This window comes from Marmota marmota, unplaced genomic scaffold (assembly GCF_001458135.2).
Source record: "Marmota marmota marmota unplaced genomic scaffold, marMar, whole genome shotgun sequence".
NCBI lineage: Eukaryota > Metazoa > Chordata > Mammalia > Rodentia > Sciuridae > Marmota > Marmota marmota.
The window spans coordinates 29340972-29407502 of record NW_026000108.1 but is presented as its reverse complement, the minus strand read 5'-3'; the positions used below and the strand labels follow the sequence as shown (position 1 = coordinate 29407502).

Sequence of the window (66531 nt, the reverse complement as noted above, 5' to 3'; positions counted from 1 at the left end):
TGCTGCAGTGCGGGTCCGCCGCGGCCTTCATCCCACTCCCGCACTCTCCCCAGCGGCCCATTCTCAGCACAGTCCCCGGGGCTCCGGGCGCGGGAAGGGTGCTCTAGCCGCCGCCCCACCCTGCCCCAGCGAGGGATCCTGGCCCAGCGCACTCCTGGGAAGCCGAGGTCCCGGGCCCGGCGAGTGATTCTAGCCCTCGCGGCTGGATGTGCGGTCGCACACTCTGTCCTCGGGAACCTATTTATAGAAGGTGGCACTGTCCCCGTCGCTAGTTCGGCCTGAGAGGCTCTCAGCAGGTGGCACTTGCCCGCCCGCTCTCCGCTGTCCCCCAGGAGCCTCGCCTTATTTGTCCCCTCGCCTTCTCCCTCCAAAATGGACTTGGGGAAAACTGCGCAGAACACCGGGAGGCGACCAAGCCACCTGGCTCTCCCCCGCATCACCCCTTCTGCCTGCGCTAGGGTTGGGTGATGGGAGGAGTAAACCTAGGCACGGATACCCGATGGGGCGCTGGTGGCAAGAGGAAAAAATCAGGGACTCAGGGAAATAGCGAAGACTGAAATGCTCTTCCCCGATTAAACATCAGTGAACCCCATTTCTGACCGATTGCGGGTGTGACGCAAAGCCTGGATTGGGCACTTTTTCTCTCCCTGAGCGCCAAGCGCACATGCACGCGCGAATGTGTACACGCATGCACACTTACACTCAGCTACACACATACACACACACACACACACACACTCACACACCTTGGCGTGTCTGCCACAGCTGAGCTTTGGAGAAGTCTCCAGCGACGTTGTGGCGTTTAACAAGAGACACAGAGGAGATGTAAAGACTGAAAAAGCCAACTACCTAGGATTAGGGATTGATAGTGCGCAAGAAAGAAGCAAACCTCCCAAACTCCTATTCCACCAGGTAAATAGGGACAATTTCACTTCCAAGAGAAGAGGAGAGATATAACACTCTCTGCAGAAACCAGTGGGGAGGAGGCACGCAGGAAGAAAATCAAGAGGTGTGGGGAAGGAAGGCAATCAGAGAAACCCAGGTGGCATCTTTCCTTTTTTAAAAAAAAAAAAAACCTAGAGTAGCTGGAAGTCGAGTTTAGGGAAGGGGCTGGGAATTTGAGTGTAGCTGTCCTGTAATGCTGGGTTCATTCTTTGTTACAGTACAGTTATTTGTGTACTTAGTTTCAAATCAGTTTTTAAAAGGGGTAAGGAATGTATACAGTCATGAATACTTCAGTGAGTAGAATGTTGACTAGATTATGGAAATTGTTTAAGTTATAAAACCAGGTAAACCAGTTAAGCCTTATTGTTATCCCTTGGGTCATACCATATTTTTTTTTTCATGTTTTTAGCTCAGCTCCGTTGTACAACTCTCTGTGGTGGCCTGCTGAACATACTTACTTTTAGAGTGCTAAGCTGTTGAGACAGGCAGGCACACAGGTCATCCACTTCAGGGGCCTAACACTCTGCTTTACATGCATACCTGGTAGACAATGGTAAAATCTATTACATAACAGAAAGGGAGTCAGGGCAGAGGTGAGGGGGTGCTGGGCGGCGGAGGGGGGGTGATAGTGGTGGACCTTTGCAATTTCTGCATCACTTTTTCAGTTCCCTGGGACAGTTTGTGCTCTAAGAATAATGAGGGATTTTTAATACTTTTTGCTTCCTAGAAACAATCTCCTTTATAAGGCACAATGAATATTTTTTTACTCCCCACCCCTCCTTTGGAACAATCTTATCCTAAAAAGTGGGAGCTAGCCTATGCATTTGCCCTTAGGTTTCTAGCAGCTCTGGACGAAATAGTTAAAGGACTTTGGAGTTGATGGTGACACCTGGGAGGGCAAGACGAAGACTGTCAAACAGGGAGTGGAGGTCCACATTGTTACAGCACAGAACGGAGAGCACTACACTAACCACTGAACTCCTGCCCACAAGTGCCACTGCTCCAAAGAGAAGTGGCCCCTTCCTTGTGATGCATAGACCTGCAAGTCCCAGCAGAGCTTTTACACCAGCCTGGCAGAGTGGCGGGGCCGTGGGGTCTTGGAGACCCCTGGGCCCAGGAAGATGTCTGGTTGGTCCATCTTTAAGCTAAGTAGGGAAAACAGCTAAACCCTTCTGTGATTCTGCTTCTCCTGATTGTGACCAGAAGCATGAGGGATGTGAAACATTCCCTACAAGGGACACTTGGCTGAATCAGTTACTGACCCATTGGCTTGGTGAGTGAAAACCCCTGATGGGAAGAACTCACTCATAGTGGCTGCACTGGAAAAACTATATACCTCAAATGCCTTTTAAATCCTGTGATGCACCCTTCTTTTAGGGCTTCCCCTATGGAGTCATTCCTGATTTAGTCATTTGCAGCATAATTAATTATTCATTGCCAAAGGCCATCAACATTAATATCAGCTTTAAGATGGCTACAGAGCTCTTGAAAATTGTGAACCATTGATGCCATTAAATCAAGTGGGAAGCCCAGAGGTTGCAAGAAAATAGAGGCCACTTGACTTATAAAATGTTAAGGGAACAATATATAAATCTAAAATTAAAAGTCTTTGGTTAACCTAACATGCCTGAGGTCCTGGGTTTGGTCCCCAGCACACCAGAAAAACAGAGAAACAAACAAACAACTTTGGTTAATGTAGAAGAGACCTTAATAAAATTACTCATTAAATCTATTAGCTAGGTATTTAAATATTCATATTAGTGAGGGATCCAAACTTTAATTATTGCCATGACCCATTTTTATTTCAAAATTTACATAATGAAGCAAGAGTTCTTCATCAGAGGGCGTGTTTCCAGAATTGGCATCAGTAAAGGCAAACATTAAGATTACACTGGATAGAACCCCCAGAGGATAAAGATGTTCACTGGGTGCACTTACTCTCATTGACTGATGGTGACTTTCTGGAGCCCTAGGTACACAAGGGTCACTGAAGCAAGTCCATGGTCAGTGGAAAAGGGTGTGTGTGATTGAGAAGCTTGGGAGAAGGCAACCCTGGCAGCACCAGTGTTGCCCTATTTGCCAACCTACCAAATTTCTGCAGTTACTATTAGCCTCAAAGATATATTAAGTAATGTTCAATCTCAATTAGATGTAAGACATATGCTTTATGACAAGAAAATGGACAAAGTCAAGATCAGAGACTACTTCCTTCATTGACTGGCTTACAATGCCAGGGCCTTGGAATTGCTTTCTGAAAGGCTTAACAGTGACAAAATAGAATGTTGTTTAAAAAATAAATAAAATGAGCAGTTAACCAGAGCAGATTTTGGAATTTCAGAAATTTAAATAAACAAAAATTTTCTTGCATGAAGAATTGGTGCTGACAATTGGTGAGAGGACATAAATCCATGCATGGTGGACTGTGTACTCAAGCCCCAGAGCAAGCTTCTGTGCAGTGTCTGATCTCCTTTTATGGACAAAGCAGATAAAACTCTGGGCACTGGTTCCACTTCCCTTTTCAGCAGGCGCTCCTATTTGTCATTGCTTGACACAAGCAACTGCTCCATGCAGCTCTCTGGTGGTATCTAGCCTTTTCTTGATGTCCCCACTTCCCACCTGAGTTGGACATGGGAGTGGGCATCCTGCACACCACTGAACAAATACTAGCCAGCCCATCGTCTTTATTGTGGTATCTAGATTTGTCTAAGGTTGATGAGAATTTCTTTGTACATCTGCAGAGCTAGTTAATGGATTTCAGTGATTTTACCCAGAGTGGATAAGCTGACTAAGCAGTCAAACTTACAGGATCCCAGCTTCATTCTACCCCAAAGCCATCATGCCAATACTGGTCCATCATGTGCCATCTCACCTAGACTCAGTAGTCGGCTAACTGGTCTCTGTGCGTTTGTCCTCACCATCCTACAGTCTATCCTCAAGGCAGAAGCCAAGGGGATCTATGAAAACATCAGTCGGCTGATGGCTTCTCAGAGTTCCCAGAGTAAAAGTTAAAATCCTTATGTTTGGGGCTGGGGATATAGCTCAGTTGGTAGAGTGCTTGCCTCGGGTGCACAAGGCCCTGGGTTCAATCCCCAGCACCGAAAAAAAAAAAAATCCTATGGGATCTTCCCCCTCCTCCACCCCCATGCCACTGATGCTGCACTACATCATCAGCTATCAGTCTTGACTCTGCTCCTGCCCACACTGGTCTTGCTGTTACTCAAAGCTGCCAGGCACGCCCCTTGAGTATCTTACTTGTTATTTATCTTTCCTCTTCCCCTTCCAGGGTAGCAAAGAATTTTGTCTGCTTCGTTCATTGCTCTATTTTCAATGCATAGAATAGAGAGCCCAGCACATAGTAGGCATTCAGTAACTATGTGCTGGTGAATGAATGAATGAATGAATGAAAATAATTTATAATAGGTGGCATTCATAAGTTCATTGAACTTTCTATAGAACTTTCTTAGATTAGAAACTGTGTAGATCTCTGTTCACTCCTTTGTGCCTTCTCCAGGTTTCTCAGTTAAGCTAAGAGGTAAGTCCTGGCCCCCAGGAGAGGTGACTGTTAAAGCATGTGATTCCTTGTTTAACCATCAACATAGGCTCCGATTTCTACATGTACCACAGGACTGCAAAACCTTGGGACAACTGAGAACTCATCAGTGCACCATATTTGCCAAAAGTTTAGTTGAGAAAAATATGATCTTGGAGACTTGTATGAACAATGTACAGTCCAGTTAGTTCTCTAGAACCTGGATCCCTGAACTCAGCTCCTTTTCAGCTGGAAAGGAGATTGAAGAGCAGTTAGCCTGGACTGTATCCAGAAAAATTTCTTTTGTTGAATTATACTGTGACATTATTCCATTGTCTAACTGAAAAAATACATTTTATAAAAATTTCCAATTCAGTCTGAGGATATGGTTGAAGATGGTATTTAATATCCTTGGAAAAATTTAGGAAAAGTTCTTCTCAGGGCCCTACCAGGAAAAATCTTTCTTTCTTTGAGTGACTGGTTGTGTCTCCATCCCTGCACTGACCAATAGGCTCATGGGTCCTATTTATTTGGGGTCTACTGCTTGGAGAGAGGGAGAGCGTCCAGGTCATTTTGTGTAAATGCTCTTTCTAATCCACTGCCAGCTTGTGCCAGTTTTCATCCATCTGACATAAAATGTAAATAACAATGTTATTTTCATAACACTGAACTAGATTACCCTGTATTCTGTGTTGATGTTTTTCCTATTTTGTGGGTATTAACAAAGAAATTTAGGGTTAGAGCCAATGGTAAGATAATTTTCTGCTTTTTTTTAATACATGTCTATTTTTTTGAAGTTGTCAATGGACCTTTATTTTATTTATTTTTATGTGGTGCTGAGAATTGAACCCAGTGCCTCACATGTGCTAGGCAAGTGCTCTACCACTGAGCTACAACCCCAGCCCTTGTTGGTTTTGTTTCTGTCTTGCTTTTAATGCTTTTACTTGCTCAAAGAACATGGTAGCATCCCTGTGGCAAGTCCTAGTATTTGGGGAAATTTTATTGGCCCAGAAAGTAACAAGTCTAAAAGCATTGGTTTCTACCTCCCTCCTAGCTTCATTCTGTGTCATCTACTTTCTTCCTTTAGTCTGATTTTCTTATTTCTGCTTTCCTCCATTGTACTTCCTCTAATATACTATGACTTGAGTATCTTTGTGACTTGAGTATATTACTTGTCATTTATCCTTTTCCTTCCAGTGCAGCAGAGAATTTTGTCTGCTTTGTTCATTGCTCTACTTTTGGCCCCCGGGCCAAAAATTTTTGTGATCTTTCTGCCTGAGTCGCTGGGATTATGTCATTTCTGAGATGTGGCAGACATAAATACACGAATGAATGAATAAGCACACTTACATGGGGCAAAGAACATATTTATCAACTTTCTTGGCACGGGCTTCAACTCCACATTGTACCAAATACTTTTTTTTTTTTTTGGTACTGGCGATTGGACCTGGGGCTCTCTACCACTGAGCCACATCCTGACCCATTTATTTATTTATTTAGAGATAGGATCTCACTAAGTTGCTGAGGCTGGCCTCAAACTTGAGATCTTCTTGCTTTGACCTCCAGAGTTGCTGCTGGAAATACAGACATGTGCCAAATGCTCTTATTCACAGTCACCTTGCATGTCATCAGCAGGGTGTACAGTGCTTTGTAATTTATGTGTCTTCTCCTACTTAGTCCTTTCATCAGCTCTCAGAAAAGTGTGTCTTCCCCTTTCCCTTGTTCTCTAGGCCTCTGGAGTTTAAATGAGTTGTCTTAGGCAGAAAACCTGTAGGGAAGAGGTTGAAATTTTAACCTAGAGGTTTTGCCTGTAAGCTTCATTCTTTTCCTCTAAACCACATTACTGCCTTTTAAATTACTGTCTTTTTGTTTTGTTTTGTGGTACCAAGATTTAAACTATGTGCACTTAAACATTGAGCCATATCCCCAACAGTTTTTAATTTGAGATAGGGTTCTGCTAAATTGCTTAGAGCCTTGCTAAGGTGCTGAGGCTGATGCAGACTTGTGATCCTCCTGCCTGAGTCGCTGGGATTATAGTCATGTGCCATTGCGCCTGGCTAAATTACTGTTCTTGATAGCACTATTTTACAGAATTGTTTTGTCAATAAGGAATTAACAAGGTTACTTCCTTGGCTTTCCAAATAGGCTTCCTTGTTTCCAGGTCTTTCTCATAGGACTGTGCATGGCTGGGCTGTAACTTCAAGGGGATCATCCATGGGGCCAAGTTCCCCTCAATCAGCACGTATTGGAAAACTACACGGCGAGGTAGCCTCCTTTTGATCACTTTTTCTATTGCATAATAATTCACGTTGTGCAACAGCATTGTAGCGGGGTCTTGCTTCATTACTTAGTAATTTCCTTTAACATTAAAGCTTAGCTGGACACATTTAGCCCTCTTCTCATTTTCCTGTTGCTAAATAAATGTAGGGTGAAGCTCTCCTTTATTCCAGGGAATGCAAGTTCTTGACTGGGAAGCTTAAAGAAAAATAAAAAAAAAAAGAGGGAGGGAGAATTCAGTAAGATTCCCAAATTAGCGGGTAGGTACCATAAAGGATGTAGCAGAACCCCGGTAATGAGTATAACGTTCACAGGCCTGAGGGAATTCATAAGTCACGCAAAGAAATGGAGACCTCCTCCATGTCTTCAGCATCTTATACTTCTCTAATTCAGAATGACAACATTTCCCCAAAGGCTCATTTAGAAAATATTTTAGGTTTTGCAGGCCATTCAATCCCTGCTCCAACTTTTAACTCTGTCAGAGTGCAAAAGTAGCCCTAAGTGATAGTAAACAAATGTGTATGGCTGTGTTCTGATATACATGATGTTGAAATTTGAATTGAATTTTATAAATTTTCACATGTCATGAAATATTATCCTTTAAAAAAATTTACCCAACCATTTATAGATGTAAAAACTATTCATAGTTCACAGATCAGACAAAACCAAGCAGATGGATTTGATCCACAGCTGCTGACCCCTTCTCTGGATCAAGGCTTCTTATAGACCCCTTTGCCAGTGTGATGAAGATTATGGACCCTTCTCAAAATAATTTTTTTAAATGCCTAAAATAAAATACATAGGATTACAAAAGTAATGGAAATGTGGATATCAATATATATCTTAAAATATGATATTGTGTTATATGAGCTTCATTTTTTTATGTTATTAGTATCTCTTTATTTTTAGTGATTGTACATTAAAATTGCCTCTCTTTATGGTGTAAGGGTCTTTGAATTTTAATACATGTATAGATTCATGTAATTATTGCCACAAAAAAAGATAGAGAAAAGTTCTATCATACCAGAAAAACTCGCTCACACTGTCTCCACACCTCACCCACTCCTAACTGCTGGATTTATGCTGTATCTACATTGTGTTCTTTTCAAGAATGTCCTATAAATGGGATGATTCCATATGCAGACTTTTTTACCTTAAACTTGTATTTGGAGGTCACATATATTCATGCAATAGTAAAGACTGATACTGAGATTCCATGTATCCCTTACCCAGTTTTCCCCATTGGCAATATTTTGCAGAACTCTAAAGTTAAGAAACAGACCATTTTCAACACCACAAATATCCCTCATGTTATCATTTTATATACACTTGGCAACCTCTGATCTACTCTCCTTTTCTAAAATTTGACATTTGTAAAATTGTATTGCATACATCCTTTTTTGATTGGCTTATTATTTTATTATTATAAATTTATGGGGGCTCTTTTTTACCACTCAGCATAATTCTTTGGATGCATACAGTTTCTTGTGTATACTGATTGGCCACTCCTTTTTTTAAAAAAAATACGTATTCTTTCCCTTACATTTAGTATCTTACATTTGATTAATAGTGTCAGTGAGTGGTTTTCAGAGAAGCTCTTACCAAGTTCAAGGTGTCACCCAAATACTGTCAATGCTGAAGATACTATATAGAGTGACATGCTGGTTTTTTAAAATATTTTTTTAGATGTCGATGGACCTTTATTTTATTCATTTATTTATATGCGGTGCTGAGAATCCAACCCAGTGCCTCACACAAGCTAGGCAAGTGCTCTACCATGGAGCCACAACCCCAGCCCTCTTTTTAACTGCTATTATTCTATGGCATGAAGGTACCACAGTTTGCTCAGCCATTCACACATTGAAGGACATATAGTTTCTTTTGGGGTTTGGGCTATTTTAAGTGAAGATGCTATGATCATTAGTGCACAGGTTTTTATGTGAATATTTGTCTTCATTTCTCTGGAATAAGTTCCCAGAAGTGTAATTGCTAGGTCATATGGTAGTTATATGTTTAGCTTTTCAAGAAACTTCCAAATCGTTTTCAGAGTAGATAACTATTTACATTCTCATCAGCAAAATATGAGTCATCCAGTATCTCTCCACTCTCACCAGCATTTGGTGATGTGACTTTTTAAAAAGCCTTTCTGATAGGTATGTGGTGACATCTTACCAAGGTCTTATTTTCCTTACTTTCATGGCTGATGATATTGAATAACTCTTCTTGCGATATTGTCATCTGTGTATTTTCTTCAGTGAAATGTCTATTCATGTCTTCTGCCCATGGTCACATTGAAATGCTCTCTTTCTTATTTTTGAGTTTTGAATGAGCCTAACATAGTCTACATAATAGTCTGTTATTGGATATTTGGTCTGAAAATATTTTCTCCCACTCCATATCTTTTCTTCTCATTCCCTAAGAAGGGTTTTTGTAGAGTCAAAACTTTTAATCTTTATTAAGTCCTAACTATCATCTTTTCCTTTTATGCACCAAACTTTTAATGTCAAATCTAAGAACTCTTTTCCTAGACCTAAATCTCGGATTTTGGCCTATATTTTGATAAAATTTTATATTTTACATTTAAGTTCATTATCTATTTTGAGCTAATTTTGTATCTAGAATTAGATCCTAGTCCTTTGAGGAAGCCTCATACTTATTTCCATAGTGATTGTACTAGTTTACAATCCCACCAACACTATAAAAATGTTCCTTTTTCTCCACATCCTCTGCAGAATTTATTATTATTTGTATTCATGATGACTGCCATTCTGCCTGGTGTGAGACAAAATCTCAGTGTAGTTTTGATTTTTATTTGCCCAATTGCTAATGCTGTTCAACATTTTTCCATATATTTGTTGGCCACTTGTATTTCTTCTTTTGAGAAATGTCTGTTTAATTCATTTGCCCATTTATTATTTGGGGTTTTAAATTTTTTGTTGTAAAGTTTCTTTTGTTCCTTATATATTCTAGATATTGATTCTTTGACAAAGGAGTAGCTAGCAAAGATTTTCTCCCATTCTATATGTTCTTTCTTTGCATTTCTAATTATTTCCTTTGCTGTGCAGAAGCTTTTTTGACGTCATCCAATTTATAAACTCTTGGCATTATTTCCTGAGCAATCAATTGAAGAAATTGTTGCCTGTGCCTATATGATGCAGTGCTGATCCTATGTTTTCTTCTAGGGGTTGCATATTTTCTGGTCTAATACCTAGATCTTTGATCCATTTTGAGTTGATTTTTGTACAGGGTGAGAGATAATGTTCTATTCTCATTTTTCTACATCTGGGATAACTAGTTTTCCCACACCACTTGTTTAAAAGGCTGTCTTTTCTCCAATAAATGCTTTTTGGCACATTTATCAAAGATCAAGTGACTATAGATGTGTGGGTTTGTCTCTAGTCTTCTATTCTGTACTGTTGGTCTATGTGTCCATTTTATGCCAGTGCCATGCAGTTTTTGTTACTATAGCTCTATAGTATAATTTGAGGTCCAGTTATGTGATGCATCTTGCTTTGTTTTTCTCACTAAGGTTTGCTTTGGCTATTCTGGTCTCTTGTTTTTTTCCAGATGAATTTTAGAACTGTTTTTCTGGTTCTGTGAAGAATTTAATTTTTATTTTGGTGGTAATTGCATGGAATCTGTATATTGCTTTGGTAGTATGGCCACATTAAGGATAATAATTCTGCCTATCCATGAAGATGGAAGGTTTTTTCATTTTCTGAGGACTTCTTCAACTTCTTTTTCCAATGTTCTATCGTTTTCACTACAGACGTCTTTCACCTCATTGGTTAGATGTATTCCTATGTATTTTTTTTTAGGTTTTTGTGAATAGAACTGTTTTCCTGATTTTTTTCTCAGAAGATTTTTTATTGATATATAAGAAAGTTATTGATTTTTATATTTTGACTTTGTTACCTACTACTTTGCTGAATTTGTTCACTAGTTCTAACATTTTTGGTAAAGTTCTTTTGATATTCTATGTAATGTGGCCATACTACCAAAGCAATAGATGACATAGAAATTTGATTCAGTTTTGGCAGATCNTCCCCTCCCCTCTTCTCTCTCTCTCTACCCCCTCTAGAGCTTCATTTTTAACATGGTAAATAAGACATGGCCATTGGTCTAACAACTACCATGATTTTGAGATAGTGATGAGGATGTATGATATTTTGAATTACATGTGACAACCAAAATGTGACATGAAAATCTGTGGTTTCTATTGAGGACAACATCACAAAAATTGATAATATTATTGTTTTTTTTTCCTCAACATAAATAATGAAAAATCCTAAGTTGTGATAAGAATTGCCACAAGTAACTTAAAAAGTGTATTTTTACTCTCCATTCAAATCCCATGACTTCTTGGATTCTATGCCCAGAGTTGTTGGAAAACCTTTGACCTCAGGTTAAGAATCCCTGAAAAGTTAGTGACAAGGTTCCCTAAATCTGTGCTAAATTCCTCTTTAATGTTCCAGGACCACAAAAGGCTAATGCACCCTTTGCTTGAACACTCCTTGGAAGGAAAAGTCCACACCTGTGCCACTGTCCAGCATCAAGTGGTCAAGGACACTCTTGGCTGTGTCACCTGATGGAGTTGATTGGCCTATGTTTTGTCTAAATGAGGGACATTTATCTACAGGGGCCTGTAGATAAAAATAACACTACTCACCTTGCAATGTTGTAGTTAGGGTGAATGAGTTAGAAAACATCATAACAGAATCTAGCATGTACTAAAAGCATGTGATTATCATGACTATTATTCAGTGATGCAATTTCTTTTCTTTCTTCTTTGGATTTTGTCAGTTTTTGTATACTAGTCGTCTACTTCTTTTTCTTCTCCTCCTCCTCCTCCTCCTCCTCCTCCTCCTCCTCCTCCTTCTTCTTCTTCTTCTCAATCTCTCTCTCTCTCTCTCTCTCTCTCTCTCCAGGGAGAACAGAAGGCTCCTCCCAGAGACTGTTTTCTTTCAGATGAAAATTCTGATAATTCCTATTGTTTGGAAAGGTTTTGACTGCATTCCTGCTGTCAGATTGCTGTAAGGAAGTTTGAAACAGTACCCCTCTAACTGGCCAGAATTTTGCCAATGAGGGCAGGAGAGCTTCTCCAAAGTCAGTAACATTTTTTTTTTAACTTAAAATTGAATGATTGAAGAAGACTTTCAAGCCCTATTCTCTTCAAATGAGGTTTTCTTGGGAGCAAATAGGGTGGCACAGGAAGTATAGTCGGGATTGGGCAGTTCTGCAACAAGCACACTTGTTGAATTTCATAAATTTTTACTAGATCAAAAAGTTCTAAAATACCGACGCAATTGAGTTCTAAAGAAATAAAGGGACAGTCCCAGGTACTTAAAATATGGGTGAATTTTTTTCTTTCTTTCTTCCTTTTTTTTTAAGGCAGACAGAAGCAGCTGCTGATTGCCTGTGGCCTGCAGGAGGAATAGATCAGGGATGGTTTCCAGGGCTGAGGGTGTAGCATCCACACTGGCTGGACCCCTCCTGGGCTGCTAGGAGGCAGGGAGCAGGGCTCTTTGCTTTTGTCCTTTGACGGTTCTATTGAGTGCTTCCTGTTCTTGTCCATGGTGTTCTGTCCGCACCCCTGGAGTACCAGATACCTGAAAGCACTGTTGGCTCTATGAAAAAGATGTAGAAAAAGACTAAAAGAATTTCCTCCCTGCCAGATCAGAGGGACTTGTAGTGTGCCTGAGACTCCAGACTGGGGCTGAAAGCAGGCCACTGGTGCAGGGCGGGGAGGAGCTGGGGAGAGTTCACCAACAAAAGAGAAAATTCCAAGCCTGTGTCCACACAGGAGTAGGAATGTGAGTTTATGTTCACAAATTGGTGCTGGGGTTTAAAGCCAATAAAAATAATATGAAGAGTCATCAGAAGCCCGGCACAGTGGCCACACCTGTAGTCCCAGCAATTCAGGAGACTGAAGACAGGAGGATTACAAGTTCAAGTCCAGCCTTAGGAACTCAGTGAGGCCCTAAGCAACTTAGTGAGACCCTGTTGCAAAATAAAAAACAAAAAGGGCTGGGGATGTGACTGAGTGGGGAAACACCCCTGGATTCAAATGCCAGTGACCTACCACCCCCCTAAAAAAGGTCATTAGAAATTTGGAGAGAAAGGCTATAAAATGCTCCTCTTAGATTATCTATGGTGGTTTTTTGTTTGTTTGTTTGTTTTTGAGAGAGAGAGAGAGAGAGAGAAAGAGAGAGAGAGAGAGAGAGAGAGAGAGAGAGAGAGAATTTTTAAATATTTATTTCTTAGTTTTCGGCGGACACAACATCTTTGTATGTGGTGCTGAGGATCGAAACCAGGCCGCACGCATGCTGCTTGAGCCACATCCCTAGCCCAGGCTTTCATTTTTTTAAAACAATGGGCAAGCATTCTATCATTGAGCCACAGCCCAGCTCTTGTATATGGAAGCTTTTAATTCTAATTTGGTTCTATCTTTCAATTTATGGTTTGGTATTTCTGTGTCTTAAGAAATCTCCTTGGGGGGCTGAGTCTGGGGCTCAGTGGCAAGGTGCTTGCCTAGCACACGTGAGGCCCTGGGTTCAATCCTCAGCACCACATAAAAGTAAATAATTAAAATAAAGGCAATCTGTCCATACACAACTAAAACAAGAAAAGAAAGAAAGAAAGAAAGAAATCTCCTTGAAGGCTGGAGAAAACAGCTCAGTTATAGAGGGCTTACCTAGCTTGCATGTGGGTTCAATCCTCAGCCCACAAAGAGAACAAAACAACCAATCAATGATTCTATACTATGATATCAGAAAGATAATCTACAATTTCTTCTAAAATACTTAAAGTTTGGATGTTCACATTTAGACCTTAAATCTTACTGGAATTTATTTCTAAGTATGCTTTTGGGTACGGTTTGAGTCAGGGATCTAATTTCAGTTTTTTCCTTTTGAATAACTGATGTCCCCTGAATTTTTGATTCAGTAGTTCTTATTTCCCTATAGCCCTGCGATGTCATCTTCGCCATATAACATTGTCTTTTATATCCATGTGCCTATTTATTATTCCTTTCCACCAATTTTACTCTCTATATTTTTATAATAAATTTTGCTGTTGGGTGATAAGATTCCCCACTTCTCATTGTTAAGAACTGGGAGGGTCTGAGATTTTTGTCCTCTTTGCAAGCTACCATGTCAGCCTGCCAAAGTTTCATGGATACAGGCAGAAGACCTGAGGCTGGTGAGTCAGAGGAAAGGACTTTGTTGCCCATGGTGCAGCGGGCAGGCTGAGCTTCATGTTCACCTTGGTCACCCTTGCACTCAAGTTCCACAAGTACCCCAGGAGGGCTGAGGTGAATGCCGTATGCATCACCAAGAAGAACCCAAGCTTTGGATGGAGTTGGAGAATATAATGCTTAGTGAAGTTAGCCAATCCCCCAAAACAAATGTTTTCTCTGATTTAAGGAGGCTGACTCATAATGGGGGTGGGGAGGATGGGAGGATTAGATGACCTCTTAGTAGGGCAAAGGGGAGGGAGGGGAAAGGAGGGGGTATGGGGGTAGGAAAGATGGTGGAATGAAATTATTACCCGAAGTACATGTATGAAGACACGAATGGTGTGATTCTACTTTGTGTACAACCAGAGATACGAAAAATTGTGCTCTATATGTATAATATGAATTGTAATGCATTCTGCTGTCATATATAACAAATTAAAATTTAACAAGGAAAAAAAAAGAAAGAACCCAGCTTTAGAAACAGCTGGGGAGCTAGCAGCAAGCCTGCCTGGCCTCTACATCAGAGGGACACATTTCTTCATCATTTTAAATATCAAACAAATCTGCCCATTGCCCTGGAGGGGACAGTATCTCTTTCTTCCAAGTTGTTTTTTGTATAAACATCCCTGAAAAAATAGTCCATGAAGAAAAGTTGCTGGCACCTCTGTTCAGAACATGCACCCAAATGCAAGCCCCCAGTCACGTTCTCTCTCAACTCTTAATTCTCCTTTAGTATTATTTTGCCATGTTGGCCTTTTGCCCTTCCAAAAGACTTTTTTTTGGTACTGGGTATTAAACCCAGTGGTGCATAACTACTGAACCACATCCCCATTTTTTTTTAGTTTTGAGACAGGGTCCCACTAAATTGCTTGGGGCCTCGCTAAGTTGCTGAGACTGGCTTTGAACTTGTGATTCTCCTACCTCAGCCTCCTGAGCTGCTGAGTTTATAGGCACGTGCCACCACATCACACTTCTTCATATGAAAATTAAGATCACTGTATATAATTAGTTTGGGGGTAGCATTATGTTTCTAAATATAAATTTATTATTTAAGTTACATATTTGAATCGTTTCAATATGTCTTCTTTACAACAGGTAAATAGTGTCTTATAATCAACACCTGTAACTGTAGGTGTGCAAAGCAATTAATTTAAAAATAACACAAAATGAAAAGCTAAAAAAAACAATAAAACAACAACCAAACTGTTTTTTAAAAACGAAGTCTTTAGGACCTTGAAGACGCAAACACAAAATTACTTTGTAATAGTATTTCTACTATCAGGGTACAAGAGTCTTATACATTAAAAAAAAAAATCTCTGCCAAAGACAAAACAAGAAACACACTAGTGAACAGTCCACCAGAGGAACAGCCAACACAACAAACGGAGAAAGTAGCATTCAAAAACTTTAGTTTAAATAACAATTTAAAAGGGAGAATAAAAAATATTACTAAGGGAGCTGGGGTTATAGCTCAGCGATAGAGCGCTTGCTTCGCACAAGTGAGGCACTAGGTTTGAGCCTCAGCACCTCATAAAAATAAATAAAGATATTGTACCCATCTTTAAAAAAATCTTTTAAAAAATATTGCTAAGATTATTTACATATATGCAAAAATGGACCATTGCAAAAATGGGAAACAGGATGAAACGGGACACTCATGGACAAGAAAAAAAGATATGAGAAAAGAACAGATAGGACTCTTGGAAATTTGTTTAAAAATCATTGAAATTTGAAATTCCAAAGAAAAGTTAAACAGCAGATAAGAAACATCTCAAGAGAAATTAGCAAACTGGATGCCGGTTCTGAGGGTCACCAAGACAGTGGCACAGAGATAGAGAGCCAGAAACATTCATATCATGGTGAAATTGCAGAGCACCAGGGACAGAGGTGTATTAAAAGCAGTCAGATAGTGAGCAAATGACCTATCCTCACTTATGTAAAGTTCAGGATCAGGCAAAACTAATCCATGGTGTTAACTGTCAGGAGAGCTGCTTTCTCTGGCAGCAAGGGGAGGGTGTCAGCTAGGAAAGAACACTGGGTCCCCTTTGAGATGTTGTAATGTTTCAGACCTTCATGGTCACAGGGCCCTATACAAAGTAAAAAGTCTCTGAGCTATTCATTCAGGATTCTGCGTACATTATACCTCAAATGCTTCTTTAAAAAAGGAGTCAGAAAGAAAAAAGAAAAAACTTACAAAAGGATTAGCTGCTCACTTCAGGTCAGAAATGAAAAGTTCAGAATATGATTCAAGAATGACTTCAAAGTGCCAGGGAAGGGCTGGGGTTGTGGCTCAGAGGTAGCAGCCTAGCATGCGTGAGGCACTGGGTTTGATCCTCAGCAGCACATAAAAATAAAATAAAGATATTGTGTCCACCTATAACTAAAAAATAAATTTAAAAAAAAGTGCCAGGGAAAATAAATGTCAGCTTAGAATTCTTTACCTAATAGAACATGGATTAATGAATGAGAGTAACTAAAGACATTTTTAGACTAATATTAAAACAACCTATAAAATATGGGCTCTAGCAAGAAGATATACAGTAGGTGAATCAATAATAGCAAACAGGTTGAGGTATCTACCTAAGCATTAACTTTCAAAAATAATTATTTTTGAGAGGCTTTTAAAATTAAATGGGTTATCTTGCACGCGCATGCGCACACATGGTATTAAATGATACACGGCAAGATTATTCACTGCAGTATTGTTTGAAATAGCACAAATTTAGGCTGGGGATGTGGCTCAAGCGGTAGCGCCCTCGCCTGGCATGCGTGTGGCCCGTGTTCGATCCTCAGCACCACATACAAACAAAGATGTTGTATATTAAAATTCTCTCTCTCTCTCTCTCTCTTAAATAAAGTAGCACAAATTAGAAACAACCTTCATATTCATCAATAAAAGAACTTATTTGAGTTAGATAAATGTATTTTTGTCTGGGTAGAATTTTCTGAGCAGGTTAGAACAATGAACATAGATTTCTCAGTATTCTCCATTTATAGGGCAGGAGGGAGTGAATAATTGCAAACATTAAACACAATTTCATAATTATAAAGTTAAAAAGAATGTTGAGTGTAGAACAATGTGTATAGTGTCCTACAGTTTGGGTAAAATAAATCAAGACGAGAATCCATGACATCATTGTTTTGTATACAAGATCTCTGTAGGAATACACTTGAAATTGGCAAAGATGATTGCCTTAATTCATGGGAACTGGGTGCATGTGAAACAGGGGAGAGATTTTTCACTATATTTTCACTTTTGAGTTTTGCACCATTTCAATACTATCTAAGCAAAAATTAAATTCCTGTATTGTTTGGGTGAAGGATAGGAATATTATTAACTTTGGACTTGATTAAGCAGGTATATATGTTAGGACTTTAAAAGTAAATTCAGAAAGAATGGAAATGGAATGTACAACTAAAATGGCACAGGAAGCTAAGAGTAAAACAATTCTCTTTTTTAATTAATTTTTATTTTAAATGCATTACAATTTTTATTACACATATATAGCACAATTTTTCATATCTCTGGTTGTATAAAGCATATTTCACCAATTTGTGTCTTCACACATGTACTGTGGATAATAATGTCCATCACATTCCATCATCATTTCTAACCCCATGCCCCCTCCCTTCCCCTCCCACCCCTCTACCCTATGTAGAGTTCGTCTATTCCACCCACACTCCCCCTCTCTACACCACTTTGAATCAGCCTCCTTATATCAGAGAAAACATTCAGTATTTGGTTTTTTTGGGATTGGCTAACATATTTCAGAATCATTTGTGTTTCCTCTTCTGTGAACTATATGTATCCTTTGCCCTTTTTCTTAATTCTTTGTGTCATTGATACCTAGGGGATCTTTTTTACATTAGGGAGACAAGCTCTTTGTGACACAAATTGCAAACATTTTCTCCAGTTTGTTGCAGAATATTTTTATTTAACATAGGCAAATTTTTAAGTCCTTACTCTCATTACTTGAGTCATGGTTAGTGCCGCAGTCTGGCTGGGCACAATCAGAAGCCACTTGTCAAAAGAAACTAACTTTATTTTTAGAACCACACACGCCAAACAAAACAGCCTCTCAGGAAAAATCCTCAGAGCCTCAACTGCCACCACCGGCTTTCCACAAGCCTCTCTCTCCCACACAAGCTTCTCCCCACCTCCCCCAATCCTCCTGCTCTTGAGGCCGATTGGCTGGGTCACGTGGGCGGAGCCAAAAAAGTCCCCCAATGAGCAGCTCCGTGGTCTGAAAGGGCAGGGAAACAGCCCAATGAGCATCACCGCAGAGGAGCCAATCAGCTAGATGTTGCTGGGGCCGCTGTGAGCCAATCATCAGCCGGCAGCTGGAAGTTTGCTGGGGCCCCTTCGGCTGTGGCTCTCAACATCTCAAATATCTTTATCGCTCCAGAATTGTAAAACAATTTTATATTTTATATAAATCTGTATTTCCCCCCAATTCTTCCTTAGGGAGATTATCATTTTTTCCCAGACAAACTTTTATCTAGGGAGGAACAAAAATGGCTACACCTCTATGCCATACAAGGGGCCTGATGCCTCATAGGTTACACGAAATAAAAAATTTCTTTGGATGGTCTTCATTTCCTCCTTAGTTACTGATTAGTATTGTACATTATTTAAGGCAACTGAAAAATGTTTTTAAAAACTATTTTGAGAAGAATAATTTGAGCTGGGTACAGTGGCACATGCTTATAATCCCAGGGGCTTGGGAGGCTGAGGCTGGAGGATCGAAAGTTCAAGGTCAGCCTCAGCAATTTGGCAAGGCCCACCTTAGCAACTTAGCAAGGCCCTAAGCAATTTAGTGAGACCCTGTCTTAAAAATTAAAAATAAAAAGGGTTGGGGATGTAGCTCAGTGGTAAAGTGCTTCTGGGCTTAATCCCCAGGACCTCCACTTCAAAAAAAAAAAAAAAATCTTTTTTTGATTCCATTCCTAATAAAGAAGAGGAAAATGAGAATTACATTTTTTATTTTTTAAAGAAAGCCAGGGCCTTGCACATGCTAGGCAAGTGTTCTAACCATGATTTACCTCCCCAGCCCAAAAATGAGGTTTAGAGACATCAAGTAGCATGTTGATATCACACAGAAAGCAGTGAAGTCGCACCTGAAACCCAATCTCAACTCCTACGGGTGTTGATGTGAGTCACATAGAAATGATATTTCTTTTTCCAGCTTAATTAAGGTATAATTGTACAGCATAATGGTATAAATTTAAGATGTACAATAGGATGATTTGATATACTTAAATATTATGAAATGATTTCCATAATCAAATTAATGTACCTATCAATCATGTTTTTTTCTTTCTTTCTTTCTTTTTTTTTTTGCATGTGTGGTGAAAACTTTTCAGATCTACTTCAAGTATACAATACTGTATTGGTAATCATAGCACCATGCTGTATATTAGATCCCCAGAGCTTATATATTGTATAACTGACATTTCCTTTGATTCCCTTGCCCACCCAACCTTTATATCAGTTTGATATTTTTGGAGTCCGTACATAGGTGTCACTATGCAGTTTTTGTCTGTTAGCCTCTGGTTGGTATTTACTTACTACAGTGTCCTCTAGATTCATCCATGTGGTTATGAATGGCAAGACTTTTTTCTTTAAAGCTGAGTAAAGTTCCTCTGTATATATAGATACTCCACAATTTCTTTGTCCATTTGTTCATCTCCCAACAGACACGTTGCTTCCATGTCTTGTCCACTGTGAATAATGCTGTAATAAACATGGGAGTGCAGACACCTGTTCTATTTTCATTTCTTTCAGATATATTCCTTTAAGTGGGATTGCTGAATCATATGGTAATTCTGTTTTTAATTTCTTGAGGAATCTTCATCAGTTTTCTCTAATGGCTATACAAATTTACATTTCCACCAACGGGTATACAAGGGTTCCCTTTTGTCTGTAGCCCCACAAATACTTAGCGCATCATTTTGATAATTGCCATAATAGGTGATGTCTCTTGGTGGGTTTTGATTTTCATTTCCCTCATAATTAGTGATGTTGAGCATCTTTTTATATAGTTTTTGGCCATCTGTATTCTTCTTTGGGAATGTCTATTCATAATTTTTAAATTTGATTTTTTGATATTGAATTGTATGAGTTCCTTATATATTAAGCCCCAACATGTATATGGTTTGCAAATATTAGAAATGATACTGATTTTTTTTCTTTTTAATGATTACTGTCAACTCCTGGGAAACAGGACAGTAGAAAGATTTTTCTAAAACAGAACTGTACACATTAAATAGGTAGTTATGAGAGTAGTTTATAAATCTAATTTGTCCATTTGTACAATGATAGGCATACTTAACACTTGCAATTTATAAAATATTTTCACCTAGATCATCTCCTGCCATCTTTGCAACAAAAAGATATGTTAGCTATTGCAACAGAATTTATCCCATACTAGAATGGGAGGAAAGTGGATATAAAATGTTATTAATTGCAATATTATATTAATAAAAATTAGAAACAGCTAGAATGCCCGTTTTTATTTAATTACTTATTTAATAGTGCTAGGTATTGAAGCCAGGGTGTAGCTCATGCTAGTCAAAAGCTCTACCACTGAGCTACATCCTCAGCCCTTTTTATTCTATTGTGAGACAGGGTCTGGTGAAGTTGCCCAAGCTGGCCTTGAACATGTGATCCTCCTGCCTGAACTTCCTGAATTGCTGGGATTACATGTGTGTGCCACTATGCCCAGATTGGGGATGTCCACCTAAGGCTAAAAAGAAGTGACTCTACAGCATGTAGAGTTTAGTACCATTTATGAGCAAAAACTTAATATTTCTCCATTCCTTTGAGTTCTAAATTCAGAAAGTGACATATTCACTTTATGTTTCCTCACAGATAGTCAATATTTCCCAAATAAAATGAATACATTGGCCATAAATTCTGAGTCTGTTTCATGCACAAGATCTGACCATTCAACTGTAGGTTCAGTTCTCTATTTTAGGTTTCTGCTCATCAGCCTACCTCTGTGTTGCCAGCTGGTGATTCTGGAAAAAACCAAACCCCCAGATCTAGTTGTTAGAGATGATAGGGAAGATATTGTGATAGAGCACAGCTGATAGGGAATGACACTGACCAATCTCTGTGTGACTTCATAGACTTCTCTCAGAAGCTTTGCCTTTGTATAACTTCGTGGGGTCCATTCAACCTATTGCTTGACACAGAAACGCACAGTCCAGGGCAAAGTTCAAGGCCATCACACAGTTCAACAGCTTTCTGTATTTTCTGCACAACAAGTACCACATGCCTGCTCTCTGTTCTGACCAACATAGATCTCTAATGACTACCCCCTTCTCACAAAGCAGCACAAACTCATCCTCATTTAAATCTCTTGCATGCCTTACAAACAAAGACTGGGGTTCTCATTCTGGGTTTCACATCAGAGCACAAGCCCTCCAAAGGAGGAGTCGCATCTTCCCTCTGACTTCTGGTGGTATCTAGGATGTGGCTGATCCACTTGAGCAGTCTTCGCCAGATCTCTGAGATTCTCAACACCTTGCTCATGTTTTCCTTCTCTGTTGGTCTTCATAACAGTAAAACGGTGTAATTTTGTTCTAGAATAGATGAGTCATCAAAAGGAAACTTCGAAAGACTGAAACCCAGTAGAGCTCTCAATGCTTCAAGTCCTTTCATGAGGGTCGTTAGAAATTACTAACCTGCATGAAACAGTCCATCAGCTCCGCCTGCCCCTGCTTGGGGAGCCTGCCAGGCTGGCATTATTCTATACATTGTATGAGTGACACCAGACACATTGATCCATCTTCTCTTTTTAATTGAATCCCATTGCCTTTGATTGATCACCCTTTCATTATGCAGGGCAGAGCAGGAATGGACACAGTTGTTGGTGATTTCTAATCTTTAGGGCTATGAAAACAACTAGGAATGTGGTGAGTGCCACACTATGTGCTTCCATCAAGTGCTGAGGCCCTCTCATCTCTCTTGGATTCTGGCTGTTAGTTAAGGAGATAACTGGACACGCAGGAGTGATGGGGGATGAAGAAAAGACAAACAGACACACATACAGTAAAAAGCTGGGGCCAGGTAAGTAATCAAGCCTGGATAAGAGCTAGCTCAGCAAGTTTATTACATAGGTTTTATCAAAAGGTTAATTGTGGGAAAGTTTCAGCAAAGCAGGCAATCTAAAGGATGTAGGAATGGCGAGACATTAGGGTCATCTTCTTTTGCTCAGAATTCTCTATTCCTGGGAGAAGGTGCCAAACTCAAGGCCTCGCCTGATAAAGCTGTGCGCCTGTGCACATAGCCGTGTGTGTACATAGATCATGTTTCTCAGTCTAACTGGACCAGTTGGCAGGAAATATAGGGCACAGAAGAACATGCTACACCCATGAGCAGAGAATGAGCAGAACAAAAAATGTGGGAGACCCTAGGGACAAATTAGGTACTTTAGGATAAATTATAAGAAAAAGAAAAGGAATAAGGAACTTCTAGACTGAAAGAGATTAAAGAGGCTGATGAGTCAAATACAACAAGTGGACACTATTTGAACCCTGATCCTAGCAGTTTAAATAGAATGGGTCACAAATGGGGAAATGTACACATTGACAAAGTATTTGGTATTAATTGTCAATATATTTTGGCGTGTCAATAGTAGTGTGATTTATGTGTATGTATATGTGAACAAGATCATATCTTTTAGGGACACATACTGAAATATTACAATGACAAGTTTGGGATTTGCTTGTCCCAAGTAGAATTGATCCTTGGTAAGATGGGGATAGAGGGAGAAATAGATGTAACAATATTGGCCATGAATAGAAGTTTTGCTATAGCTGGGTGACAGGTATCATTCTTTGTGTAAGTTTTAAATGGTCCATAATAAGAATAAACAAGAGTAAATTCTCACAATAAGAAAGACAGGTGAAAATCAGACATGAGAAGCACTGAAGATTCTGGGCAGGGGTCCGTGCAGAGTACGTCATAGGAAATGGCCTTGGGCAATGGAGTGGGGAAAACTGATTTGGGTCCAGGCTACTTTTGATGCAGCTTGAGGACATCTGACTGAGAAGAGTCCAAGCATGAAAGTACTTATACCATAAGGTCAGAGCATAGTAGGGATGTCTGTGGTCCCACCATAGCCAAGATGATACAGAAGCTCTCAGGGGGCAGAGGACAATAACACCATAGGGAATGAGCCCACCCAGGGCTAGGAAGGGAAAGAAGGAAGCCTGCGAAGCTCATGGAGGAGATGACCGGCCTCCCCCACAGTTCACTTGTGCTTCACTAAACCAGGGAACGCTAATAAAATAGAGAGCGACGTTCCACTCTTGCCACCTAGAGATTTTTACAAAACTGCCCTTTCCCAGTGAAGGTGAGAGTTCAGAACAGTGTACTTTAAGGACATAATCAGGCTCTGTCATCTATAACTTGCCTTCCTCACTTCCCTTTACAAGTTACATAACACCATTTTGCAAGGGTTTCAAAAGCTGGTTAGACTAGGAGCTGGCTCTTCAGTTTGTACGTCCAACTCCATTCTGTACCAAAGTTGGGCCAAACCTACATACAGTGGTATAGCTGAACCTACATGGGAGGTGGATGACAGCTTTGTTTCTCAAATTTTATTTTTGAGGGACTACAAGGGAGCCAGGTCAAAAAAGCCCATATCCCTCAACCCTGCTCTTCATCCAGATGACAACGGACAGGGCCCCAGTCAGCTGGAGCTCTTCATCTCCCCAGACAGTCTTCCTTCTTGTCCAATTAATCTGAGTATGCTTTGCTTTCAGGGAGCACTCTATAGAACAAGTAATGTTATTTTAAACTTTGATTCTCATCTGCCCAAGAGCATGAAATCTTGCTTCTAATGATTGAGTTAGTCTCTACAACTACTCTTGTAGTAAGAATGGAAAAAAAGGAATGATGCGGAAAAATGATATGCCAATGGCTTCACAGAGTCATTTTGCTTTAAACACAAATGTCAGGTGTTGGAACTTGAAAGACACAAGTTCAAGAAGGGGCGTTACAGACCTGTTTGCTGATAATTCAAGGGCCTTCTTATTGCAGGGCAGCATGTTATGGGATATTATTTGCCTACCTGTGCATTTCTCTTGCTAGCCTACATTTGAGATCAGGACACTGTTTGCATCAGAATCCAGAAAAGTGTCTGGCAGAATTCAAATATGGCCCAATTAGTGAACATGTGAACTGATGTGAATAAAATGCCTGACATGAACAACTTAGAGGAAGAAAGATTCCTTTTTGCTCACCCACCTTCAGAGGTCTCAGTCCATGGCCGACTGGCTCCATTGCTCTGGACTTGAGGTGAGGCAGAGCATCATGGTGGAAGGGTGTGGCAGAGGAAAGGGTGTGGCTCAGCTCATGGCAGCCAGGAAGCAGAAGAGAGAGAAAGGCTTGGGGACAAGAAATACCTTTCCAGGGCACACCCCCACTAACCTACTTTCTTCTTCCATGCCCTTTCACCGATAGTTTCCACCACCTCCCAGCATCCCACTCAGGTATCAATGGGTTAATCCACTCATGAGGCCAGAGCCCTCATGATCCAGTCACTTCCCAAGGTCCTACCTCTGAACATCACTGCATTGAGGACCAAGCCTTCAACACATGAGACTTTGGGAACATTCCAGAACCAAACGATAACATGAATGAGAGCACAATTAACTCTGAGGAAGCTGTCTTTGGGATGTAGAAATCATATATATATATATAATTTAGATGTTCTTCTTTCAAAATCTCTTCAAAGCAGGATATACATATTTATTCTGTCCCTTAAAGAATGTATTTTTAAAAACCACACAATCTTCTGATGCCAATGAAATAACAATACTTTCCCTTAATAGCATCATGATTTGAGATAGATCAATGAGACAATCCCAATGGTTCTTAAAGAGGAACAGCTATTACTTCAGAGACCACAAAGAATAAAAGTAAAAACAGTTGGCCTGCATTTCCTCCTGCAAGTCAGACTCTTAGGTAACTTGGGACTTGATCTTTCTAAGCACCAAGAGAAAACGGACTGCCACCTCTGTGCTCAAGTTAGGTAATCTCTCCAGGCAAGTTTAGTGATTAGGATGAAGATTGGGCTCTGTGGCAGTTCAGTCCTGAGTAGAGGCTGGTGACCACTGACTCTTGCAACAACTTTGCGAGACATCTGCATGCCATGTGACCCTGTCTCACCTGTCTCCAGTCTGACCACACACATCCTCCAGGCTGCAAGGCAAGAGAAGGTGTGAGCACAAGGCCATCATCCTATTTTGGTACAGAATATTTTCCCCTCTTTGAGATGTTAGGTCTTATAAGAGGGCTAGCTAAGCATTTTGCCAGAGGGAATTGCCAGTGATTTATTGGTGCTGATAGTTGCTCTTATGGATTTCTACATAATTTAAAGATCTGCAGCATGAAATGACCTCAGAGACCATGTAGTGAAATTTCTTCATTTTAAAAATGACAAAATTATCACCCAGAGTTCATCATTTACATTAGGGTTCACTCTTGGTGTTGTACCTTTTATCGGTTTGGACAAATGTTTAATGACATGTATCCTCCACTATAATAGCATAGAATGATCTTTCACTGCCCTAAAAATCCTCTGTGCTGTCTGTTCATCCCACCTGCCCTCAATACCTGGTACTCACTGATCTTTACTGTCTCCATCGTTTGCTTGATAATGATGTGTGTAGATTCATTGTAACAAATGTACACTCCAGCAGGGGATGCTGAGAAAGGGGGAGCTTATTATACCTGTGTAGGGGTAAGGAGTATATGGGGGTATCTTTGTACCTTCCTTTCAATTTTTCTATAAAACTAACTAAAACTATCCTTAAAAGAAAGTCTTTAAAAATGATAAAACTGAGACTTTGTAAGGTTAAGTGAGTTGACCAAGGTCACAGGGCTGGCTCCCTGCAGGCCAATAAAACCCAGGGGTATTTTTGCTTTGAGCTTTATGGACCAGGTAGTGGGCACTACCTTCTATCCCATAACAGGAAGAAGTTAAGAAATACATAATGAGCATCCACAGTGTGCTATTTCTTAGTAATACAGATAAGAACCTGAGTTGGGAGGTGGGGTCCCCCTTGGTCCAACAGAATCACTCATCATGTGAGTGGCAGAGAAGTGGGGTGCATCCTGAAGATTCATCGGGTCCTGTTTCCCTGTCCCTCTCTCCTCCACCTGCCAGCTTCTCTGCATGTATTGATGCTGCTCTGAACTGGGAAGGCTCTGTCCTCCCAACTTCAGCTGCTCCCCACTGCCCCTTTTGTGAGGTTTCTCTGGGCAGAGGGAACTCTGCACTTCAAACACCTAGTACTCGCCAATAACTCTTAGATAGAATTTGCAAGTTCTGTTGTTACTTGTCACAATTTGGATTAGACTGTGAATGCTGCATAGTAGGACTGGGTCTTAATCATCTCAGACATAAACTCTGAGAACCGGTTCAGGATATGTGCTCAAAGGGGTTATAGAGAACACAGACCTAACTTTTTTTTTTCCCTAGAGAATAGCCCGAAACCAGAAAACATAAGCCAGAAATAACTATGGCTTCTACGATAAAACTGATAGAATACATTGAATATAGATTTAAGAGTTCTGGTAGAACACAAACTGTGAATCATGAAAATATAAATTATCTTCTCCCCTGACTTTAGCAAAATGACTGTCAATAGTATTATACATCTTCATTGTTCTAAACCTGTTAGTAACCATTAATAATAATAATGGCACCATTTGCTTTAATAAAAGAAAGGGTCTGGAGATGTATTTCAGTTCAGTATACAGCACTTGCTTAGCATGTACGAGGCCCTGGGTTTAATCCTTAGTACTAAAACAAACAAGTAAATAAATAAAATAAACGTAAAAAAAAGCCTTATATTTTTAAAGTACATTTTGTTTCACTTTATGGGTTTTGATGAATTGTATTTTACCAAACATGAATACAACATTTGACCTATTATTTTAATTTATAAGTAATTGATAGAAACATATATGTACATATACCTAAAACATGGCTATCCTACATGACATCCCAGAATTTAGTAATTGTACAAGGTTTTTGATTATTTCAACAGAAAACACACATTTATGCAAATTAAGGCATATTGATTACAATCTGGTTTTTGAAAGTTATTTATTTTTAAAATTGTAAAAATTCAGAAAATGCCCAAGCTTAACATTTTAATAGGGATGTTAGTTTGCTAGGTTATGTTTTCTTTAGTCACCTTAAGGATCAAACATGAAGCAATGAGGAATGTAGATCTGTTTAAAATATACAAATACTTTTATAGTGATAATGTGATTCACTTGGTCTTCAAAAATATTGGTTAAAGAAATCAAGTTTAAAAAGTATTGGAGATATAACTCAGTGGTAGAGCATTTGCCTAGTATGCATAAGGCCCTGGGTTCAATCCCCAGTACTGGGGGAAAAAAAAATCCAGTTCAGTTTAGTTGGAGGTAAAAGTGGGTGAAATATTTCACTCTGATTTTGGCTGCAGATTATACTTTTGTGGCTGGAAAAAATTTTCTTCAATAGCATTGACTAGTTCATTCAGTTCCTTCTTTAGCTGCTCAGGATCACTGGAAAATAAGGAGAAAAAAATCCAGATTAATGGATTATTCCTAAGAACATATTAAAAGCTCCCTTCATAGACCAAGTGACACTGAAATTTAACTTTAAGAGAGGGACTAAATCAGAGAAAAAAAAAAAAAAAAACAGAACTCCAGTGACTATTCATGGGAACACATTTGTTGACTTAGGCAAAAAAAATCCCATGAGACAACATGTATTATTTTCCCTAAAGGTTTTTCTAAGTTCTTGACTATAAACAAAGCTAGCCCGTGCTCTTCTCCTAAGATTTTTCAAGAAACACAAATTTTGGCCTATCATCCCTAAAAGATATATAGTGTTTATACCTAAAAGTGTAAGCCTTCTTGATCCCAATTGCTATTAACTCCTGCTAAACTTTTATGAATGACAGCTCTGTGAAGTCCTCAGGGTCCTAGGCTTCAAATATTCCTGATGATGCTTATCCTCAAGCTATGAAACCGCCTTCCTAGAATGGACATGGGTGGGAATCTCCTCGCAGGTGCCCGCAGTCAAATACCAAGAAAAGGGCCCCCAGTGTTTTCTTATTATTTATCTACCTCCAGAACAAAATCATCACCACTAAAGTATAAACAAAAATCCAGGGCAATTGATCATGCTAAGAAAATCAAGTTTTCAAGGATCAAGTGGGAAATATTTCTATGCAAACCATTAGAAAGTATACAACAGATAAAATGGACTCACAGTTAAACAGGTTTCTAGCAGCTTATAGAGTCTAGTGAGTGACTCTGAACACCTAAAACCACAAGGCTGAATGTGAAAACTAAACCCTTCAAACCATCACATTTTCCATCAGTCAATTACTTTATATTTGATTATCTGCAAAATTTATATGCAAAGTTTATTTGAGTGGAAATGGCAATCTCTGTAATTAGGTAAAGTCATTTTTACATTGCTATAGCTAGGCAGTATGATTAAAGCAATCAATTTCATTGCTGACATTGATTCTGGCTGTACTCCGGTGCTAGTTATGTGCCCTTGGGCAAGTGGCTTAGGTTCTCTTAGGCCCAGATTCCTCATTTGTAAAATTGAGATAAAGACTTTACCTTCTCAGGAGAGTTGTTGTACAGATTGAGATATATTATATAAAGTAATTAGCACAGAACCTGGTCCAAAGACCTCAATAAATGTAGTTATCATTATAATTATTTTTATCCCTATTGGCAATATATACAGTAATTATGCTTCATAAATGCATATGAATTATAATTTTTTTCCTTCTCCATAAATGTGCTTTGAAGAAAATAATAGTTCTCAAGAAGGTACACAATAATTATATTTAAAAAACCCACAAAACTGAAAACTAAAACTCAGTGAATTTACTACTTCTTATTTATTAATCAAGTTTGGTTTTAAAGCTATGGCACATATGCATATTGATTCCCTTCCACACCGATTTGTAATGTTTCTGATATTGTGTTTCTTCTGTGTAGGGGAAAAAAAAAATCAGTACTACTGCATATGGCTTACTGATACTGTAATTCCTAAAACTAAAGTTTTGTCTTACTGGGACTGAGGTTGTGGCTCAGTGGTAGAGCACTTGTCTGGCACGTGTGAGACACTGGGTTGTATCCTCAGCACCACATAAAAATAAATAAATAAAATAAAGGTATTGTGTCTGTCTACAACTAAAAAAAATATATATTTTTTAAAATTTTGTCTAGGGGCTGGGGATGTGGCTCAAGCGGTAGCGTGCTCGCCTGGCATGCGTGCGGCCCAGGTTCGATCCTCAGCACCACATACAAACAAAGATGTTGTTTCCACCGAAAACTAAAAAAATAAATTAAAAAAAAAATTTTGTCTACTATTCCTTATCCTAATCACTAAAATGTTCCATTTTTTAAATTAAAGTGTGAGAAAATTTCACAACATTTTAAAAAAGAACAGGACACCATCTATGACCACTAAAACCATGATGAGGAATCCCCTTTTCTGGAAAATCTAAGTCTGGAGCACTTTATAGAAGTGTATACAAAGTATCATATATTAGGCACTTGTTTTTCTCTAAAATCATGAAAAACCATGTAAGCTAAATGACACTTGGGACTTTCAAACAAGTTTGAATTTGCCTGCAATTATTCAAATTCAAAATACAAGGTATTTTGTAGATGTGATTAACCTTTTATAACCAGTTGACTTTAAATGAAGGAGTGTATCCTAGACTATCTGGATGAGTCAGATCCTAAAAGATATTAAAAGCTTTTCCTGAAGAATTTAACCTGTGACTGCAACGTGGAACCATGCCTAAGAACACTAGCCTGCCTTCTGGAGAGTTGCCCTATGGATCTCAGATGTGCCTCACCAGCCTCCAAAATGACCTAAGATAAATCCTTGCAATAAATCTCTATTCTATTGGCTATTGGGACCCTCCTTACTACAATTATCATCTAATAACATTGAGATATTAAGGGAGTGGCCTTGTTCCTAGAAGATGCATATTGAAATATTTAGGAATGAAGTATCATTTGAAAGTATACTTTCAAATGGCTCAAATATATATATATATAACATATGGTGAGAGACAGCAAATACCGCAAGATGTTAACAAAGCCTGAGTCTAGGTTGGGGTCAGCAAACTGCGCCTCATGGCCTGTTTTTGTAAATAAAGTTTTATTGGGATACAATAGTATCCATTGCTTTGTGTATACAGTTGATTCTGCACTGCGATAGCACAGCTGAGCAACTGCAGCAGAAACCACCCAGGCGGCAAACCTGAGGTGTTCACTATCTGACTATTTACAGGAAGTGTGTCAACCCCTGTCCTAGGTGAGGGGTATGTGGGTTTGCTACATTATTATTTTGCTATTTTCATGTCTGAAAATGTTTAGGTGTTAGAAATTTTGTTAAAGTTAATTTATCATGAGGTCATACTCAAATAAATCAAAATGCAAAAAATTCCAGGCATACAAACTACCATCTGTGTTAGTAGGCCATTTTTCTTCTAAAAAGCTCAAAATGCACTGTTGTAATGATACTCAAAGTCTTGAGAAAGTCAAATCCACAGTCCATTTGTGTGGGTAAGAAACCTATGTCTTCATTCTTTCATGGAATCGCTGTTAAAAGAACCAACTCAACTTCTTGCTGTCTGGGTTGTATATTATCACAGCACTCTGGTGTATTTTCCTCAATCCCCCATAGTGGACTGCCATCTTGATTTCTCAGTAGTAGGGTTTATTTGAGAATTCTCAAGCTGACTGGGTATAAATGTTTCCACCAATGCCTACTCTGTTGTATAGGCCCTTAGATTATTCAGTCTGAGAATTCACACATTTGTTATATAAAGTACAAACTTTGTCAAAGGTTTATTTTATCCTCAAGGATAAAACTCTAATGTCTCAGTCTTCAAAATGACATACCTGAGCTCTATTTGTTCAGAACTCTCAGCAACCAAATTAATTTTACTCATATAAATTATCTTCTTAACACTGCCACTGTTTTCAAATTCAGCTTTGAAAGAGGTCCACATTTGAAATAAAAAGTTGGACAAAACTAAGATCATTGCTAACAAAACCGCTTTTAAACACCAGGACTTGGTGTCAACATACCTTATATATAATCAAAGATATGATAAATTATTGTATAGTGGTATATTAAGAATTGTAATGCAAAATAAATAAATACATAGAAAAAAAAGAAAAATAAATAAATAAACACCAGGACTTATACTTGAAAAGGATTTTCTAGGGCTGGGGATGTGGCTCAAGAGGTAGCGCGCTCGCCTGGCATGTGTGCGGCCCGGGTTTGATCCTCAGCACCACATACAAACAAAGATGTTGTGTCCGCCGAAAACAAAAATAAATAAATAAATATTAAAAAAAAAAAGAAAAGGATTTTCTATTCTAAATGATTAGCAGGCTTCAGAATTCTATGAATACATGAGATCCATGATATAAAACATATTAATAATAGTTAAGCTTCTTGGTCATGGATTCACTGCTGTTGTACACTGGGTAGGCTGGTGTTTTGCTTGAGTCAGGATGTTCTACTTACTGGCCAACATTTCAATAAATATAATACAAGGACAGATTTTCAGTTTTTCCATTAACCTATAAACAAATACTTGAAGTCCAGTCAATAAGCCATGTGAAAAGTTTAAATAGTTTATACTCTTAAACATTATTGTTGTTATTAAAGGAAAATATTCTGAAATATTGAATACACTTCAAGGATATTGAAAAAAGAGAAGACAAAGACAGGGAGAAAACAGATCCTTAAACTGAACTGATGTTCATTTGGAATGATGCCTAGGGTTTGAAAACCTGAAGTAGGAATGAGAATTACAAAGAAATGTCTATGGAAGACCATACTCAATATGGTAACAGACAGCTTATTATTTAACCACAAGGAAACACTGATACCTATATAATACTACAGTAAAATGTTGATAATCATGAATTGTTAGGAAATGAACTGTTACATGTTTGCTTAATGGTTGAGTTTTTGCCCCAAAATTTAAAATTAAAACTGACACTTGATTCTGTTATTGGCATAATCTGGATATCAAAATTACTCTTTCTATTGCAAAATTTATGAATTCTAAATACAGAAGAAATATATCCAATAAAAATAGAGCTTCAAGTTGAGATACACTGTAAGTGCATATACTGAATGAATTTTGAAAACTGTCAAGTACTTTTAAAAAAAATGTAAAACATCTCAAAAATTGTTTATGTGGATTATATGTTGCACATATATTAAATTCAATATATTATTAGAATTAATTTCACCTGTTTTTTTCATTGTTTTAAAATCTGGTTAGCAGAAAGTTCTTAACTGCATATATGGTCCATTTTATTTCTATTGGGCAGCAGTGGCTTAATGAACCTTTAGAAAAAAATTGTGCTGATTCTCCATCATATCCTGAATAGGGAAGTGCCAGTTAGTTCAGTATTAAGTAGGTACACAGTACCATATTTACCTGTGCCTAGGACACTTTGGTTGGAAGGTGTCCACTTCAACTTTTTGCTGAGATCACAGAAACCTGACCCTGGAGCCACTAAGCCCTCAACTCTTTGGTGGCAGGGACTCTTTATTCCTGGCTCAAACCTGTATAGATCCTCAAGGGTATTTATTGAGAGTATGTGGAAGAAATTTTAATTAATTATATCAGAGACACAGGAAGACTGTCCCTTTTTCAAGAAGAATAAAAATTTACGGATAGCAGTTACCAATGAAAATACTCAGAAAAAGGAAGTTTTATTACTATAGCTGAAATTAGGGATGTGATTTCCCCAAATAAAAGGTAGGAGAGAAATAAGTAGGTAAGAAAGAGCACTCTTATCCCTGGATGCTCAAACAGTTGTTACTATCACATCATCACCACAATTTCCAATTAAACTACACACTGGAAAGATGAAAATTTTAATTTCATACTTGAACTGAACCAACTAGGAAGCCTGGGGAACAAAAGTCCCATCAGCTGCTACCCGTGTCATACCTGTTTCCAGGGGGTGCACACAGCTCTGCATAGTACTTGATTTTGGGCTCTGTTCCGCTGGTCCGCATGGTGGCCACGCCTCCATTAGCAAAGGTAAAGGTGATCATTTGGCTGCTTTTGCTTGTAGGAAGAACCTAGGAATCAATTTAAACACATTGCTCATCTAGCAAGTAACAAACCAGACTGGTTTAACTAATATTCTCCCCTGGATAAGCAAGAAAATAAATGCCAAACCAATATATTGGTTAGAAAAGAATATTTTTGGGGAAATCAGAAAATGTTCTCCATGTGAAAGACATAGTAAGAAATTTAGGGTGCCAGCTTTTTACCGCCCTAGATCTACTAATGTTACAAAGTTTTCATTCACATTAAAGCATATCATTTCATAGGCAATGAACTTAAACATACTAATAATGTACTACAAAAAATTAGGCCATATCTCACTGTTGCTAAGTGAAATTTTACCAAAAAAAGTCTATAAGATTTTTTATTTTTATTTTTTGGTATTGGGGATTGAATCCAGGAGCACTTTACCACTAAACTACATCCCTAGGGTCTCAGAAAGTTGCAGAGGCTGGCCTTGAACTTGCAATCCTTTTGCCTCAGCCTCCAACTCACTGGGATTAAGGTGTGTGCACTGTGCCCAGCAATTCTTTTTTTAATATAAAGTTTTTGGCATATGAATTTATAGTTGATAGCTCCCCAAATTACTAAAATTAGAGTGGAAGTATTTTCAGAAACATACACATAAGGGCAAACAGGAAAAGAAGAGAGCAGTTGATGGGTTGCCAACCAATTGTGGAAGTCAGAAAACAGATGGAGTTGCAGAACTGGGGTGATGGGACCTGTGCCAGTGACATCGTAGTCCCTGAGCAGGAGACACAGACAGGAAGCAGTTGGAGTGTGCATGCTATGCAGAATCCCAGCCAATCTCAAGAACTGGAGGCACCAGGTACACAAAGTATGAGGCAGGAGGCGAAAAGGGGGGCAGTGTTGAAAAGAAGCTACTGGATCCACCCAGCTCCGTACCCCCAGCCCACATGGGCCAGGGAGCCAGCTCTTCTCCATCCCTGCAGAAGATGCTTCAATTCTCTGGGGCCTGAACCAGAATGTCTCAGAAGCGGGGAACCAGGCACCATGGAGTGGATGATATGGTTAAAAGGGATTAAGGTCCTCAGCCTTCCCCCCAGCATGTTCCAGAGCCTTGGCTTAGAGCTTTAAGGCAATACACCAGGCTTGGACTTCCCCGGAGCAGCCAAACAGCCCCAGATGAGGGTCCCCTTAAAAAAGCTGACTTGCTGCCCAATATCCTTGGAGTGAAGTAAGTCATTTGAGGTGTACACATACACAGAGCTTCCAATCAGCTTTTAAGCATTCAAAGGATAGTTAGGGACCAGCAGACACCTGGGAAAAAACACTGGAAAAATGACAATGTCCAAAACAAACAGGGGGAAAAAAACCCAAAAGAACTTTCAGGAAATAAAGACGATAGGGCAGGGGGATCTATATTTTTAAAAAGGTATAACTATAACTAACATCCTTAGAGAGATTATATATGGCATATATAAAACAAGAATAATAGCCTGCCATTTTGAATGTTAGAGTAAGGGCTGAAATAAACAGTCAACAGAAGCACTGAAAGTTAAAGTTGAGGAAATCTCCTCAAAAGTAGAGGAAGCCTGGGTATAGTAGGGCAAACCTGTAATCCCAGTGGCTCGGGAGGCTGAGGCAGGAGGATGGTGAGTTCAAAGCCAGCCTCAGCAACTGAGCAAGGTCTTATGCCACTTAGCGAGACCCTGTCTCCAAATAAAATATAAAAAAGGGCTGGGGATGTGGCTCAGTGGTTAAGAACCCCTGGGTTCAATCTCAAATATTCCCCCCACCCCCAAAGTAGAGGAAGATAAAGACAGAAAACAGGAAAGGAAAAAAATAAGATAAGTAGAACGTGCATCCTGGAGAGCCAGAGTCTGTCTAGAAACTCTTCAAGGAAGTGAAGTTATTTTACAAACAACCAACAAGCCCCTTCCTCAACACATAACCAAGAAAACTTAGAAGAAATGATTCCATAGACCAAAACAGAACCACCAAGTACCCAGAGAAACAAACCTGCGTCACTGAGAAATCTTAGAACATGAAGTTTACAGAAAAGTTCCTAAAATCTTCCCAAAGAGGAAAAAAAAACCCAAAAACCCAAGTTGCAAGGAAGTGACCCAGTGTGGCCTTAACACCCAGTGTGCAGCACGCTGGGACCCCCACCATTTGGAGGGGATGAGTGAGTGCCACTGTGACATCCGCTAGCCAACCAGCAACCGGCTTCCAAAACTGAGTCAATCAAACACAGGCAGCAGTGAGGTATTTTCAGAACTAATCGCCTCCAAAAATTTCTATCCTATTCACTTTTTCTCAGGAAACAATTAGTGAATGTGATCTAGAAAAATAAATATAGAAAGAGGAAGACATGAGGTCAGGAGCAAGGGACCCAACGCTGTCAACTGCATTCCCAGGACTACAGCTGTGCCCTCGACCTAGAGAGCAGCTGGGTTGGCCCAGATGGAGGGACCAAGAGAGGCCAGGAAGGAAGCCACTGGAAACAAAACAGAGCCACAGAAGAGCTGAATCCGTGGGACGTGTGACACACACTATTGGGAGGTATCCAGAAAATTTGAGAACAACTGGTAATAATTACATGGAAATCCAGGCATATAAAGGGACAGAGCAACTATTCATTACAGGGAACATAATTTTTTTAATATAAATTATGGAAACCTAATAAAAAAATACACTGCTCAGCTAAGCAGGCTACTGCAGTTACTAGTCATAATCATAGAAGCTGAGAATCTGATTTAACCAGCAGGGTGAGATGCAAATTTACTGTGAGGACAGAGAGAGGGAGAATCAAATGTGGGAAATGAAAGAACTAGATCCTTATCTCCATGGTAAAAAAATTAATAAAGTCTAACCCCGATAGTCAAAACATCATATTATTTAGAAATTTGGAAATAAACTCCAGGAATACCAACTGAGAGGGAAGTGCTTGTCCCAATGTTTCATCGTAACTATTTTAATATTATTTATCTCTTAAAAAAATTTTGTGGGCAGATGAAAATAAGATACATACAAAGGTAAGTATCAAAGAAGACATCTAACATCTCATAAGGATATTCTTCTCCCAACCTCTGGCCAGAGCCAGCAACTCTTCCTGGCTCCGATGGAGGAGCCACATGGTGTAAAGAAGGTGAACTCAAGGTTTTTCAGCTCACAGTTCCATACATTCAGAGAACAGGGTAAAATTAACTAGAAAGCAAGTAGTCGAAGCCAGGAGGGACCAAGGGAGGCTATAATTCCAACTACCTGGGAGGCTGAGGCAGGAGGATCCCAAGTTTGATGCCAATCTTGGCAACTTAGAAAGATCCTGTCTCAAAATAATGTAGAAAAATGGTACTGGGCTGAGATTTCATCTCACTCCAGTCAAATGGCAATTATCAAGGATACAAGTAATAACAAATGTTGGCAAGGATGTGGGGAAAATGGTATATTCACACATTGTTGGTAGGACTGCAAATTGGTACAACTACACTGCAAAGCAGTATGCAGATTCCTCAGAAAACTTGGAATGGAACCACCATTTGACCCAGTTATCCCACTTCTTGCTATATAGCCAAAAGACTTAAAATCAGCATAATATAGTGACGTGGCCACATCAATGTTCATAGCAGCTCAATTCACAATAGCTAAGCTATGAAACCAACCTAGGTGCCCTTCAACAGATGAATGGATAAAGGAAATGTGGTGTATATACACAGTGGACTATTAATCAGCCATAAAGAATAATAAAATTATGGCATTTGCCAGTAAATGGATGGAACTGGAGACTATCATGATAAGTGAAATAAGCCAATCCCCCAAAATCAAAGGCCGAATGTTCTCTCTGATATGCGGATGCTTGGGGCTGGGGATATAGCTCAGTTGGTAGAGTGCTTGCCTTGCATGCACAAGGCCCTGGGTTCAATCCCCAGCATCACAAAAAAAAAAAAAAAAAATTACACTAAAACCAAAGTCACATGGGAAACTAAACTGATATGTGGATGCTGACTCACAATAGGTGGGGGGGTGGTGAGTGGAGTGGAGTTTCACCAGATTGCTTGAGGGAGGGAGGGAGGGGTGAAGGAAGGAAAGGTGGAAATGGGAAAGACAGTAGAATGAATAGACATAACTTTCGTACGTTCATATATGAACCAGTGTAACTCCATATCTTGTACAACACAAAAAAGGGAAGTTGCACTCTATGTTCGTATGAGATATCAAAATAATTCCACTGTCACGTGTAACTAAAAAGAACAAATAGAAAAAAAAAAAAAAGGTCCTGGGGTGTAGCTCAGTGATTGAGTGTCCCTGAGTTCCATCTCAGTACCACAAAAAAAAAAAAAAAAAGTAAGAAAAGAAGAAAAAAATAAGAAAAAGAAGAAAAGTAGTGGTTCCCAAAGGATGGACTGATTGTGTCAACATCTTCATCACATGCAAATTACTAGCCCATCCTAGACCTGCTCAATCAGAAACTCCAGGATGGCCCCAGCACTCTGTGTCTGAAGGAGACCTCTATGTGACTTTGATGCTCCCTCAGCTGAGAACTGCTGATAGAAAGCAAAAGCTGAAAATCCAGAGTCCAAAAATAAATAGAAAAGATTTTAGTTGATAAAAGTAAATGTTACTCACAGCTTTTTTATCAGGTTGGCTATCATCATAGCCAGTTGTAAGATCTCTAATGGCAGAAATTTCAAATTTGCCACAAGTTTTGGGATAATTATTCTTCCCATCATAGTTTCTCAGGTTTCCAAATAATTTTTTAATGGTATCTTGATCGTGGCAGATAAAATATGAAGCTTTGGTAATATGGTAGCCATACCTATCAAAAAAAATTACAAAGTCATACAAAATGAGCAGCACATGATTCTGGAGAGCATATACAGAATATGTATCAACCAGTATATTCTAAAATAAATGAAACAAATAACCATAACCAACTTTAAAGAAATAATCTAGTATTTAAAAAGAAGCCCAATGTTTGGCATGGTGACACTAGCCTGTAATCCCAGATACTGGGAGGCTGAGGCACAAGAATTATACATTTGAATTATACATTTGGTCAGCCTTGGCAATCTAGGAGATCCTGTCTCAAAAAACTTGCAGGCGGTGCTGGGGATGTCACTCAGTGGTAGAGTGAACCTGGGTTCAATCCCCAGTGCTACATACACACAAAAAGAGGTCCAACAATCTGTCTCAGGGATCACCAAATGCCTGCCTGGCCTTCACACTATATTTATAAATTAATATTGTTTTATTGGAACACAGCCACACCTCGTCCACTACTTTGTGTGATATCTCTGGCTGCTTTTGCACTCTTATAGTCAGAGTTTGGTACTTGCTACAAATACTGGAAAGATAAATTATGAATACATTTAATTTTTCTTTGACCTTGGATACTTAAAATCACATTCTTCAACTAAGGTTGTCATTTAAGAATAAATGCAATTGCAAATGAAATTATTAATTAGTGGCTTAAGTACCAAAAGGAAAGGTGATCTTTTTTTCATAAGAAATAGAACACATCACCAAAGTAAGAGCATTAGAAAGAATGTTAGTGTCTCATGCAGAAGAACACAATAAAACATTTAAAAATATTACTCCAGTCAAACAAAGTCAATAGAAACTTACTCCACATAGATGGCCTTTAACTGCTGAGATAGAGACAAATTCTTGGTTGCTAGAAAGCTAGCCAACTCTGCACTTATGACAGCAGCACTGACTCCATCTTTGTCCAGAACAAAAGGGCAGCACATATATCCTGCAGAAACACGTGTCACACACACACCCTGAGCAGTGAAGTCCTTTATTACACCACGTCAGGCTGCACGTGCGGATGCATCCTGGCTATTGCATATTAGAGGTGGTACATTTACCACCATATGGTTAAGAATTTATGCTGGGTGCGCTGGTGCATGCCTGCAATCCCGGTGCCTCTGGAGGCTGAGGCAGGAGGATCGTGAGTTCAAAGCCAGCCTCAGCAAAAGTGAAGCACTAAGCAACTCAGTGAGACCCTGTCTCTAAGTAAAATACATAAAAATATGGCTGGGGATGTGGTTCAGTGGTCAAGCGGCCCTGAGTTCAATACCTGGCATTCCCCCATTCCCCCCAAAAAGAATTTATCCCAGTTCCTAGCACAAAACAGATCTTCAAGCAGTCTTTGTGGAATAACCAGTGAGATTTTCCCTCCTCGTCAAATGATGCTCATCAATTAGATTCATGTCAAGTCCTCCCAGATCATATGAAATTGGTTCTAATTGTTTTAATCATTATCTATCTCTGTCTTCTCTCAAACCCAACAGCTCTTGATAGTCACACAATTGTCATGACACCTGGCCTATATGCCTATGTGTGATTACTCAACTAGAACTGTCAGTTGCTCTAGGCCAAGGACAGTGTCATCCATTTCTTTGAGTCACTGAATGACAGATATACAATTAATAAAATATTATTTTTAAAAAAACTATAGGGGGCTGGGTTTGTGGCTCAGTGGCAGAACGCTTGCCTAGCATGTGTGAGGCACTGGGTTCAATTCTCATAAAAAAAACAAATAAAGGCATATGTCCATGTACAACTAAAAAAACAAAAAACAAAAAACAAAGAAAAGCTATAGAAAATCAATTCTGACAAGAATACAAAGGCTAAGCTACTGCACTTCATTCAATTAAATAAATGATGTGCATTAGCTGCACTGCAGGGAATATACAGAGGAACAAAAATAAAGCTAATGTGAAAAACCTTTTACCAAGTTAACAGCTAAACAATTTCTGGTGCAAACATCTGATGTTCGTGTTTCTAGAACTAGCTCTCCTTTCTGTTTGTATATACTGACAGATTAGGACAAGGGTCTTCAGTCATTCTGGGTCATGGTTTCCCGTGACCATGACTTTGATGGGAGCACCAGAGCAGTGCCTTCCCCTTGCCCTGGACAGTCTCAGCAAACATCCTTGTTTGCACTTTTGCAAGGGAGTGGACTCAGTTAGGCTGGGTTCTCAAGCCACCCGCAGCCACGTGCATAATGTTCTGTTTTCAGTTGTTGGCAGATGGCCTGATTATTTGCAAGATATTCCTCTTTGTTGTTTTTTTTTAAAAAAATGAGATGCCAATTTTGGAGTGGGACAGTTTCACATTTGATCTGAGCAACAGAGAAGCAAAGTAAACTGTGTGCTCTTATTTCACTATGGATCTTTTGAACCCAAGTTCAAATCTTTCATCTATTTATATCCTACATATTAACTGAGTCTATGATCCTCATTACTACTTGTTACCAATAGCTTCTTCAAATGCAAATAAGACAGTCTTCCCCTGGTCCATGAGTTGTTTGGCTCTGTTTCCCATCCACTTAAAGCCAGTTAATGTTTCCTAAAGGGATAATGCAAAAGAAAAAATAAATGTCTTAAGATCTCTATTAGACAAAGAAAGGAAAACACATGGATGAGTCCCACCAACACCTTACCTCAAAATGAAAACCCTCCTTTAAAGCAATGGCCCGCAAGATTTTGGAGGAGACGGTGCTGGACAACATGTATATGTCTTTCAGGGCATTGCGATCTGGGTTCTTCTCTTTCCAAGAAGTAAAAAGCCACCAGCCCAAGAGGGCCCCCAGCTCATTGCCGGAAAACACTCTCCATTCACCACTGAAATAAAAATTCAACTTTGTGATCTTAAGGAAGGCATTAGAAGCCAGCAGAATAGGACTATCATGCAGATAAGGCCTCCCTGTGCTTTCTGCAAGACTATCTTAAAAAACACATTGGAAACATAACGACTGCCGCTTCACAAATATGTGAGCAGCAACCGTGTACTGGGAAAGTAGTCCATCTCTGAAGACTGTACAAATTGAGCGTATCAGAGATGACACACAATGCTTTATTTTAACCTGCAAAAACTTAGGTTATGAAACATAATAGACCTCCTTACTATTCCTTTGTACAAACTCAATGGCCAAACTTGTCTTAAACACTGTGCCAATACCCCACAGGTATTGCCCTCTATTTGTTCCATCTAAATTCAACATTTCCTTGAAGATCCAGTTCCTTAGGAGACCCACTGACAAATACTGAGTCGTGAAGCCAGCACTCAGCAAAGTACTTTGCCCTCGTTAGGCACTGAGAGAGTTACATCAAAATCAATTATAAAATGAGGGAGGAGCACAAACAGCAATTTCAATCCCAGATACACACTGTGTTGATTTTCCCTGCATCAGGCTTGTCAATGATGTGATCCCCCTGCCCTTGAGAGCGGTGTCTCTTTCTAAATTAGAGGACTCCACAAAAAGTTCTCTTGAGATGATTTGCAAAACAAATGCAAAATAAATGGAAAATGTTTTCCCATGGATTTAGCCTCCCAGGAATATATTATTGCCAAAAATGTTGTCCTTTATAGTTTTCATTATATGGATAATCACAATTCATTTCACCTGTCCTGCTTTTCTGCCACAGCAAGTCTATCGGCATCTGGGTCGTTGGCTAAAATAATTTTGGCCTTGGTCTTGTCAGCCAAAGCAAAAGATAAAGTCTGAAAAAGAGTATGAAAATTTAAAAATTATTGAAATCAAGAAGCAAGCATATCCTACTTTTTAGAAATGTTCAGTTTTTAAGAGCTAAAAAGAACTTTCCTTAAACTAAGGCTGAGTTTTATTTCTGGAGCTGGTCTTTCTTGGGTCAGATAATATCTTCCTAAACCAGAGGTCAAATAATGGGAGATAGTGTGTGGCCCATCCCTGCCCTGTGACTCAACCTGCATGTGACAGGATGTGTGTGGCTGGACTGGTATTTCCCGGCATGCTATGTGATCAACACCACAAACAAACCAAAGTAAACTGATTCTCAACATCATTGTTACTTAACCTTTAAATCTGTTGTATGAACCATAATTTAAATAATACTCTTTTACATCGGAAAAATGACAATTAAGGAAGAACAATCATTACAACAACAAAAACTCCATTCTATTACGATTACCTTTTGACATTAAGGAAACAGAGTACATTAAATTTAATTAAAACAATATTTAGATTTCAACCCTTTACATTCTGGTTCTAAAGTGTCTAATTTCAAAGTTCCTTTAAGAAATTAATGACTAATAAACACACATATTTCCAATGATGAAATTCATTTTTCTTCAGCACAATGAAAACACACAAAAATTTTAATTTTACTTGGTAGTAATAATTTTGAAGATTAAAGGTAGGTTTCATAATCTTAAAAATTTAGGTTACCAAGACACCTTTACCCTCTTCAGGATTCGGGTATTTGACGGTTGGAAACTCAGGATCGGGGTCTTTCTGCTGAGGAACAGCCTCAGGAGGAACAAGGTCAAAAGCCTTGAAAGCCAGTTGCACAAAGTTATGACCCACGCCATGGACGGAGGTGTGCACGAATTTCACCTTGGTCTCCCTGTTTATACTCCTAGGATCAGACACATCATGGAAAGTGTTAAAGCTACAAATATGACTCTCAAAATACAAATATGACTCTACAGATATGACTCTCTGGAAGGCTTGCCAAATACCAAGGAGCCTTATTCTTCAGAATGTAAGAAATTAATGCAATTTAGGATGTACAAGAAAAGTGAACAACTCTCCACTTTCATTTAAAAAAAGAACCAAAACTTATCTACACTCTCCCTAAACACATATATCTCCCCGTGACATACACAAATTTAAATTTTACTCTGCAAATCTGACTACTTTCTGACTATTATATTCTATGGCACAGTTTTCACTTTCAGAGGAAGACACAAGAAAGAAGCTCAGCTCATTTTCCAGGACGAGACACACAGTTGGTCCCATGGGTGCTGGTCACAGCAGTGCCTGAGCTGGGATCAGGGGCTCCATATATTCTTTATTAGCTTCAGAAATGACTTTAAAACGTCTCTTTCAACAAATTGTGATGAATTATGCCATATGTAAAAATGTAAAAAAAATAAAAACTTTTTCTTTGCCAAGTAACAATCCTGTTTGACAGTGTCATGACCTAGAAATTCAATAGAGATAGAATAACTATAAAAATAAAAATTTGCAGAAGTTTCAGAGAAGTTGACAACTTCCGATGTTCTGACTGCTAGAAGCTTAAGTTATTATCTGTTTGTTTTGTTTTGGCAATGAATAAATGTACAAGGTTTTCTCTAAAAGGACGGTGGTTTAACATAAGCATATACCTAAAAAATGCATCTGGAAAAAGAAGTATGCAAAGATCAGGGAGGACAAAGCTGAAAAAAACTTTTGGATATTAAAGTACATTACAAAGCTATAGTAATTAAACAGTTTGGCACTAGATATAAAGGGCAGATAAAAAGAACAGAACAGGGATAGGGGTGTGGCTCAGTGGCATAGCACTTGCCTAGCATGTGTGAAGCACTGGGTTTGTTTCTCAGCACCACGTATCAATAAATAAAATAAAATTCCATTGACAACTTAAAAAAAAAAGAAGAACATAACAAAGAGTATAGAAGCTAATTAAGTTTCAACTGGGAAAAGTGTACATATGAGAAGCAGTAGGGTTTAGTGGTTAACGTGCTCTGGAGTGAGACTCTGAATTAAATCCTGGAGTTTTGCCACTTCTAAGCTGTGTGAATGCTGAGTATTGCTTAACCCATCTGTGTCTCAGCTCTTTCATCTATAACCCTGCAAAACACCAGAATCTACTTTTACACTTTGCTGGGAGATTTAAAATGAGATTGTAAGTGAAGGAACTACAACAATTATCTGTAGATAACAAGCATTCAATTAATATCGGAAAATGATTCCTAGAATTGACATTTCCAATCCATCCAAAAAAGATGCATTTTTCAATTTACGGCTTGTATAACTGCAAACCTTTCAGAAAACAAAAATAAAAACCAAAACCACAGCTACTTTTCTATTTCATATCCCATACAAAATTAAAAATTACCAATGACTCAAAGACTCAATATTATAAAATGTAAACTCAAAAATTATAGGAAAAAACAAGGAGATTCTCTTATAATGTTGGTGTGGAGAAAGTCTTTTTCTCAAAGTATGACATAAAACTCAGAAACTTTATATTATAAGATAGATATAATATTCACAAAAAATATTTTTAAAGTTCAACAAAAAATTTCAATAGAAAATTCCAGAGCTGAAAATGTGTCTCGGTGGTAGATAACGTGCGAGGCCCTGGGATGATCCCCAGCACCACAAAAAAAAAGGAAAAAAAAATTCCGAAAATAACAACAGAAAACTAGCTTTCTTTATAAACAAAACAGCTTTCCAAGTACAAAATATTAACAAATACACAGAAAAATATAGATTAATAAATAAATAGTTTATTCATAAAAGAATGCAAATACAAGTGATATCATTCCCAACTAGCAAATCAAGAAAAAAGAGATTTTATGGGGTCATATACTTTTAACATACTGTTGGTGGAATTGTCAACTGCTACCACATTTTTGAAGGGCTATTTGTTAACTATCAACTTTGTAATGCATGTACAATTTTGTGTGTGTGTGTGTGTGTGTGTGTGTGTTGGGGGGGGGGATACTGGATTTACTACCAGAACTTTATAAATTTTATTTTGAGATGAAGTCTCACTGAGTTGCCCAGGCTGGCCTCAGAAAGATATTTGATGGATACACGGATACACACACACACACACACACACACACACAAGCAATGTGCACCGAGGTTCACTTCATGCTACCTGGAGTAACAAAACACTGTAAACTCTGTGAAGTTGCATCAGCGGGTCAGAGGTAAGGTTCACAGATGCCTTTTGCTTGGTTATTCACCAGGGAAACAATGGTCCTCAAAAGTTAGAAATTGACAGTTTTCCCTCAGGGAGAAAAATATTGCTATGATTGGCAACTTGGACCCACATGTCACAGCTGAGGGTGACTTTCTACTGTCTGGCTGCTCCCCTCAGATGGGATTGGGGGGCCACATCCTGCACTGCAGCCACCACACCCAGATGTCCAAAAAGTATAATATTAGAGATTAAAGCTTCTTAAAGCAGTGATTTCTTGCTGAGGGAGAATCAGGAGTACTGGGACTTACAACACACTAATGAAGGAGAACACTGCCACCCAGCTACATTGCTTAGCAACTAAAATGATTGAGTTTGTGTTACAGGGCTAAATGAATGGGTGCAATGACCTTGAGAACAAAGGGTCAGGATAGACTGGGACTAACACAAAAAGATGCCCACAGCAAACTAACTGGGTGGCAAAAGTTACAGAACAAGCTAAGCACATACTATATTGCTATTTATAATTTTGAAATACATGTGTATATGCTTGCCTATGCACAGAAAATTTCTCTAAGGATAATAAAAATGTCAGTATTTCCTTTGTGAAACTCTTTTGCAAGTTTTCAAATATGTGTGTGTGTGTATACATATATATATATATATATATATATATATATATATATATATATATATTTAGAGAAAATTTCTGTGTATATATGAATGCAAACATGGGTATTTCAAAATCATAAACACAATATAGTGTATGTATAGCTTGTTCTGTGACTTTTACCACCCAGTTTGCTGTGGGCACCTTCTTGTGTTAGTCTATGTCCTGACCCTGTGTCTAAAGTTCACTGTACCTATTTGTTTGTATATATATGTGTATACACACATATATTTGTACACATGCATGTACATGTACATCACACCTACGTCACAGCTCAATAGACTATGGCCTGTGGGTGGCTGGCCACCTCATTTTGTAAGTGTTTGGGAACACAGTCACATTTGCACTGCTTCCCTGAAAGGACGTCTGCAGCGTGCTTCCTCCCTCAGTGATATGGAGTAGCTGAGAGAGTCTGGGTGTCCTGCACAGCCTGAGAGTATTTACTGTCTGTCCGTTTAATAAAAGTTGACAACCCCTGACCCACAGGATACAGCTATAGGTTATGCAGCAACTCAAGAGAACAACTTAGTGGAAATTGATAGAATTTGCTGAATTGCATTGACTTAACTCTCTTAAGGTCAGTGAAGACACAATCCACTTACCTGTGAAAACAGTATTTTTTAAGGTCTTCAAAGTAGCTGGTATTGATGGAGGCACTGGGGTTGTGAAGGAGGGGACTGTCATCAATTAAGGAGTCATCCCAAGCTTGAGGCCAGGGCTCGAGGTTTTCTTCAATAGCTTGAGAAATCCCTTTATCGTGAGGAGCGATGATCTGGGCTCCGTTGTCCCAATAAACCTAGAGAAGCCGGGAATGTATTCGGGAGGGTGAGGGTTAATGCCGACAGAGGAGCCATCACCTCAGTGCCAGAACAGCGTGGGTTCAGGATTCTGATAAAGGACAATGAGGGGAGAGAAAAACCCACCTTATAGCCATTATCCTGCTTTGGATTGTGGGAGGCAGTGATCATGATTCCAGCACAAAGCTTCAAATGTGATACTGTGTAGGGCTATAAGAGAACAGGAGACGAGAACAGTTTTTAATAAAAAATTCAACAGACTTGAAATGCATATTATATATTACTTGTGCCAATTTAGTCCCCATTTAATAAATGTAAGTATCAGAATGTGTCACTAGATATTTTTGTTCTATACCCAAACAGTGTATGCAAGTCCCCCCCTTCCAACTAGAACTAACTGGCTTGGAACTAGATAGCTTAGGAACTAACTGGCTGCCCAAAATCCCAGGATGTGTGTACTAAAAAGAAAGTTAAGTACTTTCCTAGGATCTGCCTTCTCTTTCCACCTTCTATTTGGTAGAGCTAGAAAACTCTTCTAAGAAAAGATGGTCTAGGCTAGGCACGGTGGTGCACACCTGTAATACCAGTGGCTTGGGAGGTTGAGGCAGGAGGATCACAAGTTCAAAGCCAGCCTCAGCAAATTACAGAGGCCCTAAGCAACTTAGCAAGACCCTGTCTCTCAATAAAATATTTTTAAAAGTGCGGGGGCGGGGGTGATCTGGGGATGCATCTCAGTGGTTGAGTGCCCTGGGGTCAATCCCCAGTACTCCTTACCTCCCCAAAAAAAGATCACCTAAAGCTCATTCCATATTCTTCTAAAGCTTCTGCTCAGGACATAAGTTCAAATATTCAATTTATTCCCTCAAGTGATTTCCTTCTCCTCCTCTTTCTCATTTGCTTTTAAGGGAGAGGCTGAGGAAACGGACAGTGCCCTTACAGGCTGCTCATTTCTCTCTCACCCCAGGGTTAAACATCCCTCCCTTCTATTTCAATGCTGTTCCTTCTTTACAAGACTACTTCCAAAATAAAGGAGAGGGGTTGTATTATACCCCCTATGGCTGCAAATGAGATGGACTACCCACAGGCAAGCTGAGATTCGAATCATCTGTCCCCCTCCACCTTCCCAACAAGAGTCACTGCATTTGTCTGCTCTCAGAAGTTATGTCACATCCCTCAGATGTCCTGGTATGAAGAAAAGGTCAGAACTACTCCATAATCAGGGAAACGAACAGGAGACACTCATTTATTTTATGCCTGATACAAAAATAATAGTTACTAACACTTGCTACAGAAGATAATTAGGATGTTTAATGAAGTATAATTTTCCCATCAAACAACAAAACGTGAACAACATCTGGATGTGAAATATGCGAGTGTCTGCTGGGTGGGTTATTTACAACCCAGGAGGTGCAGCTATCTGTCAGTGTCCTGGAGCCAGCAAACACAAATGAGCAGACTTACTTCTGCACGAACACACTCACATTTCTACCTGATGCAAGAAACTGCATCCAACCACGAGTTCTAAGAAAATACTCTCAGCATCTGGCTCAGCTCTTATAGTTCTGTCTACTTAAAAGCAACAGCTCTCCCAGTCCCTGGTGCCCTGTTCTTTAGATTCTGCTTCATTAAGGATTCCATTCAAATCTACACGGGACTAGTATTTCATTTGTACACCATCTTGTCAAAAATATTCATGATAAGTCAGGGTTTGACATTCTCCTGTCATGTACAACAAATTAGAAAAAAATAAACAAATTTAAAATAAAAAAAATAAGACAGGGTTTGAAGTGAATTCAAATTCAAGACCCAAAAAGTTTCCTTATTATGATAGTGGGGAAAAAGATCTACACCAAATTAAAAACCAGACCAACAAAAACCATTTTGCTTACTTACTAAAATATTATTAGAATGCAAACAAAAGGAAAATCACACCTAAAAAAAAATCAACTCTGATGAATCCAGTGTTGAATACTAGAAGATTATTAGGATTTGGGTAAACTTTCCTGGAGATAAAATAGGTGGCCTGATAAAAGAAGAGGTGCAATTCCGTCACTGAAATACCTGAATCCCAAAAGCACTGAAGACTAAAATTCAGCCAAATCCTATCCCGGATCCTGTGACAGGAAATTAGAAAAGGAAATGGTGCTTACCACAAAGGGCGTTGGGGTTATATCAGAAAAGAGGTGCACAGGAATCCCCTGGCTGATAAAGGTGGTTGCAGCAAGTCGCGCAAACCTAGAAACACAGGGATGAGGAAGAAAAGGAAATTCGGTCATCAGGGCCGTGGGTGAAGTAAATGAATTTGGAACCCTTCTTTAGGCTGCACACAGCAGAAGGAGCAAGGAAAATGGCATGGAGTAGTAAAGCCTTACAAGTCATCTCATTCCATTCCACTGTTTTACAGAAATGAGACTAAAGCCAAGAACGGCCAGGCAATGTGCCCCACGCCCAATGGTCACTCAGCATCTGAGCATGTGTCAACTTAAAAGCAACAGCTGTCAGGGTCCCTGCTGCCCTGTTCTTTTGATTCTGCTTCATTAAGGATTCCACAAACACCTACCGAGGAATAGTAATTCCACCCGCCACAGGACATCTGAAATGGAGACATTTTCAGTTGTCACATGGAGGGAAGATTTCAATGACTGTGAATTGAAAATGTCATGATGTTGCTTACAAGGGCTACGTGATGAGGCCTAGCATGGCTGTGTTTGTACTGAACACCTGCACACTTTCATTCTTGTTATTATTCCCCAGATGATGCAGTATAACTACTACTTACACAGCATTGACATTGATTAGGTACTGTAGTAATGGAGAGTTCATTTAACGTATATGGGAGGTGGTACTTAAGTATATGCAAATACTCCATCATTTTATAGAACATCCACAGGTTCTGGTATCTGAAGGGGTCTTGGGACCAATCCCCCAAGGAGACCAAGAGATCTCATAAGTACCTTCCAGGTTGTTGTGAGGATTCAAAGAGTAAATACATGAAAGCCTGGTGCACAACCAGCACTTGAAATGATGACTGCTATTCCTATCATCACTACTATCATCATTATTCACTACAGCTACAGAAGAGAGTCCCACAGATTAGGGAATGTTTCAAAAATGCAGCCTGAGACAGGTGTTCAAGAATGGGAAGGGGACCATGAGGCTTGTGAACAATGGAAAAAAAATATAATAAAAGCAAGCAAGCAAGAGGGAGAAATAATATTGCCACTTGAAAATTTTTCTTCCCCTTAGATATGTATTACTTTCTAACTTGTCAAAGTCGTTTATTTTCTTAACCCAAATCTGGAGCCAGAATTTTTAAAAGTTGCAAAGAAAGTTTACTCAACACTTTTATCGTTAAGCAATGTAGCTAATGAATGTATTTAAAGTCAAGCTACTGAAATGTTAAATAAAAATAAAACTGTAAAGTAAACTATCAAAAGACTATTTCCTAAAAAATGTCACAGTACCTTCTGCTGCTCCCTCCACTGGATGGATGAGCTCGGGCGTCAAAGCTGATGACAACACCCCTCTGCTTCAGGTCACTGAACTGCTCTTCCAGGTATCTACAAAATCCCTCAAGACACAAAAGAGCATGTGTTTTAACACATCCTTTTCATACATATGATATAGAAAAGTTAGCACCAAATTACATTTTTTTTACTTTTATAGGAGAATATTCTAGCAGAGGGAGAAAAAAAATTAGGTGAACAACTGGAAATCAATAGCTTTATTTATTATCTATGTGTACCAGTCACTGTGTCAGGTACTTAGTACCTATTATCTCTAACCCCAAATCAATTCTGCCAAGAAACTGCATTTCATAGATAGAAAAATGGTAGTTCAGAGAGGCACAGTGACTTGCCCAGTTTCAGGCATGTAAGTAAGACAGCCTGATTTTGTCCCGAGGTCTGGTGAGAGGTGGTTCAATGAGGGGGTTAAAGCACATGCCTGGAGCCAGAACCTGGATTTGTACTTCACTCTGCCACCAATGAGCAACTGACAAGTTTTATAACATCTCGACACCTCAGTTCCTCTTCTGTAAAACAGGAGTAACAGTTCCTACCACACAGGGTTGTCATAAGAATGAATGCAAAATGTGGAGAATCCAACACCAAGTATGTGTCACTAAGAGCATAGTTCTAATTCTTATTTTCCTGCAAAGCCTGTATTCCTTCCTCTTTGAAAATGAAGTGATCAAAATCAGTTTTGTTTATTTGGGATATTATTTTCCAAAGTCTAAAGGAGGCCATAATTGGTCCAAATATAGGGCATAAACAATTAGAACAAATAAAAATTGTGTCGTTTGGGGCTCTCACCACCTACCCAGACCTGATAGTGTACACGACTCCTGCACCCCAGTGATAGAGTGATATTACATTACTCTCAAATACAGAAGATTGAAAAAACAGTGAACTTGGAATTCAAGATGCAATTTACTGGATATTATTATAGAGCAAAGAGATCTCTGGTTTTGTAATAATGATGGTTCATATTACTTACTTCACTTTAATTAGAGAAAGTCTTGTATACAAGTATAATTCTTATTTCGGTTAAGGAGATACTTCACAGTCTATTGCTAAAGCAGTATCAATGTAGGATTCCTTTAGTTTCCCCTGACAGACATACTGCATTAGGCACATCTTCTAAGGTTCAGTGATTCAAGAAAATTAGGATACATGGGTATTGGTTTTATGGGCCCCTAGAAGGCATGTAGACTCCTAATACTCTACAGCTTAAAGAGCAATAGCACCTGTCACTTTTCCTAGTCAACCCCGTATTGTTCCTCAGTGGTTAAGCGGGCAAAAAAGCATGCAGCCTTATTCCATATCCTCATACCTCCAAATTCTCTAAAAATCTCTGGGCCTACTGAGCACGAGAATTTGAGGGAATGGCCAAGAGAAATGGATGTTTATTCTAGACAAATGAGTCACTGGGGATGAGGAAGGTTTTCAGAATTGAAAAGTTGTTATAAAACACAAGAAGGAAACTTGTTTTTCTGACTTTAAAAAAAGTAGAATTATGATCAATACTTACAAGCTACAGAAAGATTTTGGTTCAAAATAATGACACCCTTTTTGGGGGGGGGGGCACCAGGGATTGAACACAGGGGTGCTTAACCACTTAGCTACATTCCCCTGTCCTTTTTTGGAATATTTTATTTAGAGACAGGGTCTCACTGAATTGCTTAGGGCCTCTCTAAGTTGCTGAGGCTGGTTTTGAACTCTTGATCCTCCTGACTCAGCCTTTTCAGCTGCTGGGATTACAGGCATGTGCCACCACGCCCCGCCTTGAAACCTTCTCTTAATGGGAATGTTCCAGAGATAGACTGGGCTATTTCAGAGGGCAGTGTGTTCTCCATCTCTGATAAGTCATAGCTAGATTAATTAATTTAAGCTCAAGGATCACAAGCAGCATAAAAGAGGCACAAATTAACTGTCCAAAAGAAACGATAACTTCTATCAATGAGGCAAGTAACACAGAAACTTTCCTCCAGCCTCTGCCCTGTGATTTTGAAATGTTCTTGACTCACATATATCAAACCAGGCAAATTTTAGAGGAACATGTGGATGGGACTCCACAACCAAAGAGTGCCAACACCATAATGAAAGACAGAACTGGGATAAGGAACCAATATGGCTGTACATCCACATTCTCCCTGGGGAATGCTCCTTACAGCTGGGGTGGAAGGCTGTGGGGACTGTTCTGGGAATTTTCTTTCCTCCGAGGTTAGAACTACTCCTGAAGTTAAAGATGTTCCTGCTGCTCTCATAAAACTTTCTTAACCCTGTCGTCCTCACCTCCTGTTGTAAGTATTCCCACATGGCTAGAAGATCACTTTGGAGTGGTAAGTTTGCAAAGAGTGTTCCAAGAGGCGAATGGCTGAATCAGATGACCTTTAAAATATCTATTCATCTTGATTTTATAGGACTCTTAACTATAAACAGGATCTATCCTCAGAAAAAACTAATTCTTCGAGGGGAAAGGGAGGTGAGATAAGTTCTAAGACTTACTTGGGGATGCATTTACTCATTCTTGAAAACTAGATATAATGGATAGTGGAGAAAAAGCTTTTGGTTCATTGAGAATCCTGAGATCTCCTAACAATGTCCACAAACATGTCCACAATAGCAGGTGCAACCAATCATGGCAATATATCCCAGCCCATGATCTGACATTGACCTTCTTCCAATGAGAAGTAGGTTTCTATATTCCCTCTCCTTAAGTATGAGCAGCCTTCCTTTTAACAAATGGGATATGGTGAAAGTAATTCTGTGTGGCTTTCAAACTTAGTCATTAAAGTCAATATGGCTTTTACATGTAGGTGTCCAGCCCTGGTGATCCCAGTCTACACCAGCAATAGCTTCAGTTATGTGAGTGAAGAATACCACAATTTATTCCATACTCCCAAACTGGCTCAGATGATGCCAAGAGGAGCAGAGAAGAGCTGTCTACATGGAGCTCTCCCCAAACTGGAGATCTGTGGGCAAGATAAATGTGGTGGTTATTTTAAACCGCTGTATTTTGGGTGATTTATTCTACAGCCTTAGTAACTGAAACAAAAAGTGATCTCATTCAGGGGCCATACCTACACTGGAAAAGGATTCCCATGCATACCACCTCCTAAGCCTTCGCTCCAAAAACATCACAGAGAGGCCTGTAGCTTAGTAAGTTTGTGGCCAGGGTTCCCAAGGCTTATCCCGTAGATAAATTTTCCTCGTTGGGATTTCACCAGAATATGCCCGACTCTGCCTTTTACACAGAGCTATATATGTAAGGCACATGTTATCAACATTAGGCAATTTTTCTAGCCTTGGCTTTCCCAGAATTAAGGTAATGTTTCTTAATTTATTTTATTTTCTTCTGGTGCTAGGTGGAATGTTCATTCTTAACAAATCTAAGGAGTTGAAGAAATGGAATAAGCTGTTCTACTTCATTTCTCTCAACAACCCTTCTCCCAGTTCTCAGTGGCAGCTCTTCTGTTTTGTCACATTCCTCATTTCTATTCCTAAAAGTTGGGTTTTAACTTTGACAATGAACATCACAAATCGAGGTAAGGGAATTCAGTAATAAATTCAACCAGTGAAAATTTCATTCAATTTAATACAAGTTAAAACTAAATAAAATAGGCTCTTGATAACTCTAGCAGGACCTTTTCATCACTAGCATCTATTTAACCATGGTAAAAATAAGACCTTGAAAGTCAGCTTAGTAGGTGGTCTTGTACTGCAACAGAATCACCATGAGGGAATCTGTTTTAGTCATTAATACATCCTCAATGTTTGGAACATAGTAGGTACACTCAATAAATCTGTTAAGTGAATGGATGGATGGATAGATGAAAGGCAAAATGAGTTTTAAAACAAATTGCTTTGACCAACTGCACAAGCCTTACTTGATAAAGTAAATGGTGCTGACTCCTTGCACTAGCTAAGTCCACAAACATGTCCACAAGTAAAACAAATTGGGTCTGTCAAATACAAAAGGAGCCAGGGGATACATTAAGAGTAACTAGGAATTACTCAGGTGCAGTGGCACAAGCCTGTAATCCCAGCAGCGTGGGAGGCTGAGACAGGAGGATCACGAGTTCAAAGCCAGCCTCAGCAAAAGCGAGGCACTAAGCAACTCAGTGAGACCCTGTCTCTAAATAAAACACAAAATAGGGCTGGGGGTGTGGCTTAGTGGTCAAGTGCCCCTGAGTTCAATCCCTGGTATCCCCCTCCCCCACAAAAAGAGTAACTAGGAATTATAAAAACGTGGTACCTGTGTAGTCTGAATTATGGTCAAATCATTCATATGAGAAATCCCTGCTCCCATGGGAGCTCGAAGGCCAGCTGTCCCAAACTCCATTCGGGCCCCAAAACATTTCTGAAGTTCTTCCATATTACCTTCTGCAATTAGCTGTTTCACTGACTCCAAAGTTAAAGGATTCTGCAAAAAAAGAAATATATATAAAAGATACATCCAGATGAATAAGAATGAAAAGCCTGCAATAAAAAAAAGTCCCCAAAACAACAAAAACCAAAAAAAGAACAAAAATCCAGTTGGGCATGATGGTATACACCTAAAATCCCACAACTCAGGAGGCTGAGGCAGGTCGATCACAAGTTCAAAGCCAGCCTCAGCAACTTAGTGACACCTTTTCTCAAAATGAAAAATAAAAAGGGCTGGGGATGTAGCTCAGTGGTAAAGTGCCCCTGGTTCCATCCCCAGTACAAAAAAGAACAACAACAACAAAAAGAAACCACAACCATTTTAATCTCTGGGGAAAAAATACATACATATAGGCTTTCCAATTTTTTGATGATTTCGAAGTCTGAAATAGAAAGTTGGTTTGGTGTTTACAAAGCATTATTTTCTTTATCAGGGCAAGCATTTTTAGAGAAATGGAAGACCCAGAGTGGGATTCCAGACACATCACTTACCAACTCCATGTGCTTGGGTAGGTTATCTAGCTTCTTAAATTCTCAGGTTCCCTATCTTTAACCTTCGAACAATATAGAACTTCCCTGACAAATTTTTTAAGGTTTTGAATTAAATTAATGAAAAATGTCTTTCTCCACTTGGCACTTATATAACTAAATGTTCATTTTCTTCCATAATGTCCTCAAATTTTCCCAAGGAGTGATAGAGTACACAATATAAATCAAAACCAAATATTCTACAGTGCTTTATAAGTTGTACAAGGTGTTCCTATAACTGATTAAATTTGAATCTTGTAATAACTTCTAGAAGTAAGCAAGAGATGGAAGACTTTCAAGTGTTTTTTAAATTTTTTTTATTATTTTTAGTTGTAGATGAACACAATACCTTTATTTTATTTATTTATTTTTATGTGGTGCTGGGGATCAAACTTAGCGCCTCAAACATGCTAGGCAAGTGCTCTACCACTGAGCTACAACCACCCCCCCCGACCTTGCATAGTGTTTTATAGTACAGAAATTGAGTTTCTTGCTTAAAGTATATTATGGGCATTAACCTAACTCCTTTTCTATTACATTAATTGCTTCAAACAGATACTACCATGAATAACTTAAGTTCATTATACATTGCCCTATTTCTTTGTACAACAGTTGTAGAAAATGTTAAGACTGGACAAAAATAATGACAATCACATTAATTTCCCATCAGACTTTTAAATTAAGAGTTTCGGGAAATATAGAGATAGCACTTCACTTCTATTTTATAGTTATTACCCATTTAGATGAGCACTTAGGCAAGATGTGACCACATACACTTTGAAATGCTATTGCAATAAAACCTTGACTTCCTGGAATTATGCCCATCTTTCCAGACTGTTCCAGATTCAACAGAAATTGCGTACAACCCCCCTTTTTTGATTAAAAGCCATACATACTATTATCTTACCCATCAAATTGTCAGGTGCCCCCAAGGAAGGGCTCAGAACTGGTACATAAAAGAGGCTCAATAAATATCTGTTGAGTGGATGAGAAAACCTAGACTTCACAGTCACATCAATATCCAGTGATTCTCTCATTCATAGTGTAGATGTGGTTAACCTTAATTGGCCTTGGATATCTATAAAGGACCCAGTAGCCTGAGAGAAACAAAGCAGACAGAGAGATAATGAAAAGTCAGAGGGCAGCAGAGATGAGAATCAGCGCTGGGAGTGACCAAAACTAATATCCAGGAAAAGGACAGGGATGAAGGTACAAGGGAAATGCAGAGGCTGCTTCCCCAGCCTTGCATGGTATCAGACCAGCAGCTGCAATGCTTTTTGCTGGTGGGAGTTCCATGAATGGGCTGGTGAGGTGCCTGAGTCAAGTCAAAGAAGAAACAGAGAGGAAAAGAGCATCAAGGACGGGTGAAAATTAAAAAATAAATAAATAAAAAGACAACATCCCTTTCACTTCTACCCAGCAAGGCTACCATCTCTGTCAGGATGCATCATTTTGTAGAAATTATATTTTATTTTTCCTCAAAGGGAAAGTTTTATGGAAAAATGAATGACAAATTCTGACTTTAAAAGAATGCTATATACTGCAGTTACTAAGTTATCAGAAATGGAAACATTTTCCTTCCCTTAAGAATCAAAAAGTTATTTTTTCCAGAAAAGAAAAGTTCCTATAAGGAGTTGTAAATAGCATCCTGGAAATGGGATTTGCTGACTTCTCATACACAGGAGCCAGAGAATGGCAAGTAAAGAAAAAGACAGGGCCCCTCTCACTGGATTGCAGTCTCCTGGATTCATTCATTCAACAAATATGTCAGGCATCTACTATGTGCCAGGCTCTGTTCAGGCACTAAAACCAGGAAGTGAGAGCAGCCAGCACTGGCTAAATAATTTTCAGGAACCTAGCGCAAAATGAAAATGATTCAACAACTAAAAATGAAACTGTTCAACAATTAAGAATCTGAAGACAAAACAGCAGAACATGACATTAAGAACAGGCTCTTCTGGGATCACATCCTGTCCAAGTGCACAGTGTCACCACCCACTGAAGTCAGCCCTGGACATAGATACTGAAATAAATAAATCTACAAGTGTTTTTTATTTTGTTTTTGTTTGTTTGTTTAGTTGTTGCTGCTTCCAATTGCAGGAAGCACTATGGAAAAGAACTGGCAGTTTAGAGTTAGTATTAGAAATAAGTTACTCTTAGGAGTTAGGGAAGCCTTTCTATGTAAGTTACATAACAGAAGCAAAAATGTAAGGCCCCAGACCCCAAACAGCTTTTATAATAGAAGATACAAGCTCAGCAGAAGAAAGCAGAGAAATGTTCTGGGCAAACAACAGCACCCTGAAGGAACAGATAACAAAAGACAGACTGAAGTAGGAAAGAGGAAGTGCTGTCCAGAGCTGGGTCCCACTCTCGGTTCTAAGAGAGTAAACAGAAAAAGTGACGCTATGTCCAAAGGGGTCCTTGTCTGGAAACTCCTGAGCCAGCCAGGTCCACTCGGGAGGGCCCTGTTTGTAAGAAAGCCCCAAGGAAAGGCGGATCGGAACATTACTCTGCAAAGATCCCAGAGTCGAAAGGAATAGGAGGGACTATTTTGGATCCCTGGGGCTGCACAGCCCACTGCAGAGGATGAGCGGGTGTGAGTGACAGAAGGCGTGCGCTTCTCAACGTCCTGTGGCATTCGGACCTCCCGGGCTCATCCTGCAGTCCAGGCTGGCCAGATGGCTGGCCTGGTTTGGGGACAACCTTTACCGGACTAATCTGAATGCTGCCACATGCCAGCAGGAACCGGGGAGGCTTGGTGGCCGCCGTATCCGTATCTTTCCTGGGACCGGCGGGGCGTGGGCTGGCAGGGGAGGGAAGGAAGGAAGCTGGGCACTCGCGCTCGCTGCAGGAAACGCGGCGCCGCGCCTAGGGAGGAACCAGCACCCCCTCCGGCGCCCTCAGTCCCTCTCGCCTCTCACCTTGTCCAAACGCAGCCACTGGGCGGCCTCCTGCTCCAGCCGGGCGTCCATGCCTATACCGCTGCCTCCTAATGCCGGTGTAGTCGCCACCAAGGTTCCTGGGCGGCCACTGCTGACTGCAAGAGGCCGGACGACCCTTCCGGAGGGGCGAGGCGGAGAGAGGGCGGGGCCGGAGGGCGGGGAGAGGGCGGGGACACCGCGGAGCAGCCAGCCGCACAGCTGGAGGAAAGTGACGCACAGCTTGCTGCATGCAGCTTCTTGTCTTGCGGTTGGCAGATGCGGCTCCGGGGCTTGGGAGTGGGGGTCTATGGTAGCAGCTGGCGCGTGAAAACTTTTTTGCCATCATCTCTGAGAGCTCCCGAGACCTGCATTCGTGCGGTAGCTATAGGTTGAGTTCCTCCTGTGCGCCAGGCACGTGGATGAGTACACCCTGATAGGAGCCTAAAAATCATATAGAAACAATAAGTAAGACAGACGTGAACAGTGGGAACATGAGGGTAAGGGGATAATTCTATTAACCAGGGCGACTGTGCTGACCCCCAGCATGCTTTCTTTTAAAAAATTCTTTGTTGCATTCTTCAGCAAACAATCCGTTGTTTGCAAGAGAAATGCAGGCCCCAATTCTCCTCCCTGCCCATAAGTACAGTTACTCTGAAGAGGAGAGGTTTTGTGATCTTTACACAGACCAGATTCCAGAAGTCAGGGAGCTAGGCAAAGCCCCCTAACCATAGAATCTCCAATTTCCAATCAAAATGGGTCAGAGGAGGCCTAAGAGTTGCCTTAGATCTTTAGCACATCATTATAATAGTACAATCTCCATGGGATAAAATCACACACCTGGGAACTTGGAAATCTAAGACAATGCTGCTGTCAGAAGCCAAGAGGTGGACCTGGGCAGCACCCCCTGGAAACTTATCTGTGAGCCCCAAGAAAACTGGAGGGCAGAAGGTGCACACTGTCCTTTTCCTTCCGAGAGGACCCACTCTTTCCCTTGAGAGTGTCCCCTTTTCTCCTTTTCCTAGACTGTCTAATAAATTTATGCCTGCTACTCTGAGCTACATGTCTGAAATCTTTTAGGTGTCATTATAAGAACCAGTAACTGACCACTGTGGTTGCCTCAGCTCTGCAGTGGGGCTCTTGCTCTGTAACAGGAATTCAAAAGGTTGAGAACAGATGACTGGGTGGGGTGGCATATGCTTGTAATTCCAGTAATTCAGGAGGCTGACACAAGAGAATCACAAGTTAGAGGCCAGCCTCAGCAACTCAACAAGACTGTCTCAAAATAAAAATAAATTAATCAATAAAAGGGACTGGACTGGGGATGTAGCTCAGTGGAAAAGCACCCTGGATTCAATCCCTAATACCAAAAAAAAAAAAAAAAAAAAGGAAGAAGGAAAAAGGAGAAGAGAAAGAAAAGATAGGGGAAAAAAGAAAAGATAGGAAAGGGAAAGAAAAAGAAACCAAAGCGTAGAAAAAATCTTGAAAACGAACAAAATTAAAGTGTTAAGAAAAGTAGACTGGTGGAACAGAATGGAGGGTCCAGAAATGAGGCTACCTGTGCATGTGCAGTTTATTTCAGAGGCAGCACTGCAGAGCATGGGAAAGGACTGTCTTCAGTTCATAGTGCTAGATGACCTGGAAATCCACACAGGAAAAAGAAAAAAGAAACTCAACACCCACCTCACAGCTGAATTCCAGGTCAGGTGTCACTTTAGGTGTGTAAGGTAAAATGAAGCTCTAGAAACCAACATAGGAGTACCTCTTCCTGATGATAGGATCACTAAGCCTGAAAGATGCAGTATCTCAGCATGAAAAAGCATGTGCAAGACTATTCCTGGCAGCATTAATTATAAAAGCCCCAACCTAGACACAACCCAAATATCCACCAACAATAGTATGGATAAATACATGGTGGTATATTCATACCAAGTTGTACAAATAAATTACGGTAATTCAGGAGGCTGAATTATATAGTTATACAGCAATTATATAGCAATTATATAGTTATACACAACATCATGGATGAATCTCATAAACATTATGTTAAGTGGAGGAAACAAAACCATCCTCCCTACCTTTCCACCCCCCACCAAAAAATTTTTTAATCATTTAACTTATATGAAATTCTGGAATAGGTGAAATTATAAGGTCAGAAAACAAATCAGTGGTTTTCAGAAGCTGGGAGTGGGGATGAAGTTGACTATAGAGGGCACAAAGACATTTTGGGGGTGGTGGAGATGTTGCAGTTTGATTGAGGTAGTGGTTGCACAACTCCATGGGTTGATCAAAACTCAGAACTGTGCACTATAAAGGTAAATGTCACTGAATTAAGTTGTATGACAATTTTTAAAAGTTTTAAAAGATTAAAATCGAAAAAGGGGGCAAATGCAGTCTATGGCCATCAAGAGAGGTTTCCTATAGCCAAAGAGAAAGACTGCTCTCTCGGATTCTGGACTTGTTCTATTTTTTGAGCTGGGTGAAGGTCCCAGTGGTGTGTTCATGTGTAGTAATTTACTGAGCTGCAGTTTTATGAATAGTGCATTTCCTGTTTATTCGACTTAAACTGTAAAAAGAAAAAAAATATATATATATCCAGGATCTGTAATATCATTTAAGTGTAATGTAAAAGGCATATTAATCATATAGTCAGAAGTTAATTCATAATAATCAACTGATAAAATTTCAGGAAAGGAAGCAAGGAGATCCCAGGTTGACAGAGGCTGCCCTGGTCAGGAAGTTTCTCTGAGCATTTGCGGCTTGAGTAGAGACAAGAAGGAGGATGTGGTTAAAGTCTGGGAGGCAGCCTGGCAAGTGTGGTCATTCCCTTGCACAGAGAAGAAGAAAAGAAGAGGCTTTCTTAGTCCAGTTTCTGTTGCTATAACTGAGTCCCAGAGGCTAGGTAATTTAGAAAGATGTCTATTTAACTCATAGTTCCAGAGTCTTGCAAGTTCAGGATCAAAATTACTCTGACAATTATGTTTCCAACACATGAACTTTGGGGGAGCACATTCAAACTATAGCAAATGGACAGTCTTGGCTTCCCCATCCATCACTCTGCAGTCTGCTCCACTTGGGCTTTCTGCTTTCTCTGCACCTGACCAATGTTCTTCTCAGTTACACTGGGGCAGAAATTGTAGGGCACAAAGACCAGGCAGGGACTACTTACAATTTACTTGCCAGAGTGCTCTCAGATTCCCACCTTCTCCCATGGTGGGGGTGGGGTCAGGTGTCTAAAAATGAGCAGTCCCAGGCCTCAGCATGCGTATGAGTCCCTCCGTGATAAATGGAGTGGTTGCAGCTGAGTCTCTGCTAGGGGTCAAAAGTTGTGTAGAGTCAGGTAGCAAGGAGATGTTTCGACATCTTTTATTTAATTAATTAATTTATTTATTGGTACCATGGAGTGAACCCAGGGATGCTTAACTACTGAGCCACATCCCCAGCCCTTTTTTATATTTTATTTAGAGACAGGGTCTTGCTCAGTTACTAAGTGCCTTGCTAATCTGCTGAGGCTGGTTTTGAACTCTCAATCCTCTTGCCGTAGCCTCTTGGGTTGCTGGGATTGAAAGTGTGTGCCACAGCACCTGGCAACACATCTTGTTATATTAGAAATTTGCAGACCAGAGTTACGTCCAATCAAATAGTTTAGACCTCATCAGAGACACCAATAGGCAGGTTTCTCAATATTTCTTTATCAAACCAAGAAAAGAAAGCAAGTAAGATTTTCAAGCGGCAAGAAACTTCTAACAAGGAAGTTGCCAGACTGTAAATAAATTTTCCTGCCATACTGAGACTGCACCCAGATCTTAAGCCCTGTGCCGAAATATGTTGCACAATAGTGAATTACTGCCACCTGCTTCCCATGTGAAGCAGAAGTCTCTCTAAAGTCATGTTGGGGTGGGGCGAGGGTTGTACGTGCAGGAGACATTCGGGGGGTGTCCAACCATGGAGGTTTTTTGGTTTCTGACAATGATCCTATTGTATCTTGAAGTTGCTGATTCCCCACAGTTATTCCACATTGAATAGTAGACAAAACCAGGAAGGATCCTTAGGGAAGAATTCAGACTTCCTGTTTTATAGATGTGGTACAGATTCACCGAAAATTTGAACCTATCTCCAAGACACATTGCTGGCTAATAACATAGCCAGAATCTCACCCTGAGTCTCCTGATTTCCTAATCCAATACTCAATCCAATACTCTACTCAGCCCATTTCTACACAGGTCCATAGAAGGAAGTTCCATGAACTCTTGTAGTCTGTTACCATGTGATAACAGCCTGCTCTTGATGAAAAGCAAATATTAACCATCTCTGACATTGATAATGTGAGCTGATGCTCAAAATAACTAGATTTGTTTGTGCAGCCTCCCTTGCGGCCTAAGAACTCTTTTTCAGGTGGATGTCTCAATATCCTTGGAAGCCTTCCCAACATTTCCAAACACCTTGTCAGCAATTCTTTAGTTCCTCTGTGTCCAGCCCAGGGAAAGTTCTTCTAACACTTTTTATTATGGGAAGTTTAAAATATTTACTAAATCAATCTCCATGTAACCATCACACAGCTCAACAATGATCAATCCATGGCCAGTCCTGCTTCATCCATCTATTTGCCCCTCCTGTATTTTCTCTGAAGAAGGTTCCAGACATAGCATCATTTTGGCTACAAATATTTTGTTTTCAAGAATGATTTGTGTGTGTGGTACTAGGGACTGAGCCCAGGGGTACTCTACCACTGATCTTCATTCTCAGTTCTTTTTTTTTTTATTTATATTTTGAGACAGGGTCTCACAAAGTTGCTCAGGCTGGCCTTTAGTTTATGATCCTGTGTCAGGACTTCAGCCTCTCAAGTCGCTGGGGTTACAGGTGTGTGCCACCACACCCAGCTCAGCTAATATTTTGGCATGTATTTCTGAAATGCAAAGACACTGATCACAAGACCATTATCTCACTTACAATTTTTAACATTAAAGTTAATAATTCCTTAATATAATCAATTGTCTGTTTAGTGTTCAAATTTCCAATTATCTATTGAGTCTTGATTTTCTTTTCCAGTTTGCTTGAATCAGGAGCCAGGTTGCTAAGTCTGTTAGGTCTCCTTTAATCTGTATGTTCTGCCTCAATTATCTTGCAATTTCCTTGTCAAAGACACTGGCTCATCTGTCCTGTAGGCTTTCTCTAGTCTGGATTTTGCTGATTTAACCTGTTCCTCTCTCTCTCCTGTATTTCCTATAAATTCATTTTATTACAATTCTCTCTTGTGGTCTTTCCCTCACTGTACTGTGAACTCTTGGAGGACAGCAATGCTATCTTGTTTTTCTTTGCCTATCCAGAGCCTAGCATTGTAAGTATCCAATAAATGACTAAAAAGATAAATATAGTTGAATACCTCTTGGTTCTTTTCTCATAGGAAATGGAAGACTCTAATGTCAGGTATCTGGGACCTGATGTTGGTTTTACCCTTGATTTCTTGGGGAACCCTGGGAAGTCATTTAACCTCTATTGGCCCCAGTTTTCTGGTTTCAAAAATGGAAGCAATAGGTGTGTCCACCTTATAGGAGTGATGTGGCTTAAATGAGAAAGTACATGTAAAAGGCTTAACACAGTGTCTGGCAGAGTAAGTGGCCCATAGAAGCTGGGTATTATTAGGAAAGTGCTATTGGTTTGTCATTCTGTATTAGGATAGGCTAAGCCAAGCTAAAGTAAGAAATTAATCCATAAATTTTAGGATTTAGTCAAAGAAAATCCTGTTATATGACCAATATGTATTGCACACAGCCACTCAGGGATCAGGAGGCCTCCATCAGGTGGCCTCTGCAGTCATTGTGGAATGACCAAAGTGTGGGGGACACAAAATGTCTCTTAAAAGCTTCTGCCTGGAAGTGGCACATGTCACTGCCACTCACATCTTATTCCCCACCACCTCACCAACCCCATTTTTAATTTTTTGAAACAGGGTCTAGATAACTTTCCCTGGCTGGCTTTGAACTTTCAATCCTCCTGTCTTGGCCTCCTGAGTCTCTGGGATTATAGCCATGCACCAATGTACCTGGCAGGAATAATAATTAGTCATTTCAATTCTTAGCTGAAGTTTAGAGCCTCCACTTGATGAAACAATCCATTCTCCTGTATGTATAGAACCAACTATGTTCCTCCATACAACGGCGTGATTGTTAGTCATGTAGATCAGACCACATCCCTCTCTGTTTTCAGTCTTCTCATGGCTTCACTACGCACTTAGGATAAGATCTGTGCCTTCTACCCTGAGCTTCACAGTTCTACTACATATGACCCCCAACCTGGTTGTCTGCCACTTTTCTCCCTCCCTCACTGAGATCAGCCCTGAAGTTCTCTGGTCCAGTCATTGCATGTGTCAAGCAAGTGCTGGTCTAAGGCCTGGACCTGCGTAGCTCTCCCCCAGATGTTCCAGTGACAAATGTGCAAATTTCATTCAGGCCTTTGCTTAAATATCAGTTAATCATAAAGGCTTCTCTTCCGAAAAGTGCTAGTAAATGTTTAACAATTGACTATCTGAGATTAAAAAAAAAAAATCCTGCCCATTTCCATGGTATAAATGAATCCATCGTGGCTGATTTCAAGTTACCGTGTGACATCATCAAACAAAAAATCAGAGTGTCATACCATTATCTGATATTTTTAACAAAGAGATATAATAGATGACAGCAATATTTATCAAGAATGGATCTCATATACAGTGGTGGGTTCATAAGATTATAATGGATTTGAAAAATTCCTTTGGCCTCATGTCATAATAATCACTGAATGTCACAGTGCCAGATGCTACTCACCTGTTTGTGGTTATGCTGCTGTGAACAGGTTATTGTGCAGTTGGAAATAAGCATCTGCCACATAAAATTATGTGAATTACCAAATACTTCATAATGATATTAACTATGTAATTGCTTTATGTATTTACTATACTATTGTCATTATTTTAGAATATTCATTTTACTTATTATAAAAAAAAGTAAGCCCGATGCGGTAGTGCAGGCGTATAATCCCAGCACCTCAGGAGGCTGAGACAGGAGGATTACAAGTTCAAAGCCAGCCCTCAGCAATGGTGAGGCATTAAGCAACTCAGTGAGACTCTGTCTCTAAATAAAGTGCAAAATAGGGCTGGGGATGTGGCTCAGTGGTTGAGTGCCCCTGAGTTCAATCCCTGGTTACCGCCAACCTGCAAAAAAAAGTAGCCAGGCATGGTAGTGCACATCTGTAATCCCAGCAACTAGGGAAGTTGAGGAAGGAGGATCACAAGTTCAAAGCCAGCCTCAGCAAGTTAGTGAGACCCTGTCTCAAAATAAAAAATAAAAAGACCTGGGGAAGTAGCTTAGTGGCAAAGCATCCCTAGGTTTAATCCCTAGTGCTCCTTGACACTAAAAAAAAAGTTTAGTCAGCTTGGTGGCACATTCCTATAGTCCCAGCAACTTGGGAGACTGAAGCAGAAGGGTCACAAGAGCAACATAGAGAGACCTTGTCTCAAATAAATAAATAAATAAATAAGGAGTGGGGATGTAGCTTAGAGTAGAGTGTATCCCTGGATTCAATCCTCAGTATCCCACATCCCCCCAATTTTTTTTTTCTGTAAATAGGTGAAATAGCTGTGCTGCATTTTGTTCTTTTGGCAGCAGCCCCACAAATCTTGTGTCTACCTCCACTCCTGATCGCATCATTTCTTCTTGTGCTTGATTTAATTTCAAGCTCTTCATGGCCCTAGGAACAATAAAACACACACACACACACACACACACTATACACACACACACACACACACACTATACACACACACACACACACACACACACACACATATATATATATATTATGGAATATACATATCATGGTGTATATATGTATATTTATCCCTTATAGTCTGGGTGCAGAGTAGGCTATAAAATCTAGGTTTGTATAAGTGAATCCTTGGATGTTCACCCAGTGATGAAATCACCTAAAGACACATCTCTCCAAACCTATCTAGTCATTATGCAACACATGCCTGGAACATAAAGAGTATTGTTAATGCTAATAGGTAGTAAACAAAACAGAAAAATGGTGAATTTGGGGGCATTTGTTATGTTTTTAACACAATGTACTAACATGTTGTTTTATACAATTTAATTTTTGATAATGGCTATATATTATATCTGGTTTCTGAGTTTCCTAAAAATGTTCTAGTGAGCCCTTATGAACTGGCAGAACCTGTCACCAACATGGCACTACTCTCTTATTCACCAACCTTTTAGTCTATTTTTCTTCAAATGTTTTGTCACTCACTGTGTGCCATGATGTTATAAATGATTTTTAAAATACTATTTTTCTTGCCTTTTTTTTTCTGATCTAGGATGATGTGGAGCTCATAATACATGTTGAAGAATGAATCACTGGGTTGGTTCTCTTACATCTATGAAGAATAAATCAAAATATAGTAATAATACAATATACAGGTATAAAATCACGTCAACTTTTTCTCTAAAACCTGATAAGCTCCCTGAATTTAACAAAGAAAATTGAACTGTTAGTCACCCTTCTCTAGTAGCCTAATTTCAAGGCTGATTAAAGAATGAGTAAATAATGTGCCAATAGACTTTATCAGTACACTCATTGCTGTCCATAAACCCAAAGTACACCAACAGTGAACGTTTCTGCAGATCAGCTAGAATTTAATGGACTTCCTTTGTGAAAATTTAAAATATCTATTATTTATGCCTATTTTCATTACATTCACGAAATCGGCCAATTTACTCTCATTATTCATTTTAATAATTCCTTGTACTTCAGTTCCCACTAGGCTTTCTGGTCATTAAAAATTTAATACCAGGGCTGCTTGTGTTCCCTTTCCTCTCATGGTGTGTAGTTGTCAAGC

General features: G+C 39.5%; 1 protein-coding gene across 2 annotated transcripts; it reads right to left on the bottom strand.

The window, feature by feature from the left end:
* Positions 1 to 26836: 26836 nt before the first annotated feature.
* Pgm2 (phosphoglucomutase 2) lies at positions 26837 to 57833 on the bottom strand. 2 transcript variants are annotated; one of them, XM_015482020.2, is made up of 15 exons: positions 57660 to 57796; positions 55646 to 55835; positions 54041 to 54208; positions 49747 to 49853; positions 48433 to 48517; positions 46409 to 46492; positions 46088 to 46281; positions 42328 to 42517; positions 41527 to 41624; positions 40564 to 40744; positions 40376 to 40469; positions 38739 to 38868; positions 37740 to 37929; positions 33027 to 33160; positions 26837 to 27561 (listed from the first exon to the last, which is right to left on the bottom strand). In XM_015482020.2, exons 3-15 carry the CDS (start codon positions 54158 to 54160, stop codon positions 27459 to 27461), a joined length of 1710 nt encoding a protein of 569 aa, XP_015337506.1. In that variant the 5' UTR covers positions 54161 to 54208; positions 55646 to 55835; positions 57660 to 57796; the 3' UTR covers positions 26837 to 27458. The 2 variants fall into 2 exon arrangements, with proteins under 2 accessions (XP_015337506.1, XP_048640276.1); XM_048784319.1 differs by lacking the exon at positions 55646 to 55835 and having other exon boundaries at positions 57660 to 57833.
* Positions 57834 to 66531: the final 8698 nt, after the last annotated feature.

Excerpts from the sequence above, each read along its gene's own strand:
- Pgm2 (XM_048784319.1), bottom strand. The coding sequence starts at position 57,710 with ATGGACGCCCGGCTGGAGCAGGAGGCCGCCCAGTGGCTGCGTTTGGAC. Across the intron at positions 48,518-49,746 it reads AGTGGAGGGAGCAGCAGAAG|GTTTGCGCGACTTGCTGCAA; the intron begins GTACTGTGACAT and ends CTGTGTTTCTAG. Across the intron at positions 37,930-38,738 it reads TTAAAGGCCATCTATGTGGA|GTATGGCTACCATATTACCA; the intron begins GTAAGTTTCTAT and ends TTTTTTTGATAG.